General features: G+C 27.5%; 3 protein-coding genes across 3 annotated transcripts; 2 read left to right on the top strand and 1 right to left on the bottom strand.

Moving 5' to 3' along the window:
* Positions 1 to 135: 135 nt before the first annotated feature.
* LOC100208232 (transmembrane reductase CYB561D2) lies at positions 136 to 5,794 on the top strand. The gene is made up of 3 exons (XM_065818569.1): positions 136 to 293; positions 1,946 to 1,983; positions 5,162 to 5,794. Exons 1-3 carry the CDS (start codon positions 149 to 151, stop codon positions 5,663 to 5,665), a joined length of 687 nt encoding a protein of 228 aa, XP_065674641.1. The 5' UTR covers positions 136 to 148; the 3' UTR covers positions 5,666 to 5,794.
* A 32,985-nt stretch (positions 5,795 to 38,779) lies between these two features.
* LOC136090790 (uncharacterized) lies at positions 38,780 to 41,944 on the bottom strand. Its single transcript, XM_065817734.1, has 2 exons — positions 41,130 to 41,944; positions 38,780 to 41,011 (listed from the first exon to the last, which is right to left on the bottom strand). Exon 2 carries the CDS (start codon positions 40,364 to 40,366, stop codon positions 38,930 to 38,932), a length of 1,437 nt encoding a protein of 478 aa, XP_065673806.1. The 5' UTR covers positions 40,367 to 41,011; positions 41,130 to 41,944; the 3' UTR covers positions 38,780 to 38,929.
* A 6,339-nt stretch (positions 41,945 to 48,283) lies between these two features.
* Positions 48,284 to 65,522, top strand: LOC105850880 (D(2) dopamine receptor A). Its single transcript, XM_065817400.1, has 4 exons — positions 48,284 to 48,462; positions 63,514 to 63,584; positions 63,678 to 63,754; positions 64,111 to 65,522. The coding sequence occupies exon 4, from the start codon at positions 64,378 to 64,380 to the stop codon at positions 65,344 to 65,346; it is 969 nt and encodes a 322-aa protein (XP_065673472.1). The 5' UTR covers positions 48,284 to 48,462; positions 63,514 to 63,584; positions 63,678 to 63,754; positions 64,111 to 64,377; the 3' UTR covers positions 65,347 to 65,522.
* The last annotated feature ends 6,567 nt before the right edge of the window (positions 65,523 to 72,089 follow it).

The following is a 72,089-nucleotide window of genomic DNA, read 5'->3' as shown; positions in this document are numbered from 1 at the left end:
CATACAAGTTTTTTTTCCACAAAGAACCAAATGCAACTTTACCCCGGGGGTCACAAAAACCTGTCGTACGTGTTTTTTGCTTATCGAAATGAGTCTATAAACAGTTATCGATAAATGTTCTGCAAATTTGTAAACTTTATTTTTTTTTATGATGCCAACAAATTCTGACGTTAACGTAAGTAGCGGACAAAACAAAGAAATCCAGAAATCGTTATTGGTCATTTACACTATGGTTCATATCTTGGCTGTACTTCTAGCAGTTTTTATTGCTTACATTGCCCAACCAGGAAGTTGTACGAAATTTTAAACATTGAAAAAATCTATATTAACCAATTTTTTATATTTTTTTATTAAAACAAAAAATTACCACAGATGCTTTAATTATAATTAATCAGCATAAATAATTAAAAAAGTCAACGAGTTTTAGATTTTTTTTACCAAACAATAAACTTATTTTAAATATTTTATTTAAAATAAATTAATCATATAGCTTCAGAAAAGCTCGATATTTTTTTAGTTTTAATATATGTATATATATATACATATATATATATATATATATATATATATATATATATATATATATATATATATATATATATATATATATATATATATATATATATATATATTAAAACTAAAAAAATATATAGTTTTTTTGTGTTTTAATATATATATATATATATATATATATATATATATATATATATGTATATATATATATATATATATATATATATATATATATATATATATATATATATATATATATATATATATATATATATATATATATATATATATGTATGTATGTATAAGATATTTACATTTAAAGATTATGTTTATTTTTTATAACATGCATGTGCATGCTTATAAAAATATGTTAGCCCTGTTCTACATACTACTAGCGATCAACATAGCTATATTTCAAGTTATATATAATGTATGCTGTATGTTCTTAAGCCTTTGCAGATCGCATTTTAGTTACATTGTCATTAAATTGTGTCTTAAAATGTTTAATTATAATAAATAAATTGTTGTTAAACAATGTCTTCATTTTTGCACTTGAATATAAAAAAAATTGTATTAATAGTCATAAGTTATGAAAAAAATTTCAAGTTAAAAAAGCAACTGAAAAATAAAAAGTATGAAATAGCAGTGATTAATTTTTAGTTATAATCTAATTCATGTCAGATAGTTAGACCTACAAAATTCTTGACCTACTAAGGTATTCTACAAAAAGAACATATACTAAAAAGTGGAACTAATTTTCAGATAACCTACTGAGGTCTAAATTGTTTTCAACTGATTATAGTCTTTTTTATTTTCAACCGATTTATGACATTTTCGTTTTTGACTGATTTATTTTTTGACCTATTTTATAGATTTTCATTTTCAACTTTTTTGAGATAAATTTTTAACTGATTATCTGGTCTGTGATTACCTTGTTGTTTTTAAACTACGATTTTAAAAAAAAAAAAAAATTAACAATCAATAAGTTTTCCAACATTCATCGAACCTTACACCTCCCGATTCTGAAGACAGTACTTCAACCACTGCGCCAAGGCTGATTAAATTTGGCTGGTATTCAAATTAACAATAAAATATAAAAAATGCATTCTGGAAAGTTGTCGTTATAAATTGAAAATACAGTAGGTTGAATATTCAGTAGGTTGAAAATTCAGTAGTTCAAAAATACAGTAGGTCAACAACTTAGTAGGTTGGAAAATCAGTAGTACATGTTTTAATTAGATGTAAATATAAGAATAAAAAATTGTCGGTTGAAAATCAAAAACGTCATAATCTACAATTTATAAAATTTCAAAATTAGGCTGAGTTATAGGCCACAATCTAATTTATTAACTTGTTTTTATCTTGTTTTTTTTTATGTTTCCTTTTTGTTTTAGTTTTCGTTTTCAATTTTATTTATTTATTTTTTTTGCAGCTTTGTTTTCATGGCACCCAACATTGATGACAATTGGGGTAACATTTTAATAGCATAATATATAATATACATTTTTGTTATTGTGTGTATAATAAATGTTATATATAATTTATATGGTATAATGGTAAATTTACATGTCCTTTAATACCGAGAAAATTGTATGTATGGTGTTTAATCCAACTCAAAAATCAAAAATTATATCCAAGCTCTTTCCCGAATTTATGTGTAACAGGCTGTAAAATTGTTGAATCTTTTAAATACCTTAATCATATGATTAAAAATAATCTAACCAATGATCTATAAGCAAGGAGGTGAAGGGTCTTTACACATTTGCGAATAGGCACTTTCATTTATGCTCTACCAGAGTAAAGGTTAAATTGCTTAAATCATATTGCATTTGCTTATATGGTGCTACTCTATGGCAAAATTATAAAGAGGAAACAATCCATCCAGTTAGAATCACGTAACTTTATCGCAAAATCAAAAGTAACCATATTGAATTAGTGGAAAACAAACTATTCTTTCTTATAGGCAAAGTCAGAAAACGTTATTTAACTATAACTTTATGTCCTACAATTACTTTGAAAGTTAATCAAAAGAAACAACAGAAAGATTTCTTCAAAACATATGTTTTTTAGGCGATTTTACTTTATTTTTACATACTTTTAAATCTCTTTTGAAATAAAATAATGCCTTTCATTGTTGTCTACATATTATTTTGACTATTTTAGGGTATAAAAAATACTGATATTTCGATATTTATATACAAATACTAAATCAAGATGTAAATTAAAAGTAACACACCAGTAATAAAGTGCGCTGAACAAACATAAACATTAGAAATTTTAGGAGACCATTGCTTACTAAATGCACTACTGTCTACAGCATGATTTATTGTACTCAACCACTTTCTTCAAAGTACTTCATCTTTAGAAAGACTTAAATTCTAGATTTTTTTTATGTTTTTAGTGCAACCTATTGCACAATAGCTTTTTAGCATTTTTTTTTTTAGATTAACTCAGCAAACCACTACTGATTTTTTAGTTTATTTTCTCCCAATTCAAGACGGTTAATTTAACAACAATGCTTTTTATAACAGAGTGACGTCACGCCGACAGATTGGATGGCCTTCAGTATTCAGTAATCTTAAGCTGTAGACATGTTTTTCATAATCAGTTGATGGCTTAAACCTTAGTGAATGTTTCATGCATTCACTGAATCAAATTTTAAATTAATATTTTTCTTTTAAAGAACCTGGGACTTTAGTTGTACATGCCTGTCGTCTGAAATATAGTTATAATAATAATAAAAATAATAGTAATAATATATATATATATATATATATATATATATATATATATATATATATATATATATATATATATATGTATATATATCTTTTGAGTATTTTTATGCTTAAAAGATAGTTTGTGATTGGCAAAATATTTTTTCTATTTGCCTTCGGTTAAGTCTGAAAAGTTAGATATCACACTGAAATAGCCTTTGCTGGGGGCTTCACTTATCTTTATAACTTCTGTAAGCTATAAAGATAATTAAAACTAGTAAGCAATTTGTTATCTGTATACACTATAGTGTGTATATATATATATATATATATATATATATATATATGCATATATATATGCATATATATATATATGTATATATATATGTATATATATATATATATATATATATATATATATATATATATATATATATATATATATATATATATATATATATACACATACACACACTCAAACATTTTCAAGTCTAATTTATACTTTAATTAATATGTTTACAAAAACTAAATATTGTTACACATTTTTGATCAATAATTTCCAATTTTAACTTGTGTTTTCTAATTGTACTCGCACCAGTTTTGATTTGTCAAAATAATCAGTTATTCAGTAAATAGCCCACTGTTAAGAAATAGTGTTATTAATACGTTTACTAGAGTGACAATTAATAAACTTTGTGTGTGGTATACTTCTTTCTAGTAAAAAGAAAAATAACGAGCACATAATTTTGATATTTATAATTTGCCAAAAATTGTATAAAAAGTGAAAAAATGGGTAAACGAAACTGAATGTTTACCCATTGTGAAACATGGGGGTGGATCTTTGGTCATTTGGGGATGTTTTGGTGTGGGGAATATTGGAAACCTACACAAAATTGAAGGAATTATGACAAAAGAGGTGTACAAAGACATTTTAGAATATCAAATGCTGCCTTCTGGTGAGACGTTATTTTCCGATCAGTATGTTTTTATGCACGATAATGACCCGAAACATGCCTGCAAAATCTGCAAAACTTATTTAGCTGATCTTCAAAACCAGAAAATATTAAAAATAATGGAATGGCCACCACAATCACCAGGTTTTAATCCGATCGAGTTGTTGTGAGAAGAACTTGATAGGAATGTGCGAGAAGAACAGCCATCTTCTGTGAAAGACCTTTGGCACACATTGCAAGTAAAATGGGACGCAATACAACCTGAAAAACTGTCTAAATTGGTTGATCGTATGCCGAGGATCTGTACAGCTGTAATACAGAATAAAGGTGGTTATTTTGACGAATCAAAAATTTTATTAAAACGCTAGTTAAAATTAGAAATTATTGATCAAAAATGTATAATAATATTTAGGTTTTGTAAACATATTAATTAAGTTATAAATTAAACTTCAAAAAGTTTGTTTATTCTAAAAATTCCTAGCATGCCTCAAACTTTTTGTCGGTAGTATATATATATATATATATATATATATATATATATATATATATATATATATATATATATATATATATATATATATATATATATATATATATATATATATATATATATATATATATATATATATATATATATATATATATATATATATATATATATATGAACATATTTTAAAGAAAGGCACGATATTTTTTAATCTGGACATGTTGAATGATTGAACTGTTTATTATAATATAAATCTATCTGGGTTTTTTTTTTTTTTTTATAATTTCTTTTTTTTTGTTATTTATGGTATCATATTTGTATTATAACTTTTATTGGTTTGTAACAACTCTATTTGTCTGTTATTATTTCTCTGTAATGTCTTCAAATTTTGATTTTATATTTATATCCAGAATTTTAAATTGTAATTTTATCTTTTGAAAATGTAGTATGTTAACTACGAAGCATGTCAAGATTAAAAAATATTTATTTAGTTTGGTTTGTTTATGTTTGAAGCAATATTACTGTTCAGCCCATACAGTTCACTGATGCATTCAGCTGACCGTAAAACCAAAACAAAATATCATTGGATTCTTCAGCTTTGTGCGACTGTTTCTATTTTGCTGGGTTTTGCAGCTATTCTTATAAACAAAGTTCAAATGAATAAAGCCCATTTTCAAACATGGCATTCCATTGTCGGGTTAGTTGCAATTGTATTTGTCTCATTTCAAGCATTAGCTGGATTTTCGTTAATTTACAACATCAAATTTCTAAACCCTTTTAAAGCATCGTTGGGAACACGGAAGAAAATGCATGCTTTGTATGGATCTATTGTTTTTCTTTTTGGAATGACATCAATTTTTTTAAGCTTATATTCAAACTTCGTGCTTCAAAGCACTGGACAACTTACTTGGTATTTATTACTTTTTCTTGTATCAGCTCTGTCTTCAGTTATTGTTAATCAAGTGTCAAATGGTTATCTATTTTCAAAAAAATAGTTGAAGATTTTTTGTAACCAGTTGCAACAAAAAATTTAGATCAAATCCTTTGTGGAAATAAATGCATGTTCTGTTTGTAAAAGTATTAAAATGCATTAAAAATGAAATATATTACTAATTTTTCTGTGATTATGCTTATTTCTTGAATTGAATTTGTTGCGCACAGTTGCACAGTGACTCAAAAAACGGCAAAAACTCAAAAAAAGTTTGATATAATTCTTAAAAAAATTCTTAGTTAAAGTTTGATATAATTCTTAAAAAAACATGTTATTTGTTAAAATAATTTGATTTGTTAAAATAAATTTTGGGTCAAAGATCTCAAATTTGTTAATAAAAACTTTTTTTACGCACAGCTTCGACGTGTACATTCCGCGCTTACGCATTTATACCCGCTTTAAAGTTGATTATACGCGTACAAAATAATTTTTGTTAAAGTTTTAGAATCTTTAAGACAAACACATTATCTTGATACATTAATCTACTTGATATTTTTATAAAAATGGTTTTTAAATGATGCTGATACATAGAGAGAAAAACTGTACTTTACATTTATTTTATTATTTACATTACAATTAATTTAATAACTTCATCGTAACGGTTTTCCTCGATAACTCTTATGTTTTCTAAAAAAAATGCTTAATACTTTTGGATCTGATATTACCAGAAAGTAGTGCATCTGCTTCATTATTGTGTTTAACCTTGGTATTTTTGCCGTGTGCTTAAGTCTAGAATTTCTTATTTGTTTATTTAAATTCTCCAATATACCCCGATTGGCTAGGTAGTTTATGTGGTATAAAAGGACTGTGAAGTAGCAGTTTATATACAGTAGGAGGTATAACATACAAGTCGTACAACCTCGCTATAAGTTTAGCTGTTTCAGTGCAGTATGAATTAGGGATATACCGGAAGTCTGTTCCTATCGAAATTTGTAACTTTTAGGTTTTCCGATTCCGGCCGGATTTACAATATTTTACGCCGGAATGCCGGAATTTATTTTTTACCTTTTTCTTTACGTCATTCGACACAGATTGTGTAAATTAAATCAAAAAATCATTGTCATACAGGGCTATGAAGAACTATATGTAAACCTAGGTAAAAAATGTAAATTTCCCAACAAACACACTGTAATTTTATTTGCAGTAATCAATTATGTTAGGATTTCTAGAAGTTTAGAAATATTGTGGTGCAAATTGAGTTGCCATCCAGATTTATCTCTTTTTTCATCAAAAATGTTACCTGCCTCTGAGAATAATCTCATTTTAAATGTTTCTTAAATTTTAAATCATTAAATAGTATAGGATGACCAACACAGTAAATATTTCAATTACAACCTAAATGAAAAAATAGAAAAGAAAGAAATAATTTTAAATATAAATATTATGCAGGTTAAAACTTTCAATAAATAAAATTATAAAAAACAAATAAAAAAAACATATTAGATTTAAAATAGGTTATATATATTATAGGTTATAAATATATATTATATAGCCACGACGCTGAAGTGTAGGCTTTCACTTTCAATCTTGAAGGTAAAAAATTACGTAAATGTAATTCGTGTTCCGGTCAGAATTTTAATTAACAGTTTTGGCTAATCCGGTTCTCTCTTAAGTTCACAGATAGTTTCTCCTTTGCTTTTGGCTTATACTTTTTAATTCCCATTTCCATATAAAGAATAAACTCCAACACTTTATACAGCAGTGCAATGCTGAAATTCCAAGCGCCAAAGCTGATTCGTTTTCAGCTTTTGCTTTTACTAAATCAATATTGTTCGTTTCGTTGGGTTTAGCATTGCACACATTGAAGGATTAAGTAGATTTTGTCTTTGTAAGTGCGATAACTACTTTATTATCAAACATTGTAAGATCAAACCTATTGCTAATATTAAAGGTCATCATTCTTCTTTCAATATTAAAAACTATACACAACGTCTTTAAGGTATTTATTTGATTTTTTAGATGTCATTCTTCTTTTCAGGATAAAATTGGACTCTCTTTTTTATTGTCGATGAAGTGGTCGATAAAAGTGATAACATAAAAGGATTTCCATTTTTCCAAATTTCGCGTTCTTCTACTTCTAAATTTTCTTTATGCTGAAGTTCTACAATTGTGTTGCTTGTCTCGTAACTCTGCTTATAAATTATTTAGCTTGATGCTCCATCAAAACCAATATTTGCATTAAAACTTCAAATGATTCGTTATGTATAAAAATGTATATTTTCAGGTAAACATTTCAATTTTTCCACTAAAATATCGTGTAAGGTAGAATAAATATGTACATTATGTACAAGAGTTTCTGATCCTTTAATATTGCTTATCACTGAAATCAGTGTTCATTTTTAATGCAAGAGCTTCCTCTACACATTAATTGGAAAAGTTATATCTAAAGTTTCATCAACGTTTTTGATCTCTAAAACATTAGACATATTATTTTTTTAAATGGAGACTTTTTTTATTCTCAAGCAGCAAATGCAATTCTTGCAGAAGCTAAAGATAGAGCTTCATTATGTTCAGTGGCTAGTTCTTTTATCTTTTTTATTTTGCTTCGCTCACCAAGAACACTCTATTGTTTATGGGGCTTTCCAAGACAAAAATGGCTATTTTTATTGGTCATAAAAATTTTTTGAAGCCAATGATATTCTTTTTCTATAAATGTATCATAATTTTGTAATTAAATACTTTAACAAACTTCTAAATAGAATATAATGAAAAAAACAAGTTTTTAAAAATTACAATATAATATTTATGATTTAACTCTACTAGAATAAGTTCTTCAAGTATAAAACTCAAATTTAAGTTTCCCGCCCTTTTCATTTGTTTTTATATACCGTATATATATATATATATATATATATATATATATATATATATATATATATATATATATATATATATATATATATATATATATATATATATATATATTTTAATCCACTTTATTGCAATTTTTAGTTTTAACCATCAGTTTTTCTCTATCCAAAATATTTTTTCAATCTTTTTTTTATTCAAATTATTGATAAAAATATCAACCTTTAATTCGAGCTAATTAATTTATAAAATAGATTAAAAACAGACATACTTTTTAGTTTTTAAAAAAGTGGCCTGATGTTACCCTGGGTTGGTGTTTCTTTAGCCATAAATACTTGATATGTGGTTTAATTTACATTATTTAAGTAATTATCTTCATTCACTGTTAGATGTTGTATTTGAGATATCACATTTAACTTTCTTTCGTTTATGGGGCGCTTTTAGGGTATTTTTGACTTGTAAAACATCTGATTCTTCTGAGTCAAGACAGATTCCTTTTCCTGATGGAACATTTAATTTTTTTTTTGCACTTTAGTATTGAAGGTCCAAGGTCTGCATGATTGTCATTCAAATACTGATAAATGCTTTAGAAACAAGATTGATAAGAGATTCTTTATTGTAAGGAAAAATTCCTCACTTAACAAAACCTGATATAAAATTTTAACAAGAAATATCTTTTATTAGTTCCAGCACTTTTTTTAGAAGTAATTGAAAGTGTCCTTTTGGAAGTGTTGTGGATTTTTTACTTGCAGAAAATTCTTTCACGAAATCAAAATGGTTTTCGACCGGAAAACTTTTGACTTCGTCAAAGAGTTTTCACGAAGTCAAAAGTTTTCTGGTCTTTTAGTGGCCTAAAATAGGTAACATCTAGATGTTTAGGCCACTAGGCTGTGTCAAATACGATGAATAAGGTGGTACACACAAATATTATGATATTTACTTTACTCAATTTTAAAACGTTCTGAATGATGTGTGATGACAAATTATCCCAAAGAAGAACTTTTTTTCCGGTCTGTTTTTTTAGTATAGGAAGCAGATGAGCACCATCTAACCATCCATGTTTTGTGTGATTGTACCTAGTTCCATAGTGACCATTTTTAGTACACGTTGAACACAGATTTTCTGATTTGTAGACAACGTAAGGTGGTATTGTAAATCCAGCAGCATTGGTACAAAATTTGACTGAAATATTGGACTTTGATAAGTTTATTACTCAGGGTATTTACAGCCTCTACGACATATAATTATTTTACAACCTGGGTTAACACTTAAGTTTATTTCATCAAATATTTTCTGCTGGCACATTTGTAACAACTTGGGTGAGACTTTAAATATACTCGCTAAGATTTTTTTTTCGTTAATAGCAGCCCGATGATGTTTTATATTGGCTATCAAACGCAAAGTATAGCATAGTATAGTATATATTTACTGCAAGGAGATAACTCCTGGAGCAGAGCATGAATACAAGTCTATTTGCAGTGTAAGTAGGTAATTGCATTGTACATTTTATGTAGTAATTAAGTTTTTTTATCTAAAAATCTATTGTAATAGGTTCTAAAAAGATTTTCTGAAGTTTGTAGAACAACATTATTTGGAAGATTGTTGCTAGGATTCGTTACTCTATTAGCGAAAAAGTTATCACGTGTTTCACAATTATTTGTTATTTCTCGGCGTAAGCGTTTACGATGGCCGTTACTTAGGTTCTGCTGTCAGTGGTTCAACATGCCTTTTAACTCTGTCAACTTTATTTTCAATTTTAAAATGTTGAATCAATCAAAACGCATTCTTCTAGTTGTTAAAGTGTCTAAATTAAGGTGTTGCAAGCGATCTCCTAAGCAGAATGTTTTTAGACTGTGTGGTACTTTTGTAACTCTTTTTTAAATACGTTCTATGCGTTTTACTGCTAGTTTTGAATAATTATTACACGATGAAGTCTCAAACTCTAAATGCGGTCTGATATAAACTGTGTATAATTTCTTCCATAGTTTTTTGTCTCTGCTGATTAATGAATTTTTCATCCATTCTAAGATGTCATTAGTTTTTGATCCAATATCGGACGTAATCGTAATATCGGATGAGTGTGTATCCCACTTGTCATTCGGCGTAATTGTAATGCCGAGATTATGCTCCTTTTCAGATTTCAAAATGTTTATGGTAGTTAAAGTTGCAGCATTAAACATGTAGTAATTATTTTGGGGGTTGTTTTTACCCATATGTATCACTTTGCATTTTTTAAAGTTTAGCTTCATGTACCATTTTTCAGACCATTCCATTCATACCATTTAAATCAAGCTAAAGCTTCTCTGAATCTGAAGCATCTTTAATTGGAGCAATAATTTTGCAGTTATCCGCATACAGCTGACAAGTAATTAATAACTGACGGTAAATTGTTTATATAAAGGATGAACAAAAGTGGACCCAAGACGATGCCCTGTGGTGTACCAAACTAGCGGTGTACCGCTAGCTACGTCTACCCAGCTGGACTCGCACTCACCAAGTACAACTTGCTTTCGATTAGTAAGAATATGCTTTTGATTAGTAAGAAAGTCCTCAATCCAGCAAAACAGTTTTCCAAAGATCCCAAATGCTTTTAATTTGACTAGCGGTAGTGCAACGTCAATAGACCAAATTATAACTAATGAATTTATCAATACAAAAATTAAAACTGGAATATTTAAAACGGACATTTCGGATCACTTTCCGATTTTTATAATATCAAATAAATGCATTCAGCCTGATGCTTATAAAAAAAAAAGTTACAACACGAATTATAAATGATACATCCATAAAATATTTTCATTATCTTATATCGTGTGTAAATTGGAACAAGACGCTAAAAAATCAAAATGCCAATGAAGCCTACGATATCTTCTTAACTGAATTTCTTACTCATTATAATGAAGCATTCCCTAAAATTACTAAATTAGTCAAATCGAAAACGCTTTTAAACCCATGGATAACGAAGGGAATCCTTAAATCTTCCAAAATTAAACAACGATTATATTGTAAGTTTCTTAAAAAAAGAATTTTGGTAAATGAAACTACTTATAAAAGTTATAAACGTTTATTTGAATCTGTTCTAAAACGCTCAAAAAAAAACTATTACTCTGAAAAATTAAAGAAAAACAACAGTACACAAAAAACATGGAACATTATTAAAGAGGTAATTGGCAAGAAAAATCTGGACCGAAATGCACTTCCAACTAATCTTAAAATTAATAATAACTTAATTGTAAATAAATCATTAGTTGCAGAAACACTTAATAACTTTTTTGTTAATGTAGGTTTGAATTTAGCCTCTAAAATAGGACCATCTTAAACAAACTTTCGTTCATACCTTACACCAAATAAATCTGTCATGTCTAATCATGAACTTACAGAAGATGAATTATTAAACTCAGTTTCTTTACTAAAACCTAATAAAAGTTCGGGTGCTGATGATGTCAGTAGTATTGTCATTATTAAATCAATAAGTTTTATAAAAATACCACTTTTACATATTTTTAATTTATCTTTAAAACACGGAGTTTTTCCTGAAAACTTAAAATGTGCAAAGGTTACACCAATCTATAAAACAGGTGATCCTTCTGATGTCTCAAACTACAGACCAATCTCAATTCTTACCTGCTTTTCCAAGATTTTAGAACGTGTTATGTATAACAGACTGTTTTCTTTTTTAACTTATAATAAAATTCTTTACGATTAACAATTTGGGTTTAAATCTGGCCATTCAACCGATCATGCAATCATTCATCTAGTACACGAAATATTTAAAGCTTTTGATGAAAACAAATTTACTTTAGGCGTCTTTATTGATCTAAGTAAGGCTTTTGATACGGTGGATCATAATATTCTCCTGCACAAACTTAAAAATTATGGTATCATAAGTTATAACTTAGCATGGTTTAAAAGTTATCTAGATAACAGGAAACAGTACTCGTTTAATGATAGTAATACTGATTTAGCGACAATTTCCTGCGGCGTCCCACAAGGATCAATTTTAGGGCCCCTTTTATTCCTCATTTATATAAATGACTTAAATAAATTTTCAAGTATCTTAAATTCAATCCTATTTGCAGACGACACCAACTTATTTTATTCTGATAAGGATATTAATTCTTTATTTGAAACAGTAAACAAAGAGCTTGCAAAACTAAGTGAATGGTTTATAGCAAATAAATTATCCATAAACATAAAAAAAACAAAATATACTTTCTTCCATCGTCTTCATGAAAAGAGACTCATCCCATTAAATCTTCCAATTTTCGTTGTAAATAACTCTTGTATAATAAGAGAGCGTTCATTGTTATTACTTGGTGTTGTTATTGATGAAAATGTGAGTTGGAAGGAGCACATGAATATAATTCAAAATAAAATTTCGAAAAATATTGGTCTACTTTACAAAGCTAAGCAGTTATTAAATCAAACCTGTTTAAAATACATTTATTTTTCATTTATTCATAGCTACCTAAGATATGCAAACGTTGCCTGGTGTAGCACTAACGTAACTAAAATAAATAAACTATTACTTAAACAAAAGCATGCTTTAAGAATTATTGGAAATGTAGATCGTTTCTCGCACACTAAACCTCTATTCATTAAATTTAATATTCTCAACGTATTTCAACTAAATCTCTATCAAATTCTTATTTTTATGTTCAAAGTTAATAAAAAAATAGCACCTATTTTATTTAACTCTTTTTTGGAAAAAATATATCATCTATACCGAACACGATTTTCAGAAAACAATTATGTTCAACCTAAAACCTATTACTCTGTTACTAAGTTCTCAATTGCTAACAGAGGTCCTAAACTTTGGAACACGCTATTAAATAATGAGTTAAAAACTATTTCTTCTATTAAACAATTTAAAAACAAACTTAAGCAAAAGCTTTTAATAAATGACAACGAATTAAAATTTTTCTGAAGCCTTTGATTAGGAGTAATCACGTTTATCTATTTCTTTATAAATATGGTTTAAATATATATTCTATATACATTTCAATTTGTACATTATGACCTTGTTTTTTATCTGATATAATAAACTTTACATTTATATAAGACACATTAAGATACTAAAAATGTTTTTTAAAATGTTTTTTTTTTTTTTGTTTGTTTGTTTGTTGTTCGTGTATTATCTGTTATTTTATGATTTAAATTCAAAAGGTTTATAAATCTATAACCAGTTAGGAAAAAAAATAATTTAATTAAAATAATTAATTAAAAAATCTTTGTATACTTTTGGATATATTACACTGTAATATAGCGTAAAATGTTTTTTAGTTTTTATTTATCGTTATTTTATTTTAACGCAACGTTTTGTTTAACGTTTATTTAACGAGTTACTTGGTTATGTATTTTAATTATTGACATTTTTATTTAAAGGGGCTTGGTGATAAGACAGGACTTGTCTTCTTCTTGCCCCAGCCATGTATTTATATATTTGTATTGTATAAACTTGTAAACTTTTCTTATCGGCGAAATACATAATAATAATAATAATAAAAATAATTTTAATTTGTGCATAAGACGTTGATGCGGCACAGTGTCAAAAGCCTTAGCAAAGTCAAGAAAAGTTATTTCAACACATTGCTTATATGCCAAGGATGAAGAAGTTATATACATGGACTCCAAAAGGTTGGTGACACAGGATTTATTGAGCATAGGATGTCTTTTTAAAAACATTTTACTCCATTTTAGTCATGGAAAATTATTTCTAAACTATGGAATAGTTTTATTTTGGGAAGAGAGGTAATCCTTCACTATAAACCTAAAATCCAATTCATCCACAGGGAATCCAAACTCAGACACTGCTAAGATGTGATCAACAAAAGCTGATTTTTCCTAAGCAGTAAATGTTGTAGGATGTCCTGGGTGTTGGTTGTGTTTTAGCTTTAATTTATTTGGATGTTAATTCTACATATGTCAAAATAATTTACTGCTTCTCTTTGGCTCATTTGACCTTCATTAATAGCAGAAAGACACTGTTGGAGCTTTTCTGGAGAATAATCTACACATATTGGAGAATAATCTACATATATATTGGAGATTTTAACGTGGACTATCTCAAATATGGTGAAAATATTAAAATACAACAATTTTACAATCGCTTTAATGAGTTTGGAATGGTGCCTGTAATAAAGAAACCAACAAGAATCACGCAAAACTGTTATTCTGCAATCAACAATATTGTCACAAACACTCTTTTGCGTTCCACATTTAAATCAGGCATTATTCAAAGTGACATAAGTGACCATTTTCCAGTCTTTGCAATTTTCAAAAAACCAAAAAACCCGAACTGCATATTTCAAAAACAAGCTATTGAGCCTAAAAGGTAACGGGAAAAAAACATGGGATGCAATTAAAGAGATTCTCGGTAAACAAAAAATTCACAATAAAGTCTTACCAAGCGTGATTACCGTTGACGACACTCAGAACTCTGATGGTAAATTGGTAGAAACAAAATTTAATGAGTTTTTCGTAAACATAGGTCCTAACTTAGACAGTAAAATTAAACACACTCCTGTTCATTTCTCGAACTATCTATCGAAGTCTGATAAAAACTTAGAATTTAAAAAACTCACTAGTAAAGAACTTGATACTAATAAAGCAACAGGTTATGATTTTATTTCAGCAAGCATAATCAAAGATTGCTATGGATTTATTAAAGATGTTTCATTAGATGTTTTTAACAAATCGCTCAATACAGGTGTTTTTCCAGATAAACTTAAAATTGGAATTATTACACCCATTTTTAAAACAGGAGATGAAAGTCTGGTTTCAAATTATCGACCTATTTCAGTGTTACCAGTTTTTTCTAAAATCCTCGAGCGTACCATTTATAATAAGCTATTTTCCTTTTTGGACGAAAACAATCTTCTTTATTGCAACCAATATGGTTTTCGATCAAATTACTCTACGGAGCATGCACTTATGCAACTAGTTGAAGTTATCAGTGGAGCATCTTCTCATAACAATTTCACTTTAGGTATATTTCTAGATTTGTCAAAAGCGTTCGATACCGTTAACCATCAAACTTTACTAGATAAAATAAAATATTATGGAATATGCCATACATACCATAAATGGTTTACCAGTTACTTAACTGATAGAAAACAGTTTATATTTCTAAATGACGGTTTTCAAACAAACAAACTTAAAATATTATGTGGGGTTCCACAGGGCTCCATCTTAGGTCCTCTACTATTTCTAATATATGTCAACGGTCTATATAAAGCATCAAATACTATGTCTACCATCATGTTTGCAGATGACACCACTTTATTTCATTCTCACAATAACATTATTTCTCTATTTCAAGTTGCAAACAATCTGGCTTAACGCGAACGGCCTATCTTTAAACACTGTTAAAACTAAGTTTTCCTAATTCCATTCTAAACGAAAGTTTCAATATATTCCTAAATCCTTACCAATGCTATATATAAATAACATGGAAATTGAGCGCTCTTTCACAAATAAATTACTTGGTGTCTTAATAGATGAAAACTTATCCTGGAGAGATCATATCAAATATATTAGCAATATAATCTCAAGAAATATTGGTATTTTATAATCAAACCCGTCAAATCTTAGACAAATCTACCCTAACTCAGCTATATTTTGCATTCGTACATAGTTATTTATCGTATGACAATATTGTTTGGGGTAGTACAAACAAATCTAAACTCAAATGTCTCCTCAAACAACAAAATCATGCAGCACGCATTATTTATTTTCAAAATCGCTTCACAAACGCTAAACCTTTTCTAAGAAGTATGAGGGCACTTGATATTTATGAAATAAATGTATTCAAAATCACACAATTTATGTTCCAACAACAGTTTAAAAAAAATACGAAAGTTTTCGAAAATATTTTTCCTAAAATATCAAACCGATACAACACTCGATCAACCGGAAATTATAAAAAACTTTTCCCTATATCAAAACTTACGAGCTTTGCCATTTCCTATCATGGCCCAATGCTAAGGAACCACTTTACAAGCATGAGTTGTAAACTAAGAGAAGCCATTACCTCTCAAAAATTCAAAAAGAACATAATTGAACTAATTGTCAATCAAGATTCCTTACTTGATTTTTTCTAAAAATAAACTTTTACTGTCTTTTTTATTATCAAAGGTTGCTGATGATAAGATTTTATCTTCTTCAGGTTCTCCAGTCTTGAAACTACTATATATGATAAAGTGTATTTTGTATTTAATATTTTTAAATATTTTATATGTCGGAAATCATCTTTAATTGTAAATAGTTGCTTGACAAAAATAAATAATTAAAATAAATAAATATTCTGAAGCCCGGTTTCCTAGTACACATTCATGGCATTTTTATATGCTGGAATATAAATCAATATATTTTACTTACAAAAAAATACTGTTTACAATATAGTAAATTTATTGCAATACTATTTCTATAAAGGGAAAATGCAAAGGAACCTTTTTGAAGAGACTATGAAAGGGACTTTTTTTTGACTGTGCAAATAGTACAAGACTAGTTAATATGGTAATAATAATAAATGATGTAATAATAAAAAAACAGACAAACAATAACTAAGGAGACAAAAAATAAAGTAATTAGTATATAACATTATACCTATTAATGACTTTAGTTTATTATATTTGTTATGATAACAGGACAGTCGAATTCTAGATCTTGAGGACTTTTTTTAGAAATTGACGATTATGTCCCTCCACTTTGATACCCGTGTCGTCAACCATAAATAATGATAATAACAATGATAATTATAATAATAATAACAATAATATATAATAATAACATCAGATAAAAAAATACAAGTTATAGTAATAGTAATAATAAGTATGTTTATAAAAATAAAATAATAGTAAATATTATAATGGTAATTATAAGCATAAAATTATTTATAATAACAAGTTAATAATTTATTAGGATGGTGTCACTCATACAGTTTTCTGATCAAAGAAGTGACACCAATTTTTAAACATAATATAAGTAATAATAAGCAAAGTCGTACATTAAAACAGATGGACCGTAATCACATAGATCAAAACATACATTAAAAATAAACATGTAGAAATCATAATTTGCAGGTTATAATAATAATAAAAAAGAAAGAAAGAAATAAAAAGTACTGATGATAATTGTAGTAATAACGAAAAGAAAATTAAAATAATATTTTAATAGTAAGGATAATAATGTCTAAAAGTTAGAATAAAATGTTTTTCTGAATTTTTTTAAATTGATTTTGTTTAAGATAGAGAAAAGGTATTTTAAGATGTAGTTTTTTAGAATCGTTCAAAATACAAGGCCTTTGTTCCATTCAGAGACGCACTAATAAACAATAATGTTTGTTTGAATGTTTACCATACTTCTGGGTTTTAAAAGTTGGTATATTTTGTTTTTATTGCATATTTTTCTAGTAGAGTAGGAACGTACTAGTCTACTTTCTGTGAACAAGTTTGAAATGGAAGATGGTAAAATTTTATTTAAGGAGTCAAAAACAAAAAAGATGATTAACATACTTTACTAGCGCTAGAAGTGTTGGAATGTTAAGTTTTTTGAAGGACTCTAATGTATCTAATTAAATTGGTCGGAAGTTTATCAATCTAATGGGTTGACGCTGAGACGACAGCAACTTGTTAATGCGATAGTTTCCAGCTTGACCCCCCAAACTTTATTCTCATCTCAGCTTAATAATAAGATGAGATCAGAATAATGTAAATATTCTTAAGTGTAGCTTTATCAATATAATGACAAATTATTGAAAGCATACCGTTAGCTCGAGATTCTTGCTTAGTTCATCAGTGTGAAAGTTCCATGAAAGATGGCAGTTAATTAACACACCAAAATATTTAATAACTCTCGAAGAATATAGCCGTTTATTATTAATTTTGAGTTTGATTTCAACATTTTTAAAGAAATAGTTTTTTCTCGAAGATGAAAAAAAATAATAGTTCAGTTTTTTCAGTGTTTAGACATATTAGGTTAGAATTTAACCAGTGAACTACAACTTTTAGTTCCGAATTTATATTTTTTACATAAAAAATAATTCGATTTGTATCATCAGCAAAAAGATGAACAGACGAGAAGTGCACAGATCTAACAGAGTTGGTTAGATCGTTAATGTAAATTAAAAACAAAAGATGACCAAGAATAGAACCATGAGGAACGCAACACAAAAATGATTTATTACTAGAGTTAAATATTTACAATTAATACTTACAAATTGTTTTCGATCTAAAAGGTAAGATCAAAACTATTCATTTACAATACCGCGAATTCCATAATGCTTTTACTTAGAAATCAAAAAACTATGGTCAACGGTATCGAAAGCATTTTGTAAATCAATAAAAACACCACAAACAAAATGAACAGTATTAAGAGCTTTTCGGATTTTTCCTGTTATAATTGTTATTGCATTGCAAGTAGAAGGTTTTGATCAAAAACCAAATTGAAAATCATTAGTGAATGAATATCTTGGGCATTCTTAAAATATTGGAATAACGCATAATAATTTTAAAGTATCAGGAAATGTCCCATTTATGAATAAGGTATTTAGTAGTTTAGAAAAATTATTTGAAAATTCCTAGTTAAAATCGAAAAGAATGTTTGTTGGAATTCTGTTTGAACATAATGATATTTTTGAATTCAATTTAGATATAACAGATGAAATTTCAGGAATATTTGTTGGAGATAATAATAAACTATGTAACAAAATAATGTAAATATGTTTAAGATACTTTCGATAGTTAACGTAAGATGAATGAATATTGGATTTGAGTTTATGAGCAACATTTATAAATAAAGGTGTTGAATGATTCAGAGGTTAGAGCCAGTCAGTTATACAAATTTCATTTCCTTGCAAACAGTTAGGGGGGGTTTATTAAAATTTTTGACATTGCTCAGTATGTTAATGCCTTTTCAAAGTTCGCGAAAATCTTTTAAATTTTTTGAGAAAAAGTTTTTAAATTGAATTTTTTTACTAAGATTAATTAATATAATTATCAAATATTTATACCTCTTAAAAATACTTTCAAACTTGTTTATATTAAAAAGATTTTTAGGTCTTAACATTATTTATTGGAAAAGATTGCGCACCTGAATAGATTTTATAATTCCTTTTGTAATTCAATGTTTGAATCGACGTTTGAAGCTTTGATACTTGTTTTTTTTTTTAAGTGGGACATAGCGATCTAAAATCAATGTTGTTTCAATAATAAACGTTTGGAAACATGAGTTAGTATCTTTAGACTTTATAACATCATCTCAGTCAATTTTTGATAAATTAGATTTTAAGTTTTCTTTATTGAAATTTTTAAAACTCCTGCTATATAAATTGTGTCTGCGTGGTACAAACAGTTTATTGAAATTTGGACAAATACAAAATTGAGGTTATTAATTAGAAAAAGAAGTTGTCAAAGTTCCTGAAATAGTTTCATTAGATATTAAATTAGAGAAAATATTATCAATAGTTGTAGCAGAGTGATCTGTAATTCTAGTCGGTAAAGTGATAAAAGGGGAAATATTATTAAAAAAAAAAAAGTTTAAAAAATCAGACATCGTAATGTAGTTATTTGATTGTAACAGATCAATAATATAATCACCAAGTAAGAAAACAAATTTATTTTCAGCAGATTTTTTTTGAAGTAAGGTAGACATGATATTATTAAAAACATTGATATCCTTGTAAGAGTGTCCAGGGTTGTTACGACATAATATGTCTGGCAGATCTGTCGACATATTTTTAGACATATTTTCTGCCGACATAAAATATGTCCCACATATTTTCTATCGACATATTTTGACATAACTTTATGCCTGAATTATTTTCTGCTGACATAAAATATGTCAGACATATTATCTATGTACATATTTTGACATAATTTTATGTCTGAATTATTTTCTGCTAAACTAAAATATGTTAGACATATTTTCTATCGACATATTTTGACATAATTTTATGCCTGAATTATTTTCTGCTGACATAAAATATGTCAGACATATTTTCTATGGACATATTTTGACATAATTTTATGTCGGAATTATTTTCTGCTGACATAAAATATGTCAGACATATTTTCTATGGACATATTTTGACATATTTTTATGTCTGAATTATTTTCTGCTGACATAAAATATGTCAGACATATTTTCTATGGACATATTTTGACATAATTTTATGTCTGAATTACTTTCTGCTGACATAAAACATGTCAGACATTTTTTCTATGGACATATTTTGACATAATTTTATATCTGAATTAATTTCTGCTGACATAAAATATGTCAGACATATTTTCTATTGACATATTTTGACATAATTTTATGTCTAACATATTATTTTATTTCAATCTAACAAATTTATAGCGCATTTCAGCTTAATTTAAAGAGTAAAATGGGAAAATAGTCTAACAGATTAGTTGCTTTTTTGCAATCAGTTATGCTTTATAAAACTTTTATTTTAAACCCTATAAGCAAACATCAGTTGTTTCATAAAGGTCTTTTTCTGCCCTTTTTAGCGATGCATCATTTGAAAGTATTGATTAGTATCGATTAGTATTGGCGATTTCCCGTTATAAGAATCTAAAAACCATGTCAAGCTGAGTTTCTATTACTGAAAGTGGTTTTTATTAGTATGACTAAATTTAAAAATATTCTTTTAATTAAAATAATAATAGAAAAAAACATTATCAGTTATTTTTAATTAATAGTTGATCTTGAAAAAGGTTTCATTATGAAAAATTGAATTCAAAAGATTCTAATAATTTATACATTTATACATTTATCATTAAAAAAACTGACAATTGCATTATAATTGCATAGTTAACTGCCATAAACTTGCATAAAATGTTTTGAGTGAAATATATATTTTAATAATTATTTATTTTGTTTTCCTTATAATTTAAAGTCAAAAATGGAGAATAATTTATTTAATGAACAAGTGAAAACTCAATTTGAAATAAATAAAGAAGGAGGAAAATGTAAAATGTGCAAAAAATTTTACAAAGGCAAATTAAGTAACCTCAAAGATCGCCTTCTTCGAAAACACAAAGAAAAAGCCGACGAAATTGAATTAGTTGAAGCTACCCCAGCTACAAGGCATCGAAATGACGATGAAATTCAATTAATTAAACGAATTAAGCTAGAAGTTGATGTAAATCAATTAATTGGAGAAATGGTTCGATTAATGATGCGCCGTAACTTGTCTTTAGCATCAGCTGATGAAATCGGACAAATGTCTTTAGTGGGTAATTCCACATCAAATCACCCAGTCCATTGACCATGTGTCTTCCTTTTGTGTTATATTTTGACACATTATTCCTAATTATATAAAAATATTGCATGCAAAATTTCAGCTAAAAAAGTTTAGCGGTTGACAAGATACTGCAATTTTAATACTGACCTGGTTTCCTAAAATGACCCGGTTTTCATAACACTCTGAAAAAACATTTTCCTTAAAATAATAAGAAATAAAAATGGCAAAAACATGAAAATGAACATATATAATGTTTTTTTGATGCTGAATTCAATAAATGTACTTAAAATGCTCAAATATAAAAAGAACATGCATAAAAATTAATAAAACAACTAGTTTCTATAAACCAACTTTGGGGCCCAATATCTCAAAACACCCCCATCAAAAAAAATTTTTTTTTGCCGTTAATATTTTCAGCTGTTTATAATCTTACTAGGCACAAAAAATCTAACTGGAAAAACAACTAAAACATACGGAACTTTAATTTCAAAGATATATTACTTTTTCAAGAAATTCCCAAAAAATATTTGTAAATAAAATAAAGTTAATCGTAATTTAAAAAGTTACTTAAATATACAAGATTTTTAAAGGTATCAAAGATGAAAGCTATTTTGACTGTATTTGTAATAGTTTACAATATTGCTCCCATTTTACTTGCACTTCCTCTATTTCAGCATTTTCAAACACATAGTTTCTACCAGAACTAGAGCAAGCTTGTGGAACAGATAGTTTTTTCAATATGTTGGTGTTTGGAATAAAACAGTAGTCGTTTCTTTCAGGCCAGTTAAAACAGATTGATGGACCATTTGGATGAAGAAACTTAACTTTAGCATCAACTTCTTATAAGTTGGTTTTAGTTACAATGCCGATCCACCACTTATCATCACAGACTACAGCGACATAACAACCTAAAGTGATAGTATTAAGTTGAGATATGTCTTGTTTCTTTTTAAGATTGTGGATTATTGTATAATTAGTGTCTGTACTACACCTCTTTGCCCCAACCTTGTTATCTCCAAGATGTATAAATTGATGAAAGCTACGAGTACCAGGTAGAGTTGTTACACCAGTGTACCTTTCTTTTTGCTCTTCACGTTGCAATTGTAAGTCCAATCCCTTTATGTAAATGAAGTTAACAACTTTGATTTTATCAATACAAAATTCATACATAGCTTCTGATGTGAGAATTTGGTTTCTGTACAGTCGTTTTAAAATTTCTTGTGCTGTTAATCTTTTTACAGTACCACCAATCCCATCGCATGGTGACTTTCCGTGGGACGTGGCAAAAAAGTTCCATTCAATTTTAAGGCAAAATTCACTCTCTAGTTGGCATAGATTAAAAAAAAATAAAATAAAAAATAAATAAAATAAATATAGATAAAAGCTTTTAAAATTTTTGTACTGTTCTGCGCAACCATCATTGAATAAATGTAATTTGGACAGATTGGAAAATTTTATTTTTAATATTGGTATGATTAGTTGGAATATTTTGTACACATAAGTTACATCATGTATAATGTCATCTGATATAAAACAGTAAGAAATATATTTCAGTTCACCTTTATCATCTTTATAGTATATGACTAATGGATGTAAAGAACATTATTGGGTGTTCCAATGATAGCTCTGTATTTCATCTTGGACAACAAAAACATAATTTTCAGCAAAGTCGCCAATAATGATAATGTTTGATTGATCCATATATTGTTTCAGTTGGTTAAGGTACTGTGATTGAGAGTGAGCAATAAAAGAATGAGCTTGTAGCTTTTCAAAACAAGATGCTAATAGTTCAACAAACGTTGGAATATCAGCTGTTAAACTTAATAGTGTTGCACGGTCAGTAGTTTGCCATTGCTTGTAGTGTATCTCAAAATCATCTCCAAAAATCTAATACAAATATTTGGTGAGGGGTTCTTTACCAGGACAATCATCACACTGTGCAAGCATGCATTCTTTGTTTTCTACTGAGCAAACGGTTTTTGAAAGTAAGTCCTTATACTTTAGTCCAATATTTAAAGCATCTACTAGCAATATGGCATTTTGGTGATAAGAACAAACACAAACAGAATGTGTACCACTTGCACCTGGCAAAATGCACCACTTTGGTCTAAGTGAAGCAAATTTTGAGTAACTTATTTGTATTTCTGGATTGTTTTCTTTGTATAATAAATATAGTTCCTTTAAATTACACAAAAGCAGTTTTTTTTGTTTATGGACGTTCTTTTGAATGCTAACATAATCTTTTTTTCCAGGCATAGTTCTACATAAATCACTTGAATCATAAAAAAGTTTAACAGAATCTTCTATTTCTTTTTGTAAGACTTTCCCTTTATACAAAGGTGAGATAGCCAACAATCCTTTTTTATTAAAAAGTTGTCTAGCCTTTTTTGCTTGGTATTCTGTAACTGCAAAGTTATTTTGTACTTCTAATATTGACCAACTTGGGGATGCCAGTGTTAGAAGTTGAACAATAGTCCTTTTGTCAGAACATAGAATTTTTTCTTTTATCAAGCTCATAATTTCATCAAAGTTTTCAGCCTTCTTTTTAATGTCATTTGGTTCATAACACAGTTTTGAGGGAACATTGAATTGACTTTCAGTTTTTCTAGTAAGGTTACTTACCATTTCGTTGATGCGCGCAACTTTTTGCTTTCCTTCTGAGAGAATATGTTTTGATGACTTTGAATGAGATTTTAGAGGTGATATATTAAAATTTTCAAGTTCTTCATTGATCTCCTGTCTTTTTGATTTGAATGATGATATTAGAAAATCTTCATCTTGTTCACCCTGACTTTGCTTCTCTTCTTTAAGATCTGCTTTTTTGGCAATCTTTTGCTTACAGGGTTTGCAAAGTTTCTTCCCAGGAGCAAAATTTAAGCTACTCCTCATCATGTCTTGTGACTCATTTATCGTAACTACTCTAAGATTTTCTAAAAGTAATTGAATTGTATATATAATTGCATATAGCTTTATGGCTTTATGTATTTTGTATATAGTATAATTGTATGTATAGTTGTATATAGCTTATCTGCACAATTGTTTAAAACATTGTTTATGTTTTGGAAAACACAAATTAAAAAAATATATATATTAAAATACTTAAATTCTACTTTTACTTACTTGTAATTTTCTTTGTATGTTTTTTGAATGGATCACAGCATGCTTTCTGCCATATAGAACACATTTTCGAATAATTTGTAGCATATTTTTCACATAATGTTGTTAAGTTTGATAGTTCAATGTTACAGCGTAATGATATAGCTATTTTTTCTTCGTTGCTTAATGTTCCAATAACATCTTGTTGGCCTTCGCATGCATCTGATGTCATTAACCCAATAGAACACATCTAATAATAAACTACTTTGTATAAATGTATTTCCTAAAAAAAAGAGAATTCTTTTTTCCTACTTAATTTTTAGTAAAAAAAAAATTTAATATAGAAATAATTCAAACCTTTTCAGAATCCCACTGTTGTATAATTTTTTACACTGATAGATATTGTTAATTTTTTTTATAGATATATTTATATATATATACAATTTATATATATATATATCAAATTGTTAATTTGTTAAAATTTAAATAAAATTTACGAATGCTGTTTTTTAACTGAACTTTTTATAAACTAGTTATTATAAACTTTTACAAAAGTTGTCAAAATTTTAAAAACAAATGCACATCCATATCACACTAATCCAGTTTTTATATAAAACAAAACAGGATGATTTTTTCAGTTGTTAAGTTCAAATAACTAAGTTATCATATAATTAAGACTTCCTTAAATATAACAAAATTTTTTTTTTTTTTAAGAAGTCTTTTAACTAAATATAATATTTTACAGAATTCTATTTGAAAGTTTTTTAAAATAGCTTATTGAAAATTTGATACATCTTTAAAATTAAAGTTCCGTATGTTTCAGTCGTTTTTCCAGTTAGATTTTTTTTGCCTAGTAAGATTATAAACAGCAAAAAAAAATTTTTTTTGATGGGGGTGTTTTGAAATATTGGGCCCCAAAGTTGTTTTATAGAAACTGGTTGTTTTATTAATTTTTAAGCATGTTCCTTTTATATTTTAGCATTTTAAGTACATTTATTGAATTCAGCATCAAAAAAACATTATATATGTTTATTTTCATGTTTTTGCCATTTTTATTTCTTATTATTTTAAGAAAAATGTTTTTTCAGAGTGTTATAAAAACCGGGTCATTTTAGGAAACCAGGTCAGTATTAAAATTGCAGTATCTTATCAACCTCTCAACATTTTTAGCTAAAATTTTATATGTTAACTTTTCTTTTTAAGATTCAACAGCCAAAGAGGTTTTTAAAAAATTTGAAGACCCATGGTTCAAAATTTTCTAAATTTTGGGTGATTTGATGCGGAATTACCTTAGTAAAAAATGCACTCAAAAAATTCAATATTTTTATAAATCGTCACAGCATGAAACGCTACATTCAACATGCATGTGAAAATATTTTTTCGCTAATAAGAGAAGAAACTGAAAATGTTCTTATGTCGTTGATGTTTGATAGTGCGTCGCGATATGGAAGAAACGTGTTTGGAGTTAGTTGCAGATATATCAAGGACGGGGAAATAGTTGACAGAACCTTAGGCATAATTACTCAAGAAGGTCGACAGTTTGGCGAAATTTTGGCTGCTCAATTGGAAAATGTGATTGGAAAAATTGTAAAATGTGCTAATGATATCTACACAACTTGCACAGATCAGGGAAAGAATATGATGAAGGCTTCAAATATTCTCCAAAATGCACAAGATCAAATGAAAGTAATCCTTGAAATTTATGGTGACGAATTTATAGATTTCGAAGACGAAGAAATTGATATTGGCGCTTTAGAGAATGAAGAAGGGAATTATAGTGAAGCCCACAGTGTTTGCGTTGAAAAATCGGTAGGATTGTTCTGTTCAGCCATGTTTTGTGGCGCACATGTGTGTCAGCTAGCTGCCAAGGACGTAACGTCAATGTTTGAAGATGCATTGAATAATATAAGAAAGGTTGCTATTGAATCCAAAAAAGTAGCATATATTCAAACATATAAAAATCTAAAAAAGCCTCGTATAGACATTGCACCTCGTTGGGATTCCACTTTTTTGATGGTAAAAGATTTTCATACCAACGCAGAATCATATCAAAGGATAAGACACGACAAGTTAAAGTTAAATGATGCATCATGGAGCTTAATTGATGAATATTTCAACGCATTTTTACCAATACATTCAGCAATGATGGATTTTCAATCACCAAAATTATCAATGAGTTTATTCTACGTTCGATGGATTCAAATGAAAATAGAAATCGAAGACGTTCCAGCAGGTGATTTGGGATTAAAATTGTTACTGACCAACGCAATTAATACACGAGAATAAGTTTTTTTTAAATGTGAAGCATTTATTGCTGCTTTAGTTCTGGATCCTAGATTTTGCTTTACATCGGATCATCAACTGTTTAATACAGAACTGTTGAATAGAGGAATCACACAGTTGATCAAAATCCATCAAAAACTTTGCACTCGACAAGAACAGTCAAATTCTTCATCAACAGAAGAATCCATACAATGAAATGCGTCATATTCATCAAATACTTCTGAAGAGATACTTCCGATAAACTCAGAAGTTGTTGAAGCTGAAAAATTACGCCGTTTCATTGACTATACTGGAGGAGGAACAAGGCAAGGTATTGTTAATGCATCTTCAGAATCAGATGAAGATATTCGTCAACTAGTTTTAAAATGGGCTCTTAATGAAGCGCGAGTGACATTAGACGTTGAATTCAACATTCTTGCTTACTGGAAGAAAAATCAAAAAACATAATGGGATCGGCTCTATGAAATTTCGCAAGTAGTTTACGGTGCAGCGTTCTCCAGCGTAAAAGTTGAACGTGATTTCTCTGGATTCGCTTTGGTTTATAGCCATCTACGTACTCGCATTTCAAATGATTTCTTAAACTCCATCATGGTGGTAAAAAACAATCTGGATTTAATTGATAAAATAAAATTCGTTTAAAAAACTTGTTTATTTATTTGAATAAGCAATTTTCGTTTTTTTTTAGTCAAACAACTGTTTTTCTACAAGGTCTCTCTAATTTGCAGTAGAATCTTTTGAGATTTCATTTTTCATTATGAAAACTTTTGAGGAATTGTCAATTGAACCTGTCATTTTGAAAAGGACACAAGTCTAAAACTTTTAACAATTAGTTAATAAATTTAAATTAAAAATTTCTGTATGATTTAAATTTTTTTATAAAAAATAAAAGTTACATAAGTTATATATGTTCTTGATTTATCTTACTTTTATGTTAAATTTCTTTCGTAGAGTAGAAATTATTTTATTAAAAACCATGTTTTGTTATTTTTTAATAGTTAAAATAAATGGACTTGTGCCCTTTTCAAAATGACAGGTTCAATTATTTTATTGTTAAATAAATCATAAATATTATAACTATAAGAATATTATTCGAAATTAGTTATAAGTTACTACCGGTTAGTCTTCTTAATATGAATTTAATGAGCTGAATATAATTTTTGCGAAATTTTTCAAATTCTTCAGCTTAAAGGAATTTAATTTGGCACAAAATTTTTGAAATTATGTGATTTTTTCATAGAATCTTTTGAATTCAATTTTTCAAAATAAAATATTTTTCAGGATCAACTATTAATTAAAAATAACTGAAACAGTGTTTTTTTATTATTATTTTAATCAAAAAAATAATCTTGAGATGGTTTTTACATTCTTATAATGGAAATTGCCAATATTAATCAATACTAATCAATAGGGATGGCACTTTTACTAACTTTTTTTTTGCTTACTCCAGTAAGTTAATTTTTATCAAAAAGTAAATTACTTAAGTAATTTGAAACGTTTTATGTAAATTTACATTTCCGTATAAGTAACTTATTTTTTTGAAACGACTTTTACTTTTTAAAGTAAGATTTTTTACTTTAAAAAAAAAGTAATGTAAAAGAAGATTACATCAAAAAAGTAATTTACTTTTACATGTAAAAGTAAATCACGTGAAAAGCTATTTTACTTTTACGTTTAAAAGTTAATTACTTTTGAAAATTACATTACATAATATAAAACATAATATAATTTATATATAATATATAATTTATATATAAAATATAATTTATATATAATATATAATTTTTATGGTTAGCAGTTTATTTAAAATAAAAAAAAAAAAATAATTTTAATGAATTTTTTTGTCAAATACTTTACTTATGAATTGTTTATTTATATAAAGAGAGAGAGAGAGAATATGTTGAGACTCACTGATCTCAAAATATAACTGGATAGCGTATGCGGCAAATTTTTTGAAGCCAGTTTTGGCCTCCCAAGATGGCGACGGTTTCGGTTGATTACAAATGAAGAAATTTTTGTTACGATATATGTCATTTACATTTATAAATATTATGAAATGTACATGCCTCAAATATAATTTTTGGTTTTACATAACAATAATTAAAAAAAAAAAAAAGGCAATATTACATATTTACGTAAATTTCTCTATTGTTTAACAAAATATATTCTAAACAAGTTTGTATAATATCTTGCTTTTTTAAAGATAAATAAATGTTATTAAATAAGATAAAAAATTTTAGTTTTTTTTTAATTAAGAATTAGTTTATTTAACATTAGTAAAGAACAAATAAGGAACTAGTAGTTATACAAGTTAACAATTTCCAAACATCTTTCGAATAATTATTTTAAGTTTGAAAAACTGAAATTTTATTCTTATTTTGTTTATTTTTCATTTAAGTACTTTCTTTTAATTTTAGTTTTACTATAAATTATTTGTTTAATATTGTTTATAATACAATTTATGCACCTTTTAGTTCTTAACTACCCAATGCTGTGTGCTAGAAGGTTAATAACATAACTGCATGGTAGGCAGCTAAATATCTTTTTAAAATAAACTATTATGAAATTAGTTTTTCAAATAGATATCACTAATTTACAAATGCCGCATGAACTATTAGCTGAGCTCTGTGAGTACACACAACTCAGGGGTTCCTTCTAGAATTTTTTATATAGTTATTTGTGTCATATTATTTTATTATATATATATATATATATATATATATATATATATATATATATATATATATATATATATAGATATATATATATATATATATATATATATATATATATATATATATATATATATATATATATATATATATATATATATATATATATATATATATATATATATATATAGGGGAACCTGTTGTACCTTTGACCACGTTGTACCTTTGGTCACTCTACTCTGTTGGCTTACTATTATTATTTAAAAAAAACGGGAAGTGTCATTTGAAATAGTAGTCCATGACAACTCTTCTTATCGTAAAACATTATACTTAGGATAGATGGTATTGATCCACAAGCAATTATAAGTTTTGACTCTTAAAAAGTAAATATTTGTGTTAATCTTATTCTGATTTTAAAACTGTGATAAATTGTTGTTTGATTCATCTACGACATTATAAACATTACCCAACATCTTCTTTTTGTTATGGAAAATTTTGGATGATTATGTCTGACCGTAAATGGGGATTAAGATAATAACTGTTAAAGAAACCCATCTCGTGTACCTTTGACCAGTCAAGGACGTTGTACCTTTGACCAATAAAAACTGCTTCCTCGGTAATTTGCGGACTTTAAGAGGGCAAGATTATAAAATTTATAATCTACCTTATTAGGCGTCGTCTGTGCTTTATTGCTTTTTAATGCAAAATTGTTTCTAGTATTATGATGATGAAATAATTCCATTGAATTTTAATGCAATTCACTATTTATTCTTGAACCACTACTACACTTAGAATAATCAATTTTGTTAATGTAGTTAGTTGGACAGCTGAAGCAATATTATTGTCAAGTTCATTTTATTACCTAGTTTCTGCTCAGCTATAGGGAATTAAATGTATCGAAATAGTTAATTAATTTTGTTAATATATTTTAGTTTTAAAATGCCAAGGAGCAAGATTGGTGTTTTTCGCAAAAAGATTTCCGAAATGGATATGCTAAATGCAGTGAATTTTGTGCTTCAACAAAAAATGAGTTTAAGTGAAGCTGCAAGACATTGCAACATTAAAAAGTCAACTTTAATATATCAGTTGAAGCAGTTTAAAAAATCTGGTAGTTGCGAATATTTATATTCACATACCAAACCAAAAAAAGTATTCTCAACTGAAGAAGAATTAATTTTGGTAAACTACTTGGCAGATGCTGCAAATATGCATTATGGACTTACATTAAAGCAGATAAGATCTGAAACTTCATGGATGAAAAATAAATGTGCAGGTGAACAATGGCTGCGAGATTTTCGCAAAAGATATAATAACAAGCTATCTCTACGTAAACCACAACCTACAAGTCTTGGTAGATCTTCTGCATTCAATAGAGAAACTGTAAGAATTGTATATAAAAATTAAAAAAATGTTTTAGAACGTTATCATTTTGACCCATCAAATATTTGGAACTGTGATGAAACAGGAATTACCACAGTCCACGTACCACCAAAAATTCTAGCTCCATAAGGTAAAAAACAAATAGGGAGCATAACTAGTGTTGAACGAGGCAACAATGTAACAATGATTGCAGCCATTAATGCTACTGGAAATAGCATCCCACCATTACTTGTATTTCCACGTGCTAAATTCAAAGACTACATGTTAAATAATTGTCCTCCTGGAAGTGTAGGAGCAGCTAATAAGTCTGGATGGTCAAATGAAGTCATTTTTGTGCAATTTCTTGAACATTTTATTAGTAATGTGCGACCGTCAATTAAAAAACCTGTTCTTTTATTAATGGATATTCATGAGAGTCATGTAAACATTTCTGTTATTGAGTTAGCAAAAAAATCAGGCATAGTTTTAATGACATTTCATCCTCACACAACCCATAAAATGCAACCTCTTGATCGTGGTGTTTTTGGACCATTTATAACTTTTTATAACAATGCCATGAATAACTGGATGATATCACCAGGCAATGCTGGCAAACCAGTCACAATTTATGATATATCTTACCTTGTTGGTCAAGCTTATCCTCATGCTTTTGTACCAAATAATATTATAAACAGTTTTAAATGTACTGGATTTTATCCATTTAATGAAAATATTTTTACTGATATTGACTTTTTAGCTGCAAATGTTACTGGTAGGCCAATAGTGAATACTGAAGCTTGCCTTTCTAATGAGATTATTGATGTTAAAACTGCTCCATCCAGTGTACCATCAACGTCATCTATTGTTTTAGGGGAAATCTCTACTGTGAGTTTACCATCAAGATCAATTGTTTCACCTGAGATAATACGACCTCATCCTAAAGCCAAATTAAGAAAAATAAATACTTCAAAAAGACGTAATAGAAAATCATGTATTTTAACTGATACCCCTGAAATTAAAGTTATTCTAGATTCAAAATCTAATAACCAACAATTTAAAAAGACCTCTTCAAGCAAAAGAAAAAAAATGGCAAAGCAGATTATTTTTAGTCAGTCTGACATATGTTTAAATGATGAAAGCTCTAATGAAATTGATTTTGGAGTAAATATACTTCATAATGAAAGTGAAATTGTTTCTGGAGATTTTTTAATTGTCAAGTTGGCTGGAAAGAAATGCTCTAGATTTTATGTAGCAGAAGTTTTAGAAGTTGTTGGTATAGTTTACAAAATTAAGTATCTTAAGAAATCAGGAGACTTTTGTAACAAGTTTATAAGAGAAGATGACAATCTTTATGATTTGGAACTTAAGGATATTATTATGAAACTTCCACCACCAATTATTGGTCATGGTTCATCTAAGCGTCAGTATCTTATGTTTGATGTTGATCTGACTATTTGCAATAGTTAATATATTTTACTCTTTTATCATTGTATTTTTTGTTGTCATCATTAAGATATTTTCTATAAAAAGCATTATGATCATATGTAAATGAATATAGACCGCCAGCTAACATAAGTTATAAAAATGTATTTTTGCTCTTTTCTTATCTAAAATAATAAAAATAACTGTATATATTAGAAAATATGTTTTGTACAATTAAATCGCGTTTAAAGTTTTGGACCTTAATCCTAATTATTTCATGTAAGTAGCATCTAACTAAAGAAAATATGTGACTTTATCTAAATAGTTATAATAACTGATTTTATTGAAAAAAATTAGTAATACTGAGTATCGTAACTTAAATACACAAGTCTTTGCAAGATTGTAAGGATTGATTTTTCTAGTTTTTTTTTAGACAATTAGGATTGATTACAAAATAATTAGATTTTTTTTATTGATATAAGATAGACCAAAAGTTTCTATATAATATATAACAAGCTAAAATATTAAAAAGGGTTCAAACATTGCATGATTTTTTAATAATAACATTTTAAATGTTTAATTCAAAGGTACAACGTACGTGTTGTACCTTTGACCAATAGACTTCTTTTTTTTAAACGCGGGAAAAAGATACTTCTTGGTCAAATGAAAAAAAAGTTCTAATTATAATTTTTGGGCAAAATATAAGAGAATATTATAAAGTTTGAATGGTTTGGATTTACTCAATAGGCTACGCAAAAAACGCCTTAAAGCAAAAAGTGGTCAAAGGTACAACAGGTTCCCCTATATATATATATATATATATATATATATATATATATATATATATATATATATATATATATATATATATATATATATATATATATATATATATATATATATATATATATATATATAAATATATATATGTATATATATATATATGTATATATATATATATATATTTTTTTTTTAATTTAATTAAAACTTTTCTAGTTAATTTGGCAGCCAAACTGCCAAATGAGCTAAAACTAGGAAAATATATTGTTATCACTTATAGTTGAGTCAAACATGAGGAGCTACATCAATTATTATTTTCAAGAAATCGACTGATCTCAAAGCAACGCTTGCTAATGCATTTTGAATTCCAATTTCATTTGGAAAGAAGCAATTTATTAAAACAACCAATTAATTTGGAAACACCTTTCTGTTTTTTTGCATATAACACTTATGGTTGGTTTAATCAAACCTCCTGTCTTTGAATTTTAAAAAGCTATTTTGTTTTAAATGAAAAGGGAGTACTAGTGCATTCTGACATTTAATGAGGATATTTTTTTTTGAAGTCATTTTATCTACGTATCCAGCAATATATAGGATCAAAGTTTTTTTGTATTCAAATAGATTGTTGCAATTTGGAATATCTGCATTATCGTGATCACTAACTGTTGGTTCTCTCTCCAACAAATCATATTTTCTTATTAATTCAATTCCAGTAAAAGATATTTTAGTACTAAAATCACCAAAAGAATCGTCTAAAACATATATATGAGTTTTATCTCTGATGCTGCAGTTTTCATTTGAAAATTGAACGGTACTTTGCATAAAAAGTTATTTATATGTGAATTGTTGGCAATTGATATTGCTGTTAAACATTTCTGCAGATCTCACAGCACCAAAAAAGAGCTCTAGATGGTTTTGACTGAGCTTATATGATAATAAATAATTTAATGGTGAGCCTTCTGTTTCAACCCAGTCAAGAAATACCTTAAGCAGATTTAATTGCTGCCAAATATCCAATGAAATCAGTTTTTCGATTATACAAGATCATTTGTGTAGCAGTATTCTCTTTAAGACTAATGATGTTCTTTAGCAAATCATTTTCTTGAATTTAATGTCATATAATCAATCTATTATGCAAATAAACTCAACAACATATTTATAAAATTATTTAACAGCTATTTACAGTTCATTAATATAAAAAAAAGTCAGCAAGCTGTAATATATAACCATAATACTTAACAGCAGGTAAGCAGGATATTTAATTAAAGTTAAGGAGATATTTCAAAGAGGAGGAAATGTTTTGAACATTTCTATATAAAGATATAAATAAATTTTTTTCAAACAAATGTATTTTTATATACATTTGTTTCTTCAATTGTATTGAGTGATTATCCTTCAAACTATAAGAAACTATTATTTACTTTTTATTTGTTTTAAAAGTTGTTATAAATAACTATAATTCAGACCTGGTTTTTTTTTACCAGTATAAGTGACACTTAATAATATTTTATTCAAATAATTTATGCAATAATAGAATTCAAGTATAATATAATTCTAGAAGAAACCCCTAAGTTTTTGTATACTCACAGCACTCAATTAACAATTCGTGTAGAATTTGTACAAAATGGCATCTTACTACAAAAAGTAGAGAATATAGTAGTAGAGAATATAGAGGGTAGAAATGATTGCCGTTTATCATACTGTTATGTTATTAACCTTCTAGCATACAGCATTGTGAACTAAAAACTATAAGACTTATAGTTTTTAGTTCCCAATACTTATACATAAGACTTAACTAAATTTGTAAATGCCATTTAATAATACAAAAAAATAATTTCTTTTCTTCTCTAATATTTATAAAATTTATTTGTTTTCTTTTATTTTTAACAAATTTATAAGCTTATTTATTTAATTTTTTTAGTAATTTGATATAGCCATTTAAATTGTACATCGGTTTCACCGCTAGGAACCAAAATCGCCGCCATCTTGGGAGGCCAATTTTAGCTTCAACTTTTTTCGGAAAAAACAATAGAACCAGCTATCCAGTTATATTTTGAGATCAGCGGTTGAAACTATTATTCCACATACTATTGTATGTGGAATATGTTGACACAATTATTAAAAAAAACTCTGTCGACATATTCCACGAATGCGTAAAATTCCACTAAAGAGTGAAATATTACAATAGTTAAACATTTTTAACTTAAAATCTTATAAACTTTAGATATAACTTGAAGTTTATTAATTTTGCATTTATTTCTGAAGAGTCTTTATGGATAAAACATTGTGTAAAATTAAAAAAATGATTAGTGAATTCTGATAATTTATTATAATTGTTTTATTGTTTTAAGAACATTGAGCACTGTTTTGTAGAATAAATTTGAATTTGATCGTGGTACATATATGTATATATATGTGTATATATATATATATATATATGTATATATATATATATATATATATTTTTATTTATATATATATATATATATATATATATATATATATTTTATTTTTTTTTATTTTATAAATCTTTATTTAAAATTGATTAGCATTACAAGTAATGAATTGTACAATTTTTTCTGTCCTTTAATATCAATAGTTTGCTAAGACTACAGGGGAGGAATATTATTTATGCATCGAAAAGGCAGTAGAGCTTCCAATATTGCTTGGGAGGTAGAGGTCACTGACGCCATCACGAAGGATTTGGAGGTATTTTTGAATAAAAGTTTTCTGGTAAGTAGTTCTTTTTGCGGTGTTAGGAGCATACGGGAATCTATTAGGGTTTCTGCTGTTGGTTTGAGTTAAATTAGTAGTTATATATATATATATATATATATATATATTTATATATATATATATATATAATATATATATATATATATATATATATATATATATATATATATATATATATATATATATATATATCCTTGCAGATTTTTTTGATGTTTGAAAAAGATAAATTTCAGACATGGTTAATGTTAAAAGGAACAAGATTAAAATTTATATTTTTAAATGGTTAATTTATTTATTAATTTTCCCACTCTATGTACATACTTTCTTTAATTTTTAATATAAGTTTGTTGTAGGCCGAATCCCAAATTGAAAACTAGCGTGATTAAAACCATTGAAACAGCTTTCATTTAAATGAATATGACAAAACAACCTTTAATCCTGTTATAAACAGACTTAGATTTTAAGTGTTACGCAAGAAATGTAGAAGTACTTAGTAAATGAAGAAAATAATTTAGTTGAACGAAAACTATTACTTTCTTTACTAAAGAAAAAGCGAAGGAAGTCATTCAATTCAAAGTCATTCAAAAAGCGCGGCAATTTCGTCAAAAATAAAATTAAAACTGTATTTTTTAATTGACGACGTCAGTTGTTCTTTGGATTTTTTATTTCGCTTGTTACTTTGTTTTTTTATTCGTGTTTTTATTTTAGACTTTTTATTTACAATACAAAAATTTTAAACTAACGAATGCTGTTTATCTTTAGTTAAGAATATAACAAAGATTTTAGCACAGTAATTATTCAAAAAATGACTTTGGTGGATGTAAATGTCATTTCAAAATTTCATTAAATAAAAAAGAATAAAAAGTTTTTATTAAGGTAATTAAAAATTCTGTTAGTAAATTAAATTTGCTGGTAAAGCATTTTAGTATAAGCATTTTATTATTAATTAAGTTAAATCATTTGTGTTTGTAAATGTTAAAAATTATTTGCGTAAAACAAAAAAAGAATACTACATTTACAAAAGTTTTTACAATTTTTTTTTAAATTTACAAATCAAAAATTTTAATAAACATAAAGTTTAATTTACTAAAACAAAATTAACAAATACAAAAATCAATTTTTTTTTAAATTTACACATTTTACTCAAAGTTACAACTTAGAGAAATTTGTCGCTATGATTTACTTGCGAATCTCCCCCGGCCGTAGTTGTTTATTGAATTTAATTGTAAAATACAGTGAAAGTTTTTCTTACAAACATTTTATTTGACCAAAAAATTTACTCATAAAATATAGACGTTTTATTTGACTAAAGTAACGAAACCTTTTTTAACAACGCAAATTATTTTAACTTTTTATCCATTCTATTCGAACAAATTTCCATTCTATTGAAAAACGTTTCGCTTCAAAGACCTTGATATTCTTGAAATCTTTGACGTTCTATTAGTAATTTCGATTTAAGTCAATAAAATAAAAGCGACAACAAAAATGCCTTCAAATAATGGAAAATACTATTTAAAAAAAAAAATATAACAAAATTCAATCAAAAAATATTGTAACGTTATTTGAGAAACATAAAGAAACAACAAGTGTGCAAAACTATAGTCAACAATGGAAATCAGTAGTAAGCAAAAGTTCTCATCAGCCTGCATCTATTGTTAGCGAACGTCCTCATCAGTCTACATCATCAGTAAGTGAAAGTCCACATCAGTCTAAATCAGTAGTAAATGAAAGTCCTCTTCAGCCTACATCAGCAGTAAGTGAAAGTCCTCATCAGTCTACATCATCAGTAAGTGAAAGTCCACACCCGTCTAAATCAGTAGTAAATGAAAGTCCTCTTCAGCCTACATCAGCAATAAGTAAAAGTCCTCATCAATCTACATTAGCTGAAAGCGAAAAAGATGTATACGCAGTTCCTTTAACTTCAGTTCTTGGAAAAAGAAAAAAAAAAACAAAGTCACACCAGCACAAATACCAATCAAAAATGTAGATGACCTACGAAATAAAACAACAGAAAAGTATGAGATGTTTTTTCCCGATTTTTTTTATTCGTCATCAAAACAAGGTTGGTTTTGTAAAGTTTGCATATCGTTTGCCCCTGGAAAAAAAAGTAATCGTGCATTTATTGAAAACCCTGGCAAATTTGCAGATCACCCCTCGGAGCGTGCGAAAGATCACTTAAATACACATAGGCATACTATAGCTTTAAAAAATAAACAAGCTTTTGATGAAATATCTAAGCAAGACTCGAGTATCTGGAAAATGCTGCGTGAAAATACTCTTGCAAAAGAAACATTAAAAACACGTAACTCTTTATTAAAAACACGTAACGCGTCGTTATTAAAACCTTCTTTAGAGTCACGCATTTGTTAATCAGGAAAAACTGGGCACATACTCATAATTTTTCATACATTATTGAACTTATTGCTGCGTGTGGTTGTAAGGAAGTTAAGGCGCATGTTTTTGATGTTATTCAAAATTTTTTTAGAGTTAACAATATCTCATTTAAAAATGCTCGCTTTGCTTGTATGGACACAACAAGCGTCAATTCTGGTGTAAAAGGAGGTTTAAAAACTTACATTGAAGATGCTGTGCCACTGTGTTTTTGGATTGGGTGTACAATAGGGTGTCCCAAAATTATACAAAAAAACACTTTTTTTTAAAACTCCTCTTGTACACCCAAAATTCCTTGTCTATACTAAGGCAGAAGACAAATACATGCTAAAAAATTACTCTCAGATCATTTTAAGTGCTTACTGTAAAATTCCAAAATCTCTATTTTTTAGCTTTTCAAAATATCAAAATAAAATAAATAACAGTGTGATTATTTTGTCCACTAATATATATTAATATTATCATATAGAAAGCTTTAAATATTTATAAGTTCTTTTTGAGTTACATTCTTTGTTACTTTTTTTCTCTCCTCTCTTGCAATCAATAGTATATTTTGGCGCTGTTCTTCCTTTTGAGAATATTTAAAAAAGTCGTTTATTAAGCCAATGTTTCTTTCAGCGCAGTCATTAGTTACACTAAGTCCTTTAACAAAAACTTCAAAAACACCATATGATTCAGTTTTTGAAAAGTTGGGATGAGAAGAAACCCAATCTTTAACTTGATTTGTGATTCCAAGGCGTAAAAATATAAGCCAGCTATCAGCAGTAACAAGTTCTGAAAGCTTGCTGTTTGGTAAGATTAAAACTGGATTAGGTTTTTCCATATTTATATTTTTTTGCTCTGGAACTGGAAAAGAAATTAACGAATTCAAAATCTGATACTTAACAGACATTTCCAAGTGAGAATCAACGAGTGAAAACACAACTATTGCTGGAGAAAGATACCACGAATGTTTATGAAAACTTTTAATCAAAGCATTACCAATATCAGCATTAAATTCATCCTTGATAACATATGCGGCTTTAAAAGCATTAAAATCATTAAGTACAGCGTGTTGAGCGCATCTAGATTTAACGTACCATGGAGCATAACAAACAGCAACAATAAAGGCACATGTTTCTATTTCTTTTTTATTTTCATCAGGTAAAAAGCTTATAACAGTGGATGTCATCTCTAGTGAAAGAATATACAAAGCATCCGCCATAAATCTTGCTTTGTGACAAGCTCCAGGTTGATGAATTTTAAATTCTTTAAGCTTATCAGATTCGACGCAAAGATAAAAAGCCAAATATTTTACAAGGTGATTATAGTCATTTCTTGGAAAAATTTTATTCTCTAATGAATACTTTGCATAATCTTTAGCTGCTAGCGCCAAGATGGGAAGCTTGCTACCTATTTCGAGCTTGTTCCAATCAAATATTTTCAGTTCTGGAACTCTTGAATTCACAGATTCATGAGAAGTTTCCCAGTTTCTTTGAAAAGCCAAATACATAGATTTACTTGGACCCTTAGATTTAACTTTAGTGATAGCCTGTATTGCATGATTTATATGAAGTTCATATATGTGGTGACGACACATAAACCAAAATAAACATTTATTAAGAATTCTACTTATTATTATTATAGCTCCGTTTAGTCTACCTGTATTGCTTGATGTAGTATCAGTACAGACTCCAATTATATTATCCGCTATTTCAAAGTACTCTAAAATGTTTTGAATAACAATGGCTTGATTTTTTCCTTTAGTGCTCTCTACAGGTATAATTCCAAGTAGGCGATCGTCTTTTGTAGCAAATTCAGGACTGGTAACAGATATAGCAACCCTTTCCTTCTTAACAGTAATTTTTAACTTTTCCTCTATTTCTTTTACCAACTTACTGTCAAAGTGCAAGATCAAATTCTTTCCTGCCATTTCTTCGTAATAGCTTGATCTGATGGTGGTACCTAAATTAAAAAGAATTTATTTCTCTTTATAACTACTATTGATTGTTTTAATATCAGGGTGTTAGCCAAAATTAAACATTATACCACGTTTTTGCTGTATTGGGAATATTTATTGTTGTTGTTCAGGAAAATATTGGAAATTTTCAAGAAATTGTCCTAAAAAACTCAAAATAAGAATCAAAAATAAAAGTCATTGATTTTTAGGAATTTTGAAACCATTGTGAATTCCCCAATATACACCTTTGGGCTAGCTAACACCCTGAATATAAATATTTTGAATGTAAACAAATCTACCTAAATCTTCAATATACTTAAATCTACTTCTAGCTACTGAGTTTCTAGATATATTTAAGTCATTGACATTTCCGCTTAAAGCTTTAATAACAGCTCCTAGAAACATTGTTTGTGAGCGAATGCTGATTCCGCATCTAACACTAACAGGTGTTGTAGCTAATATAAGATTGTCTCTGTCAAACTCTATTGCAATTTCTGAACAGCCCAACTTAGAGTGTTTTTGACGCTTTAGCTTTGTGTGTGTTGGAAGCTGGGTTTCACCCCTTTCTTGAAAATCTAAATCTATCACTAGAAACTGAAGATTGGTGAGCAGCAGAACCTAAGTAACGAAAAGCAGTAATTACTTTATAAAGCAAATATAAATTTTAATTAAACCATTATTAAGAATAGTTATTTAAAAGTTTTCAATTAAAGTTAAAATTTGAGATATCATTTACCTGATGCCTCAAATTCATCTGAGTTATGAGAGATCACTTCATCCATTTCAAAATCAACTTTTCTATCCAATCCAAAATATTCATTAACTCTACATTTTTCTTCATAAGATCTCATTCTTTCATACCTTTTAATTCTCCTTTCAACTCTTTGCTGCATATCAATGTCATATTTATCACTTATTACACCTCTCCTCATTGTTCTTTGATCTTGAAGAAAAGCCAAATCTTCTATAACTGCATCATTCGATCTTGGCATATCTTTATCTGATTTGATTTTATCTTCTATGTTGTTTTGAGAAATATCAAATAAATTCTCAAGAAATTCTTCGAACTGATTTTTGTGATTTTTTTTGGTAATTGTGTTCCAGGAAAGATAACTTGTATTTCGCATAGAAATGTACAGTTTATTTAGTTTAATAAATTTTTTAACAATTTGTACTTCAGAAATTATATACTTTCCAAAACCAGCATATTTCCATATGTTTACAACTTTTCTAAGGCAACATATCTCCATACTTTCATAACAAAAATCTTTGTCATGGCAAACCATATCCCTACTCCCACTCTTTGTTTTGCAAGAGAAATTTTCATGAGTAGACTTGAACCTTTTACTTTTTTCTGTAATAACATACTGATAATATCGTAGAACTGTTCCATTTGTTGGTAGTTGGTGTATGGGAAAAACAGAAATTGGACTTCTGAGAATGTAAAGTGGTCGACGCGGGTTTAAATTAACATTATAGTTGGATTTTTTTATTTTAGCAGTCTTCTTTCTTTTCGCCATAACATAAATATATTTTAATTTTTTTATAATTAATTTTTATCAATATTTAATTTGTAATAATAAACTACGCAAAATATTCTTTTGTAAAGAGTAACAGTTTGATTCGTTGTTTTTTTATCAGAAAAAAACGATTGGCTTAAGTTTGTTTACCTTATTTAATCAAGATTGCGGCTTTCAAAGTTGGTGTATTCACAAGTCGATATTTTAAATAAGATAAAGTTGGTTTAATCAAAATCAATAATTGCAAAGAAAACAACTAATTGTCAAAAAAGTACAAAAATAATACTCAAATAATTATTGTATTAAAAACATATCAGTATATATATATATATACATATTGTTTTTAAAAGTTCTTAATATTTAGAACAGTGATCAAGAAAAGTGTGATAATACTAAGTTATTGAGTTGCCACCATATCCTACTACAAAGCTACCAATATTTTTTTTAATGATTACAGATGTTTAAACTATAAAAAACTACAGTTATTAGAATTGTTAAAAGAGTAAGTTTTTATTTAGAAGAAGCGGAAATATTTGAGTTTAAAAAAAATCAGTATATTTAATAAAATCCCTTTTTTCAAATTTCTACAGTAAGCACTTGAAGTGATCTTAAAAACCTTTTTTCAATACTAGTGGTCTTCTATAAGTGTATAGACAAAGAATTTGGTGTGTACAACTTTTTTTTTTTTTTTCGTATTTTTGGGACACCCTAGTGTACAAGTCACAAACTTGCGTTATGTTTTAAACATATTTTGAAAGACTTTCCTACTATTATGGAGGTAGATATTTTTTTACTTAACCTATGGAAGTTTTTTAAATACCGCACACTAGCCATGCATTTGTTGCAAGAATGCTTCGAAATCTATGGAGAACTAGAATCCATAGTTCCAGTGTGTCCAAGTGTAACTCGTTGGATTGCACACGATCGAGCTTGTTTAGTTGTGTTCAAAGGTTATAAACCAATTTTACAAGCTTTGTCAACATGTTACACCGAACGAAAAGAAGCAGAAGCACTCGGGCTATTTATACAAGCGAGTTCACAATCTAACATTGCAACAATATTAATGCTCTTAGATGTGTTTGAAGCGATTCGCCAACTTGTGCTAGCACTACAAAGTTCGCAAGTAGGAATTAGTCTCAGCGACATTCCAACTTATGTCAATCAAGCAAATCATAGTTTAAATGATTCAGTTTCGGGTACTCGACGAAAGTATTTCACGGAAAAAAATTTTATTGAAATGAAATCAGCAACTGATGAAATAATTTTTTCGTTACCAGCCACAAGCCGATTAAAAAAAAATAAAAACTTTGACCTAAGTGAGTTTGAGTTAAACATTTTTAGATCTTTTGTAAATAGTTTTAAAAGTGAACTAAAAAACACTTTCGCGCAAATGAAATTTTGGCCATCGCTTTCGATTTTTGACCCAAGACGATTGCCAACTTTCTAGTTACGGTGAAGAAAGCTTAGATCAACTTATAGCTCACTATGGCAAACCAAAAAGCAGTAACAAATTTGGAGCATTACACGTTCAAGTTCCAGATATCTCAGAAACTGAGACAAAAACCGAATTTGAAAGTTTCAAAATTATGTTATTTAATAAACGCCGAGAATGGGAAAACAGTTTCGATATACGTATATCAAAAGAAAAAGATCAAGAGATAGTAAAAAATTAAATTAAGTCAAGAAACAATTTTACGCCTCAAGAGTTATGGAAAGTGATTAATAATGACCCTGTTTTGATAAGTGTTTATGCTAATTGTATGTTTTTGACTAAGTTACTCCTTATATTTCCTTTGAGTGTAGCTTGCGTTGAAAGATTTTCTTCAAATTTAAAAATAGTTAAAAACCGTCTTCGAAATCAGCTAAACCAAAGCACATTAGAAAGCTTGATGATGATTGCAATAGAAGGTCCGAAGGAGTGTTTTGACGACGATTTGTTAGAGTACTTTGTCGACGAGTTAAAACGTAAAAGTCCAAATATGAGAATTATGTTGTAAATTGATAGTTTACCACGTAAATCTCATATTTTGATTTTTTTATTTGAGACTACAGACTATAGGTGAATATTTATTGTTTGTAATTTTTTTCACGAAATATTCACGGTGATTTATTTGTATTCCAACTGTGTTTTTACAATTTTTGTTTGTTGCAATTTAAACTAATCTAAAAGTTCTGTTGTACAAATTTAAATTCTATACTTATAATAAAAAAAAGTAAAGGAATAAGAAAGAATTCTGTATTTATAGCCATACAAGGTTATTGTAATTAATCTAAGAAACTTTTGAAATGATGGAGCTTTTTTTTTTTTTTTTTTACTTGCCAGCCGAGCCGACATCAGCCTAAATTCCCAATCTGATGGAAACGCGGTATAAATTTTATTCCTGGGTAACACTCTGTATGTTTATAATATATTAAATGTGTGAGTTTTTATCCCTTTTTTGGCGCTCGATTATTCTTGTCTTTAAATGGCGAGTAGTTTCGCCAATATAACAGGATTTACAGCCTGCGCATTCAAATTTATAGACAACGAGTGAATTAAAGTCTGTCGGAAAGAGATCTTATGTGGAAAAAATTTTGAAACTTTAAATGAAATAAAAACCAATCATACGGTGACCGATTCACAATATCTTTTAATGATTGTGATTAGTCTTTGTTTGGTTAAATCAGTTATTTTTCCAATATGTGGAAGTTTAAAATATTGATAATTTTGTAGGTTTTCCGAACGCGATGAAATGTTGACATTGTGTTGTTAATATAAGAGCTATGGACTTTCTTAATCAATTAAGACGGATACATGTTGCGTTTGAGAACTTTAAAAAGATCGTTAATATCATGACTAAGACCGAGACTAGTGTTGTTTATTTCATAAGCTCTATCGGTTAAACATTTAACCAGACTAACTTTCTATGATAATGAAGTAAAACTAAAAAACTTTGGGTAGATTACCCAGAAAGTTATATATATATATATATATATATATATATATATATATATATATATATATATAGAGAGAGAGAGAGAGAGAGAGAGAGAGAGAGAGAGAGAGAGAGAGAGAGAGAGAGAGAGAGAGAGGGTAAATTAGGGTAATATGAGCACCTTAAGCGAAAATTGAAATAATTTCAAAAATAATTATGCGGGATCCAAAATTTTTGCGAATAAATAATATTTAGGGATCCCTACTCATGATCAACTTAGATATTTGGGCACCCGAAATTTCCTCTTAAAAAACCAGAGGTTTTAAAAAAGTAGCGAAGTTGCCTGTATTACTAGACCACTTGATAATATAACCACTTTAAATTAGCTTTAAAAATAAAATTAAGTAAGAGATACCAACCTGACAATTATAACTAATTTGTGGAATATAATAATTCTTTATTAAAATAAACTTATTAATGAAAGATCAAACTTTTTTTTTTTTTAGGTTATTTAGGTGCTCCCAGAAGTCTTTATGCTCTTATCATGGAGCACCGTGGAAGAGCATTTAACTAGAAGTTCACGCCTCCTTCCTTACCTATGTCGCTTATTGAAATAGAGCCGGCGTTGAACCTAGGCATTGAGCCGAGTTCTGAATCAGAACTCTAACCACTGCGCCACGGCTGCAGTGGCTTAGTGGTTAGTTTAAATTTTAAGTCACCTTTTATTGCAGCAATAATACTTTGTGTTTACGCAAAAAAAAAATCAATTCGTTATATATACTCAATTTTATATATACAATTATAAATATACAAAAATATATTTTCAAACCTTTAAACAATAAAAATACAAATTTTTTGAAATTAGATAACAGAAAAATATTTAATGTTGTTAAAACATTAAAATTTTTCTTCTTATTCTGCTTTTATTCAAAAACCACTGCAATTTTAGAGTTTAAACTAGGTATTTTTTACTAAAAAACACTGGGTAATTGAGCACAAGCTCATATTACATGAAAAAGCCATCTTTAAATGTCTGCGTGACCAATTGGTTAACCCGCAGAGTTTCTGAAGCAAAAAGTCGTTGTTAAGATCCTACCACTGGAATCTTTTTTAAGCAACTGTGGTGCAGTGATTAGCGTCCTTGCCTCAAAAGCTAGAGATCCATTGTTCAACGCCACTTCTGAGAAAGTTTTATAACACCGGTAAGGAAGGAGGCGTGAACTTCTTTTCAAATGCTCTTCCGCAGTGCTCTGTGGTAAGACCAAAAGTGCTTCTTGGGGCACCTAAATTAAAGAAAGAAAAAAAAAATGAAGTCAAAAATAAACGTTGCATTGCATTGTTTTTCAAACAAAAATGAAACGGAAATATAGTTAACATATTTTTCTTTTTGAAAAAGTAAATCTCTACATTTCGACATCAAAATTTCGCGCCACAGATTTTCTTGGGTGTATTGATAAGATCATAACAAACCAAAAAGTTGAATATCGTCTTAATTAAATGAGAGCCGCTAGTTACTGCATATAAATAAAACTAATTCAAAAAATATAAAGTAACTTGAACTTCACTGCTCACATCTTAGAAATCTTTTGGTATGCTCATATTACCTAGATACTCATATAACCCAAACCTACCCTTTATTAAAAAATATGTCAATTTAGTGTTATTTAATATATTCCATCAAAATTTAGATGAGTTTTGTAACAAGGTATAACCAAAATATAGAAATTTTATTTTACCTTGCCTTCACGAGTATATTTCAAAACGTTGCCAGGAATGATACTGTTTCTAAACCTTTGCACGGAACCCTTTTAAAAAAAAATTTAATTAACCTTTATAATTTAAAATTTTTGTGGTTTATGTTACAAATTGAATTAACATAGAGAGAATCCTGTTAAAGTTTCAACTAATTTAAGAAGTTTTGTGAAAGGCTATGCTTGAAAAGCTGAAAACATTTTTAGTATTTCTAAACTTTTGAACGCTAGTATATGTCGGGAGTTGAATAGATGCAATTTTTGTTTTTTGTTTCAACAATGAAACGCTATTTAAGTATTTCATATATATTTTCTGTTTCTATGATAACGAATTTTGATTTTTAACTGAGAAATTTTACAGCTGCAATTTAAATCTCTCCGGACAAAAGAGCAATTCCATGCTACAACGAAATACATATCAAATCAGGGAAACAAAAATTTACGATATTTTCATTTCAAGAATAAAAAACACTTTACCATAATATTGCAATAAAACTCAAAATATGTGCATAAAAGTGTCGCAGTGTGACATCGTTGTCACGCAACGATGCCCTAATTTTAACAATAACTCAAAAAGTACAAAGTAAAAAATAGTTCAAAATCTGATATTGATTGGTATTTGACTACATAATATATTTTTGAGAAAATGCTAGCGAAAATATATCTGAAAATGCATTTAACAACACATTGTAACCAAGATCTTAAAAAAATTGCAAAATCTAGTCGTCAGAACCTAAAATAAGATCGCAAAGACCTAGTATCCAAAACCTAAAAAAAGATCGCAAAAACCTTGTATCCAAAACCTAGAAGAAGATAGCAAAGACCTCGTTTCCAGAACCTAAAAGAAGATTGCAAAAAACTAATCGTCAGAACCTAAATTTAAACGTATTTAAAAAATATCTATTTTAAAAAATTAATAATTTAGTTTAACAGAATTACAAAGAAGTATATAAAAAAAAACTTATAAGCCAAGTATATAAAAAAAAACTATACAAACATATAAAGTATACAAACATATACAAACATATAAAGTACAGAGAAAAGTGAAAAAAAAAACAATTTAAAGTTTAAACTTTTAATAAGCGTAGACATGTATATAAAATAAATAAAATAGTTTAACTTTAAAATGATTTATTAGTTGTTACTATTTATAATAATTCAATGTTATCTAATAAAGGAGATTTAGTTTTTCACAAGGTGAAAAGTAATAGATCAAAATCGAAACTCGACAATTTTATTCAAAAAATGTGGTGCCCGGTAGACAATACAAAATCGATTAAAAATTCTTAGACAGAAAAAGCTATTTTAAAAAATTAATGTTTATGAAAGTGTATTTATTCCTAGATTTCAGAATAAAAAGATCTTTATCGGCGTACTATGTTGTCGCTCTAATACTAAATAGGTTTATGAATAAAGACGCATTCAATAAATCGAACTGATTTTTTCAGAGAATTAAATTTTTGTCTTTATTTCTATATTTAAAACAAAAACTTTGGTTTTTATAAAATAACAGTTTTATTGTGCTCTTTTCGGTTTATCCGGACTAACTCGGGATTAGTACGGAAAACCACATAAACCCGAATAGTATTTATTTGAAAAATCTAATGCGCGTTTGTTTTATAGAATTTTACAAACTAGATCTTAAATAGGATTTAATAATAAACAATAAGGTTGAATATATTAAAAATTATCTGATCTTTCATTGATTTCTTTTAAAGTTCATCAACGTTATGATGGAAATAGATGTTTTTAAAAAGTTGCAGCATTAAAAAAAGAAAAGAAAAAAGAAGTCTTCATTTTTAAAAAATTTAGCCCAGAGTTCATCAGTATGGTTCTTCATTTTAGTTCATGATTCATGTTTTCTTTTTTACTTCCTAGAATAGGTAATTACTTGTTAAAACTTATTAAATTATTTCTTAAATGTAAAAATAAAAAATAACAAAAAAAACAACAAAATTTTGAAATGATTGTTAATATAAAAAAAAGTTATTAGATTACTTAAGTTACCAAAAAGAAAAAAAAAAAGTAAAAAAAACTAATTAAAACTAATAACAATAACATTTAATAAACATTCTTTTATTTTGCCTTTTTTTTTTTAAATTGTTATCAGAAGAAATTTTTGTTCTTTTAAACTTTATTTTGATTTTACTCCTCTTTTTTTTTGTCTTATCTTTTTTTTTTCTTCTTCCAATGAAGTACTAGAGGTAATAGAGGTACAAATCCGATGTCAAAAAATATACAATTATCTGTATTTCTAGTATTATCTGCAAAGAAAGAGTATTGAAGACTTTCTACGTGCAGCACATTTAACAAGTAAAAACTGCAAATTCAAAGTTTCAAAACATTTTAAATTAAATTTTTTTTTTTTTTTCCAAATGGTTTTCAAATTAAACTTATTAGTATTTCTTGGCAGAACTGAGCAGGTGAGGAACTTGACAGAACTGAGATTAAATTTTTTTTAAGCATACAACAAAATTAAGTGCTTCGCCGTCATTCATTGTGGTATAAATAGTTGACAAACTAGGCTTGACTACAAAAGTACTTTTACCCAGTTTAAATATTCTATAGTAAAAAATTTTCTTTTTTTAAATGTTCAAATTTTTCCGGAATAATATCAGCAGTCTTTTTTTGAAAAAGAACACAGAAGATGGCTGATCGCATCTAGACCATTTGGAATAACATTTTTTTATATTATCACATGTTCACCTTCATCAAAAATGAAAATAATTTTGTCAATTTTTTATATGTTTTCGAAATATTTCTTGATTAATAAAAGCTCTAAAAACTTTTAGAAGAGATGATAGTTAAAGTTTAACTTTATTTGAAATTGGTCAACTAACTTTTTAGTTCGCCTTAAATAAGATTTATTTTAATAAAACACTACATAACTTATAACATAAAAACAGCACACACTAGGGCATTTTACTTTGGAATAGAACAAGAAGTCATACTATTTGGTTACCGTAAACTCATCGTAGGATGGATTTATTTTAAGATAATGTAAAGTTATTGTGAGATTGAATTACTATTGGGAGCATAAAATACTATGATACGATCAAAATAATTATTAATCGGAATTGAAATAGTTTGGAACTAAAAGTTGCTTTCAAATAAGCAGAATTACCATTATCATAAGGACAATACAAAGAATTGGATTGCATTTAATATTTTTTATAGTTTTATTTGGATTTATATATAATTGAAATTTGATATGTTCCTAATATCTAATTTCATATTGTCAATTAGGAACACCCTAATTTGATTTCGCCTTTTCCTAAACTATTTGGTCAGTTTACGTATATTTAACATTGTGCGGATTATGATCTATATATTGTGTTTAATTTTATACCTTAAACAGAACGTCGAGTAAGCATAATATTTGAAGCGTGATAACTGCAGTTAAATTAAATGGTTTTTTATCCCTTTTAAATTATGTATGTACATATTTGTAGTGACTTTCTATGCTTATTGGCGGATCAATGTAACTTTTCCAATATATAAACATAACTCTTCGACGAATTATAAATTAAGTGTATAAAACTCGTGTCAAATAAGGTTACAAGCGATAACAGGAAAGTCAGCTTAAAAAACAGATTAATCAGCTTTTTTTATTATCTTTTATGGTAATTACAACCGCATTCCGTCTCTAAACTTTATTATCCTAAATATTTTTATCTATGAGATAACTATTATTTACTTCCTATAAGCTACCCAGCTAGTACATATACTCTTTACACACATAATTTTGATATTTGTGGGATAAGATGTTCGTAGAAATCCAGCTTTAGTGGAGGTTTTACATCCAATACTAGGCTGATTGGGCTCTAAACAAATCATTGAAACAGATGATCTAAACTCCCAAGGGTTTTAAATTTCCCGAATGTGTTCTTCGCACCAATACAATAAGCACATACATATTTCCCACGGGGTAAATAAACTTAACATGATATTGATAAGCTTAAGATCTGAAGCAAAATGAATAAAGAATGAAGTACTTCCATTTATGCTGTTTGAGAAGGTTGACAATTTGGGTTAAATTGTAGCTGTATTTTTCAATATGTTGGACAATTGCCTGTACAGCAACTTTATTTACGCCCATGTCCTTTTGGTTGGACAATTGCCTGTACAACAACTTTATTTACGCCCAAGTCCTTTTACGCCCAAGTCCTCTTTGGTTCCTAAGTTAATTCTCAAGTTTTTTTGATTGAAAAAGGCTTACAACAAACTTAATTGACCCTCGGAACTCGTTGATATAAACCATCAAAATCGATTAATGGAGAAAAATTTCTCTTCGTTTGCATATGTCATCAACAAGCATCAAAAAGATGTTCAAATGTTGAAGATATACCATCTTCAACATTTGAAGATATACCAACTTCAACATTTGAAGATATACCATCTTCAACATTTGAAGATATACCATCTTCAACATTTGAAGATATACCATCTTCAACATTTGAACTACATCTTTTTGAACCACTGTATGTTGCACCTCTGTATAGTATCTTGTTGAAATGGTTACTGCTGAATGCAATAAAAGTGATACAGGAAATGTGGCATTCTGTTTGCATCAATCTCTTCATTACTTTTAAATACTGATTGACCAACATCATTTCTTATTTCATTCAACATGCATTTAATTACATATTCATTAGCAGATCATGATATAGAATACTGTGTCTAAACTAATCTATTTTAGAGAGAAATAAATTGGAGACTTTCTCGAATGTGCACATGTAATGATGTTCCACATATTAATAATTTAACCTCATCCTGTTTTTTATTCCTAATAATTGTTTTTAGAATCTTTGATGTTACCTTTTCAGATAATTTACGATCTTTTGACATCACAATTTTCTCCATGTTTTTAGCAGTTGATTTTCTATTTAAGTGGTATCTAATACCTCTTTCTATTTATTGTAAAAAATATTATCACAATGAGGCATTAGTATAAAAACGTGAACTTGAAACACTTTCATTTTTCTATGGTAAGATTAGGTCAATGTACTCCCTTAAGTTCATCTCTTTGTTATTTCTAGTATCACTTTCCAGACTACAGATTGAACATTAAAATAATTCAAGCAATACTTCTGCCAAGCATTAAAATAGTAACTCTTACACTTTGCCAGGAATTTTTTTCATTTTAAACATTTTTCTCTTTCTGTAAAAAAAAAAAAGTTGTTTTCACCTTGCATTTAAAAATTAACACTATTTTTACAAAAATAACAGATTTAAAATGAAGGATAAAAAGATAAATACTCTTTTTTGTATATTGCAATCTTGGCCTTCGGACACAGTTTAATGGGAAAAGTGTTCACTTTAACATCAAAACCTTCATCTATATGCTTCTTTACTAGATTTATATAAGAAATTTGAGCTGGATTTTGTAGGGTATACCTTGTTTATTCTTGTTGCAATATCCAAAACAGGTTTTGCCTTTGCATGCCAGGTGATTTCTTTTCCGATTCATTTTTTTTTTATGTTTTATTTGCATTAAATACTTTAAATACACGTTTTAAGCTTTAAATGTAATAAAAAAAAATTCTCAAAAATATACGCGTTTCTGTTATAATTTGAAATCTGTAGTATACTTCAGATTGCCTTTTCTGTTGTATACCACAAAATCTGTAGTATACTACAAAATCTGTAGTATACTACAAAATCTGTAGTATACTACAAAATCTGTAGTATACTATAAAAGATTTTGGAAACAAGCTTTTGGCAAACAGATTTTGGCAACAGATTTTGGCAACTAAAGGCAACAAAGTTACAGAATAGAACGAGTTACTATTAAAAATAAATAAAAAAGCATGAAGGTTTTTTTTTAATATTTTTTTTACAACAATCAATATTATATATTTCAAAAACAAATGTCTCTAGTTTATATAAATGTCTACCACACGTATTTTCAATATCTAAAGAGCGTTAACAATGCTATTTTACGCATTTAAAAAATAACGCCAATCCGTCACAAGACAGGACTAGGGACTTGCTTGTGGTTGTCGTTAAAAATATATATTAATATATTATGATAACACTATGCAGTTATAAGGAAACTCGCAGAAGACTAAGAGAAGTCTTTTCATCGAGAACGTTTAAAATACAAAATAAACTAAAAATTTAAAAAGTAAATTTATAAAACACATAACTTTTTGAGGTCTACTGTTCAGTTTTACTAGTTGATAACTATATTTATTCTTTTATGTGTTTTTTTTCTTTCATTTTTATTTATTTACTTTTATAATTTAAATTGTTCTTATTACATTTTATCATATTAATTGTTCTTTTGCATTTAATACATATCGATAAAATTGGTTTTGTTAATTATGAGATCTTTTAGTTTATTCTTCAGGGCAATAAGATTATTCAATTTTAGTAAATTCTATATTTTGAGGTATTTTGTTGTATAAATAGGGGCCACAGTATACAATTGGAAATCTCTTGAAAAAATTGTTTTTTTATGGGCAATATGAAGTTTCCTTTTCCTCGAGTGATATATCTGTTGGCGTTGGTTTCAAAAAAGTTATTAGTAAAATGAATCTGAGCTTATATTTGAGCATAAATAAAATATTTTGGTAGATGTTAATTTGATAGACACTCAAAGCATTCAAGTTTTTAAGTAAAGGATTGGCACGAGTGAATTTATTTTTATTATAAACCAATCTTGATGTATATAGAGCCTTTATTACTATTACTGGTGTATATAGAGGGTTTAGATTAGATTTATTTGTACTTACCCGGAAAAAATTACCCAGTAAGAACAGAATGTTTTTAAAACCTTTAAAAAACTTATTAAAACGAATATTAACGTTTATAAAGCGTTTTAAAAACGATCTGTGCTTACTGGGTTGCATACGTTAGATAATTTTGTATATAAGAACTCATATCGTCAATAATTATTTCAAGAAAATTAACGGTTTCAGATCTTTCAATGTTTATGTAATCAATTTTTAGTAACAAGATGTATTTTGTTTTTTCTGTATTTAAAGATAAATTATTTACTTTAAACCAAATGTTTAGATTCTCAAGGTCACCGTTCACAGATTCAAAGAGATTTTCAATTGATGCCGATGAATAAAACAAATTTGTGTCATCAGCAAACATTATTGCATCAAGTTTTTTTAGGGATTGTGGAAGATTTTTAATAAAAATAAAGACAAAAGAGGGCCAAGAATGGAACCTTGGGGAACTCCGCATTTTATTTTTAGTAAATTTGAATATTTATTATCGCTCAAAATAACACATTGTTGTCTGTTGCACAGATAACCGATCTAGGCTAGTATTTTTTATTCCGTATTTTTCCAATTTTTTGGTAAGATATCATGATTTGTGTAAAATGCTTTGGATAGGTCTATAAAGGTTCCTAATACAAATTGCTTTTAATTAAAAGAATCACTTATGCTATTAAATAAATCTAAAATTGTATGTTCTAATGAATGCTGTGCTTGAAAGTCAAATTGTTTTTATTTAAGAATTTGTTTTGAATTAAGTATTCATATAATATATTGTAGAATATTCGTTCAAGTATTTTAGAAAAGGTTGGAAGTATTGAGATTGGTCTGCAATTGTTTATTAGAAATGTTTTACCGGTTTCAAAAATAGGTACATATTTAGCTACTTTTAACTTATCTGGTTCAGTTCCAGTTTTAATTAATGATTTTAATATTTTGAAAATAAGTTTGCGTATCTCCAAAAAGACATTAAGAACAATATTACTGCAACTGTCATCTATACTTGTAGACTTGTTTATTTTAAGAGAGTTTATTGCATTTTTGAGTTCATCGATTTTTAGTTCTTTAAATATTAGTTCTTTGTTGACACTAGTTAGATAAGTTTCAAATGAGTTGTTTGCGCAATGGACTTTTGAAACCAGATTTGGGCCTATATTGACAAAAAAAACTGTTAAATTTTTCAAAATTACAAATTTTGTTAATTTGTAATTAGGAATTTCTAAACTTGAATTTAATCTGCATGATTTGTTGACTGAACAAATAATCGCATTCGATAAGAAAATGTTTAGGCTTACCCATGTTGCTATTTATACTTCTTATATTAATCTGTATTACAGTAAAATTACTTTTTAGGGTTTTTAGTTTGCTTTTAAAAGTTTTTATTTCAAAGAAGGATGAACTAAAATTGTTTGCGTTAAAAAAATGCAAAGTAGCTAAATTTCAGAGTGGACTGAAATTTTTAAATTGATCAAATACTATAATGCTATATATCTTTAGAAAGCCTTTCAGTACATTTTAAAAGTGTTTAAAAGGTGAAAAATTAGAAAAATCAAACAAAAGATTCAACGAAAAAAATCTATTGCGATCAAAAAAATTGTCTTTACACGTTAAAATATTTTTGCAGCCACTTGATGTTTTATTCTTTAAAAGTCTCAACATATTCTACAATCAAGAAGTAGATACTTGGCTCCGTAACCATCTAGTTCGTCCTGTAACTGAATTAGAGGTTGGTGAATAATTCTGATAAGATTATGAGAATGCTGCAACTTTCGAAATTGTCAATCAGGGTTCAAAAAATGTGGAATAAATCTATATAATATACATTTAATAAAAATGTGTTTACAGAGGATGTGATGTGGTTTGGTTGCAGTTGCAAGGTTTTGCTGCAAAAAACTTTGTTTACAGAGAAGTATCTTGTTGCAGTTAAGCCTAATTTTATTTAAATAATTTTAATTTAGGATCTTTTTCATCAAATTTATCATTCATTCTTCAAAAACCATTTAAAAGAACCACCTCTAAAGAAACCTTACAACCTCATAGTGTTATATTTGGATCACTAATTGGACTTTTTTTAATTAAAAATATATTAAAAATAAATTTAAAATATAGAACAAACAGGTACAAAAAAATCAAGGTAAACCACGCTAAACAAATTACTGGATCGCTATATAAATATTAGTTAGAAAAGTCTTTAACTTTGAAATATAAGAATATACCCGTAAAAAAAGGAAGAAGAAAAAAAAAAATTCTACACATTAGGATACATGTTTGACTAACCCGGGTGCTGAAGAAGTGATCGATAACCAACCTCATGGTTAGTTATCGATCACTTGGTTGGTTATCAATGTGTCAGCTATAGTGATCCTATTGATCTTTATTTAAAGGATAGTCATAAATGCTTAAGATGGTGGCATGAAACAGGTGCTATCTGTGGTATTTTTTTAAAAAAATTATTTACTTCTGATATTTGTTTGAAAAAATCATGAATGCTTTTAAATCATGAAATTTTTTTATAGTGATGAACTATTTTTGAACTTTCTAAAGAAAAAAACTAAAATAATAATGATTTATTATTATTATTATTATTATTAAAGACAACCTCTTTTGAAGTTGTCTTTCAATTTAGTATTTCAGTTTTGTTCTTTAACTTTTAAAGATTTGTAAATTATTTTTTTATGAACAACTTTTGAATTTACAATCATATGAATACTTATTTAAGCAGAAGAACTCTTGGATAATAAATCTTGAAATTAATCAAGATTTAGTTTGCAATTTTTTCAGGTTTCTTTAACTAAAATTTTAGGCAAGACGCTTGCAACGCCCTACATACGTCAATTGGGTGTAAATAGTTCATCGTAACAAAGTTACTTTACTGGATGCAGAGTTTAGGTTATTTATGAAATTTTAAATTTATCGTTTTTCAATAATCATATCTTAGTTTCTTTAAGTTCGCTGAATCATTTAAATTATCATACTGGGTCGTTAATTTCGTTGTTTTTGAGTATTTTAAAATTTAAGATTTGCATAAACGTTTGAAAGTTGGAAACATATTTTTACAATACAATTACTAATAGCCCAAAAAGAGCTTTTAAGAATACTTTAAATAAAAAAAGCAATTGTTGTATTCAAAATTTTGGTGGACACCTGAGCTAAGTTGCAGTAAAGTTACTCTTTTAATTAATTTAAAAAAAATGGAGAATACTGGATGCATAAAAGGTTTAACATTTAATGTTACCTAATATCTCGAAAAAACTTTCGCAAAGCCAAGTTAGCTCTAAATTTGCAAGCAGTATATTAAAATCGAAAAGCAAAAAAATAGTGAACCAAAAAACTTTTAAAATGCTTGCAGATGTTTAAACAAAGATATTTATATTACTTACCATACAAAAACAAGTTTTATATTGCTTACCATAAATAATAAAAAAGACAAAAAAAATCCATCGCTTTAGAATTCGCAAAACATTTTGAAATACGCAAAGTTTTATACTTAAAATAGCTAATAGAATTGTTCTAATTACTTCATTAATTATGGATGGATACCAAAATCAATGTCGACATCAGTTATTGCACCCCTTGTTAAATTGTACAAAAAGTATTTAGCTAACCCAAACAACTATTGCGGTATTAGCATTATACCTATTTTTACAAAAGTTCTTAAATACCAAATCTTAATTATATGCCCGTTAATAGAAATTTCACTCACCCCCTATTCACTAGTGTACTTATGCTCCTAAGACGCAGAAAAGGCATTTGATAGCTGTAACTGGAATATTTTATTTGAAAAATTATAATTTGAGAAAAAGTTACCTCTCAGTATAGTTAACACTACCTCTTCGTTGTACAACAGTAGAAGTGCTATAGTTTCGTATCAAGGTTGCAAGTCATGTTCTTTTCGTCTAAAGAAAGGAGTAAGATAAGGTTCAATTCTTACACCTTACCTCAATAACATCTACACTGAAAGCCTTCTCAAAAACAATTAAAAATCAAGTTATTGTCGGCACGTCTATATATAGTAAATTTACTGGTGTGATAGCATATGCGAATTATATACTTTTAAGCTCTACCCTTTCTGGTCTTAAAAAGCCTATAAAAACGTGCTGTGTTCACAGTGCGCAGTTCGAGCATTCCATTATAATAGGTGGCCAAAAATATAATTGTTGTATTTAAGTGGATATTAGGCCTTAATTGAGTAAAATATAGATTTAAGATCATATTTTTTATTTTTTTTGTTTAACCAACTTAAAGACGCAAAAAGGAAGGGGGGTGGGATGCACATAGCTCTGGGGGCACCAGTTGGATTATTTATATGTAACACTTTCGGGTATTGGTCAAAGAATGGACAATTTAACAATGATCAAAACTTATTATGTTCATGCTTATGTCAAAATATAATATTTTGCAAAAAGTTGCGGTGATTATGGTCCGGGATCAAAAGTACACCAAAAAGTTAGTCCTCCTAACCCCCAAATTTAAAAGCAATGAGTCCAAAAAAGGACTGCTGCTATCTTATACTAAACCTAAATTCATTTACAAATTTTAAATTTCATCGAATAATCTTTTATGCCCTGAAAGTTATGATCATGTAAAGTTTACAACCTTTCATTTTAGGGAGAGTGAAAACTTTATTATAGTTACGACAGTTATTTTTTTCAACTTATACAATTTATTAAAATGAGAATTAAAGTCTGTCATTTTTTCAACTTTAACAGATTATTAAATGAAGATTAAGTTCTGTCGTTTTAAGTTCTGTCGTTTTAATTCTCAACCAATAATAAATAAGAATAAAACAAGTAATAAAAAAAAACTAATAAACAAATTTTGGGGATATTCTTGTTTCCAAACTCCAATGATTTGAACCGAATCACTGTAATTTTTTGAATATTTTATTTAATATTATTTTATACATTTAATAAATTTATATAGTAGGCAAACAAATATAAAGTTATACATTATACAGATTATACAGTTTATAACTTTATTCTTCTACATCTATTACTAATCCTAGATTTTCGTCAACACTGTCAATATTTAAATATAATTCATCTTAGTAATTAATTTCATCTGATTCCATATTAGATGAATTTTCTCTATCACTGCTATAAACTGCTAACTTTTAACTTTTTCTGGTAGGCACAATATTTTCTTATTTTTCAATCTTTTAGTTATTGAGATTGAAGTAATTAGGGAATCAGAAGTATACCTCGAATGAAAATGTCAAATAAGTTCGTTCTCTACTTTTTTTCCTCGCATGATGTTCACAATCAAATTTATAATTTCTGTGTAGAAATTCAGCTTCTTCCTCTCCCATTAAACCAGGTAGAACTGGTAAATTCATAACAATTTTCCCAGCATGCGCTAATAATTTGTGAACGGAAGCTGGGATCTTGAACCAACTATATGTCTCTAACAACAACTTATATGTATGATTGCAGTATTTATCAATTTTTTCCGGATTAATTGGGTCTTCAATTGCAAATTGCAATTTGTAATCGATTGCAATTAGAATTTCATGTAATCTGATAATAATTTCTTCATTAATTTCTAAAATTTTTCTGAGTAACTGAGAGTCAGAAAAACTTCGTCGGCATGTATTTCCGGTATTACTAGTTCTTGATCCGCTAGCTCTTAGTTCATCAACTCTGAAACCCAATTCTTCAAACATCCTGTCATAAATAACTTTTTTTCTTTTAAAGCCTTTTTTACTTTCCAAATTTTTATTTCAATTCTATATAAAATATGTAAAATAAATTTAAAAAACCTAATCCAAGGATGTAGTGGTGAAATGCTATAGCACAATGCCTGCCCATCTGTAACAAATCCTTTTTTAAATATTTGTAAATCGCTTATCATGTTAAGTATGGCGTGATAAATCAAACAGCTTGTGTTGAAAAAGTGTCCGTAATTTAAAGACTTTCCCATCAATCATTAAATTGACAAAACTATAGGTAATAAAAACATACTTATGTCCTGGAACTTATGTCCTGGTAAACTTTAACAGGATATAAAATAAAAATTTCATTTTCAATTTCCTTAATTTTTAATACCACACCTTTATTTTCCTTTATATACTCCAACTTAATTGGTCTACAGAATCTAATACTCTGAGACATTATGTTATTCCACAAAATATTTTTTGAATCTGATTGTACATATAGTCGAAGAGGTGCTGTTGCTGTGACCAATAAATCTGAATCTTACCTGGTGATTCAACCAAATCAATTTGTTCAAAAACTGAATTAACCCAAACCTGATTTCTACTATCAAATGTTTCTTTTTTCCGATATGATGCATGCCATAGTGCAAAATATTTTGCAAGAGTTAGTTTTAATCTCTTTCTTAATAAATTTATTCTTCTTTGACTTGAATCCTAGCAAAAATGTATTCAAACCCACTATTTACATTATTAAAAGTATTTTTCAAAACCTGAAAGCATTGCACAATTTGTCTTAAATTAATTTCCTCCATTATCTTAGTTCACAACAATAAACTTACAAAGTAAAAAGAAACTTTTTAACAGGATTTAGATTGTGGTTATTGAATCGATTAGTGGGACATCAAATAAGCACTTTAGAATTATTTTTTCTTAGATTAATTATGCATTTTAAAACCATAAATACATGAAATTAAAATAATTTTTTTTTTTTTAAGAACGACACAAATTTACTTTAGTCTTTTATGTCTTAGGTTTTGTTTACTTTTAGTTTTGAATTTTATTTTCATTCGAAGAAGTTAATTAATTGTTTAAAAAAACATCAATTTTTCAAAACTATTTAGCACTCAAGATCGCGGATGATCGCAGCCACGCTTCTTGGGGTAGTTAGTAGACACTATAAACTAAAAAATATCAAAATATGGAAAAAGTACAAATTAGAACAATTTTTTAGTTCTTCATCAAAGTTAAAATTTAGTACTTCTGTGATGAAGTTTTTACTTTCAAAGCTAAAATCGTAGTACCAACTTTCTCAGGAAATTTTTTATTTTCATTTTTAACAGTCTATATTATAATCTTTCCAATGATGTATATATTTCAATTTTTCAATGATCTATATAATAAAAAAAAATTACTAAAACCCATCTTGAGAATTTTTATCAAAAGTTCTATGAAAACCTAACTTCACGAACCCGCTACCATTGAGCTTTTCACATTTAGAATTTCATAAATTAGAAAATTCTTATTGAGGATGTTAGTAACAAAACCCACTCAGACCAATATCAGACATAATGTTTGATATCGGTCAGTTCATCACTCAGTTGTTCAAATGTGGATAAGGAAATCTCAAACTTTAGAGTTGAGACTTCCTTATCCACATCAAATAAAATAAACAAAACTTGTTTTTTCGTCTTCTTAAGAATAAATCAACTGCAGAAATAATTTTTTGACAACTGAATAACCCTTTATTTCAACATTTTTTTACAATACTCTTTTACCGATATTCAAAAACAATGCCGTGGTCTGACGTTAAATTTTAATAATTTAATACAAAACAAAAATAAGATGAAAATAGCACATTCCAAGAAAAAAATTCCCCCAGAAATTGAAAAAAATTTAAAATTTGCGGTAGAGCAGGAATGCAAAAGACCAAAGCAACATTTTAAAATAAATTCTTGAATTAAGAATTAATAAGAGAAAATCACTGAAAAGAACTTTTTACTTTATGTAAATATTTTTACATTGGGCGTTAATAAATTTAAATAATAATAATCAATCAAACACACGTCACAAAATAAAAGTGAAATTAACTAAAATAAAATCTAAATAACTTTTTAAACAATAAACATGTAGTATATAAAACAAAGTTAAATTTTGCTATAGGTCCCAGGTGTCATGACGTTAAAGCTTTTATTTTTTATGTACTAAAGAAAATCGTGTAAAAATGAACAAAGTATGTTAATAAGCACTAAAAGTTTATTATTTAAATTATATTAATTTTGTAAATCTAATATTTTATTAATATTCCCAACGCAATATTTTTATACAACTATTTAAAATATATACTTTTTTAAATTATATAACAACAGCTTTTGTTTTTAATTTGTATTTATACTATATATTATAATACTATATCATCTCAAATAAATTTATGGTTGAATTAAACATAAAATATAAACTTTTTGCTTAATATATATTAAGATTTGGCTATGTATTTTACTCATCTATTGTGATTAGCGTCATCATGTATAATGAAAAATTCGTTTAAAAATAATCTTTAAAACTGACCCCCTCAGTAAATTAGCCCTAATATATATATACATTTATATGTATATGTATATGTATATATGTATATGTATATATATATATATATATATAAATATATATATATATATATATATATATATATATATATATATATTATAATAGTTTTTACTTTATTGTATTTACATTCCATTTTTTTTCAAATTAGAAACTGTTAGTGAAAATAAAAACACAAAAGATCAAACTTTATATGGTGCGGTCATACATATCAGCAATTATTGCTAATATGTATGATACGATAAGTATTAGAGACATAATCAAATTATATTTTCAAATAAAATTTGAATTTTAACAAGATTTATAAATAGGCTGGGTCAAAATTTATGAGGACTAGGCCATCAAAGTAAATCTATCATGTAAATCTACTATTTGTTTTGATTTATAAACAATGTTTTATCATTAAATAGGTACACGTTTTTTTTCTCCAGTTCACACGCGATTCAATATACACTTGAAACCTTTTATTAAAAAAGTTGAACAACAAGATTTCAGAAAAACAATTTTTTCAAGCTCGTGCTGTTGAGATTAAAAGTTACATAGGGCGCCCAAAAGAAATTTGTCCTAGCTCTTTTCTAAAAAAGAAACATTTCGGTAGTTTATACCGTGCATTCTATTGGTTTAATTTTTATTTATAAATTTAAGAACACGACGCTTTCCGTTCCTAACGTCTGTGTCATTGAAAACGTTAATCTTTGGTTTAAAAAAGAAACAGTTGTCGACCATTCGTCAGTTTATCGGCTCAAATATAATCCAATTAAAGCTTTTTCAAAAGTATAAACAGGGAAGAATTAAAATTGTGGGAGAATTACACGTCGCACGATTTAAATTTAAATAAAAAATACATTCATAAATATAAAATGCTTAATTCAACAAGACAAGTTTCACAGATTGATAACTCGTATGCTATTCTTCTTTTTCTTCTTCAATGTTTTTCTTCCTACTTTTGCTTCATTTCTCACATGAAACTTTTTAACAATTAAACAGTAATTAATTAAAACGTAGAATACAGTGAATGCAATGCCTTTATAGGAAATTTGGTCTAACATAGGTTATAAGAAATACATGAGTATGTATTCTAAAAAATTGTTACGCCGTAAAAACACTTTTGGGAAAATTAATTTTTTGGGTAAATTAAAACGAGTTTATAATATCTTATTTATTTGTATAAAATAAATAAGATATTATAAAAAAATTTACAAAACTATAATTTTTAACAGTTTGTAAAAATTTACTCAACATTCAATAAACGTATTTTCAACGGCCGTTAAAGAGCCTACAGATCACCATAAAATGATCAAGATTATAATGGTCATACATGGTACATAAATCATTACAATATTGCCTACTGATTAAGTTGAAAATAAAACAAATAGCTGTTTTAGTTGCAACTTTATGTTTTTATAAAAAATCAGTGTTTGGCGGTCCAAAATTTTTTTTCTTTTGATATGATGAGGGGAGGGGAGTATGCGGCATTAACCATTAATTCAACATTATATTTAATAACTATATACGTACTTGTGATATGACATATTTACATCAGTGGGATTAAAATATTTTTGATTATTTTGCTTTTGGCAAGCGGGAGCTTGGTGTTTAAGGAGGGACTTTGCTTATTTATAGTAAAGAAACGTAATATGTAACATTCACTTTTATTGAAAATATAAATTTGATAAATTTGTTGAAAAACGTCATACAAAAAGCATAACGACGGTACGACGTTACTAATATAATAAAATCTTTTAAATATTTTTGAAGTCTATGTGTAAAAGAAAAAAAAAAGAAAAAAAAAATGTTATGATTGTTTAAGAACGACAATTATTTAAGAAATTTAATGATGACTATCTATTTTACACTAAAATGTAATTTTGAAAATACTACGTTGTAGCAACGTTGTTATACTAATATGTGTTATATCATCATAATTACATTATCATATCTTATTTTTTTAGCACAAAAAGAATAAATGGATAATAATATGACATAAATAGCAGGTTCAAAAAAATTTCACTAAAAGCGGAAGGTAGTATATAAATACGAGGTTTTACCTTTATTAATTTGTTTTTATTTATCGACATAAGCTTTTCTTAATAACTATATTTGTGAATATTTTTAGAGAGTACGAGAAGCAAAGTACAGTAAATAATTTATTAAAGTCTGTTCTCAATAAATAAGGAAAGTCCAGAAGACAAGGTACGGAGTCCGCCATTATTATTTATTTTACATTATTTATTAATACTTATTTTATATTCTCTTATATTATTTACACTATCTATTAACATCATAAATTTTTTTCTACAAAAACGTTAAAATAATAGAGAAAAATAAATAAAAACGGCAAAAAATATTTAAAAGCATTTGTAATTATTTATTAGATGCATTCCAAAATGAACTTCTTAAAAGTTCAAGATGTCAACTTTAACGGCATACGTTTCTTTAACCTTTGAAACGTTAAAAGTTTGATTTAACAAACAAAGTTCAGTTTATCAAATTGCAAAAAAAATTTTCTTCTTTTTATTTATTAATGTTTTTATTGTCTGTTTATTTAGAATCATCCAAGTGATCAATAAAAATAAATAGTTAAAAAAAAACAACCACAGCAATCGGTTTTGAAATCTAAAAACAGAAGATACCTCCACAAAATAAAAACACGCAAAAAATTATTCAACAAAAATTTTCGTTGATACCAGTACTAGAGGATTGAATTACTCTCGTTATAAATATTGGAAGATTTAAAAGGCAATATAAGTAATAAAATAACACTTTAAAAGTTCAAAAGACAAGTAAAATCAGAAAGTAAAAAACAGAACAAGAAAATGTTAAACATTTCGGCAAATTCTAAAAGTCAAGAGCAAACGTCACCTGCATTCTTCTTGGTGTTTTTATCGATTGAAGCATTAATAATCATGTTTGGAAATTTTTTACTGTGCTGTTTATTTATTCGGGAGAGGAAACTTAGAACCCAACAAAACTATTTTGTAATATCGCTTAGTATATGTGACTTGTTTATTGGTACCGTTGTTCCTCCTTGCGAATATTGTGCATATACTCGATTATTTGGAAAAGAATCAGAAACATGTTCTTATATTTGTGGGAGCATGAGTGGGTTTATTATGATTAGCTCCGTTATGAATTTAAGCTTGATTGCTGCAGATAAATATTTCTCCATAAAAAAACCCTTTTTCTACAAACAGTACTTAACAAAAAGCAAAACGCTTGTAATTATCTTCTGCGGTTGGATCATTACACTCGGTGTAACGCTTGTACCTTTCGCTTGGATATTGAACTTTATTCCTACACCAGAATCAGATATTAATAAAACTTACACTGTAGTTGTTTTTTCTGTTGTCATAATTATTGGTGGTATAATTTTTTATTTTTATTTCAAAATAGTGCAGATGGTAAGACAAAAACTTAAAGAGTCTCAGGAAAAAGCAAAAAATCCGGCCGGAATCAAAGTTTGTATAATTGTTGCAATCACATTTTTTGTGTGTTGGATTCCAACCTTTATTCTTGAACTTCTTTTGCAAAACAATGCGAAAGTAATTCCTGAAGCGTCGTATGCATCGTATAGCATTTTACTGTTAAATCCATGTTTAGATCCTTTAATGTATGCTTATTACCGAAAAGACTTTAGAAAAGTACTTCGTGATTGGCTTAAACCAAAACGCAAAACTAAAAAATATGGCGAATACCCCACAATTAAAAAGTTATCCATATATTCAAAAAATCAACTTACATCCTCTTATGAAACAGAATCAAATGTTAATGAAACATCAATTTGAGCAAAATAAAACATCAATTAGATAATGCGACAATATTTAAAGCAATTTCTTACACTTACTAATTGTTTTATGTTTTAAAATTTTAATTATTTTATTGTTAAAATGATTTGTATTAAAATTAGTTGTACAGCTCTAGTTTTATAAAATTTTTGAAAAATATTTCAAAATTTAAAAAATTATCTTTCTTAAACCAACTTAAGTTCATAAAAGTATTTTTCTAAACATTTATACTACAGTTTGCAGTTTGTAAGTCATGCTTGCAAATAGTCGTGTGTAATTATTCCCCGTTCATACTGACGATAAAATACGTTTTATTTTGAAAACGTTTTAAATTGTAGTTCTAAAAAGCTGCATAAAACTACTATAAAACAATGTTACGATTCCTTAGTTCACGCCAAAAATTTTACTCAAATTTCAGATAAGACAATTGACATCATTTACTATTCTAGAAAATCCTTACTTTTTACAAGAAATAATGTGTGGGTTAAAAATTAGGAGATTACGATTTTGACATTACAATGGAAAGCTTTGACGGAGCTGAGTTATATGAGCTGGTAGGCTTTTTTATTTTATTTACCATTAGCAATGAATACGGATTAAGTACCAACTGTTTATATAGAAATGACGGACTTTGCTGTTTCCATAATATTAGAGGACTGCAATCAGAAATAATAAAGAAAAATCTCATCAATCTTTTTAAATAAAAATTTAAGACTGTTATAACAATAAAAACTAATTTAAAAACTGTTAACTTCCTTGACGTTTCGCTCAACTACCTAACAACTCTTTTCAGCCGTAAAGTAAACCAGATGAATCTGTTATATATCAATGTTAATTCGAACTATCCTCCGAATATTTTTAAATCTATTCCCACAATGATATCCAACCGTATAAGAAGTATTTCCTAAAGTAAAGAAGTATATAATCGAGTCGCTATATAATAATGCCCTTATAATAGTATAATATTTTTTAATAGTACCCTTAAGTCTAGTTGATTTAAAGAATGTATTACTGTCATTCCCAACAACTCTACAAAAGTTACATAATCACGAGTACGAATCATTATTTGGTTTAACCCTCCATTTTTAATTAACGTCAAGACAAACGTAGCCAAACTAGCTTTTACTAGAATAGAGGTTGCAGGTATGCAGGAGTAAGTCAATTTTTGAAAGCTCAATTGAAAAATATAAACTTCGCTATACTGAATTTTATTCTTAGCTACAATTAGTTGCTTGCAATATGCATGCATGGAAAAACTCAGAACCAAAATGAGAGTCTTAATATGATGGTATGGGAACGAGTATCGAAAACTAAACTTTGTTTAATGTTAAATTTGAAATTTGCAACTTTTAATGTAAACTTTAATAATGATAAAAAAGCATCCGTTATGACTTAATATGATTCCTGAAAAATTTATGATAGATGGCTGCAATAGGGAAAATAATCTTATTCTTATCAATCGCCATACAAAAATCAATCTGATGTAAAGTTGCGTATAAAAACAATCAGGGGCAATAAAAAGAAAAAAAGTGGTAAGGAAAAGCAAAAACAAGAAACTCTTTATGGTACTGGTAGTTGTTAAACGTTTTGCCATTATCTTTACAAACATTGTTTATTTTTAATTATTTTTGGGGCATTGTAAAATGAGATATTATAGGTGATTTATTATTACATTACAGGTGGCTGCCATTATAGGTGGTTGCTATGACAACATGACCTGTATTTTTACAATTCAATTTTTTGTTTAATAAGATCTTTCATTTGGTCGAATTTAATTTTGACAATAAAATTTCATATCCAAGATAATTTTGAAGGGGGTATGCCACCTTAATATATCCAAGATAATTTTGAAGGAAACATGTCACCATAACATATATTCAAAATGTACTTTATCTTATAAGTTCACTAAATTTTTAGTAAAACAATCATTTTTTTCTTGCTTTTTTGATATTTTACTAGAGTTTAAAGATTCTAAATCTATTTATTTATAAAAATTTCGTTTCCGTTACAAGAAAGTCTTTAGAAGAAATTGTTGCTAAAATGGTCGCTCTTAATGGTATACCAGTTAGTTACAAAGTCTAACCTTATTCGTGAAAGTTTAGTAAAACCAAGTTATAATCTTTTTGAAGCCGAAAGAGATGTTATGAATTTAATTCATAATTTTTATAAAAAAAAAAGAAGTTAGAAATATTAGAATTATTACAAGAAAAAACAAATGAAGGCCAAAGAAAAACAAAAAACATTACACTTGATAAAAGGACGAGTACAAAAATTCGAAAATATCTAAATATCAATTTGCATGGAGTGTGTAGGGGAACCTGTTGTACCTTTGACCACTTTTTGCTTTAAGGCGTTTTTTGCGTAGTCTATTAAGTAAGTTTAAACCATTCAAACTATATAATATTCTCTCATATTTTGCTCAAAAATTATACTTAGGACTTTTTTTTCATTCGACCAAGAAGTATCTTTTTCCCGCGTTTTAAAAAAAGAAGTTAATTGGTCAAAGGTACAACACGTACGTTGTACCTTTGACCAATGCGCGTTGTTCCTTTGACTAAAATGTTATTATTAAAAATCATGCAATGTTTGAACCTCTTTAATATTTTAACTTGTTACATATTATATAGCAACTTCTGGCCTACCTTATATCAATAAAAAAACAAATCTATTTTGTAATCAATCCTAATTGTCTAAAAAAAAAATTAGAAAAATCAATCCTTATAATCTTGCAAAGACTTGTGTATCAAAGTTACGACAATCAGTATTACTAATAATATTACTAATTTTTAAAAATAAAATCAGTTATAATAACTATTTAGATAAAGTCACATATTTTTTAAGTTTTTGTTGGTCAAAGGTACAACATCCTAGTCTGATCAAAGGTACACGAGATGGGTTCCTTTAACAATTATCGCCTTAATCCCCATTTATGGTCTGACATAATTATCCAAACTTTTCCGTTACAAAAAAATGATGTTGGGTAATATTTATAATATCGTAGATGAATCAAACAACAATTTATCACATTTTTAAAATCACAATAAGATTAGCGCAAATATTTACTTTTTAAGAGCCAAAACTTATAATTACTTGTGGATTGATACCATCTATCCCAAGTATGATGTTTTACGGTAAGAAGAGTCGTCATGGACTATTATTTCAAATGGCACTTCACGTTTTTTTTTTTTTAAATAATAGTAAGCCGAAAGAGTAGAGTGACCAAAGGTACAACGTGGTCAAAGGTACAACAGATTCCCTTATAATCTGGGTTTAGTGAGAATTTTTAACTCGTTGTTCAGCTGTACCATTAGTTGAAAAATTGGAATAACATTTAAACACTTATAATATAATTTTAAAAAACATGTAGTTGGTTAAACCGGCGACGCTGCAATTGTAATGATACAATTTGGACGAAAATCTCTTAGTCTTTATAATTTGTGTTTGAATCACACTATACACTTGGCTGTTTGTTACATACTATATAAAAGAAAAAAATTACCGTCATACAAGATGAAGGTGTCCATGGACAAGATAGTATTGATGATGATCAAGGTGAAGTTATTATTCTGATTATAACAATGATGGCGTCGAAGAATACGGACAAGTTGAATTAATAAGTTTTAACAATATAGAAGAAAATATAAAAAGTGTTTGTATAACTGTTAAATTTTTTAAAGTTCTTTTGTGCAAAATAATATTTTGCAAGAAAAGATCAAAATAGTTTTAGAAAATGAACTTCAGATAGTGTTAGACGTAGGAACTTGTTGAAACTCATCGCTTGAAATGACATCTAGATTTTTAAAATTATTTGATATCATTAAAGAAGCTGTTCAAGATATTGGAAGAGTACATTTAACAGAAAATATTAAAATTGAATTATTACATGAATTGGACAATACGCTAAAGCCTATTAAATTAACTGTTGAAGCCTTAGCAGAGACGATGTTGCAACAGCAATGGATTTTATGTTAAGAAAATAAAAGCATCCAATGGTAATTATTATTATTTACCAATTAGCAATGGATTTTTTTGTTAATAAAATAAAATAATTCAATGGTAATTTAAGTAGAGAGCTATTAATAACGATGAACACTTGAACACTGTAAAAAGCAGGAATTAAAAGAGCTATTAGATTGTAAATAGTACCTTCAAAAAAATAATACCAACATTTACAACAGATTTACTAAAAAGATAACTTTATGGGGATAAAGAATAGCAAAACACCCATTGTGAACAAGAATATTTAACTGAAAATAGCGAAAATATTACAGAAAACGTACTAGCATTAACGCCGGAAGAAGAACTACATAAAATAATAGAAATTGAGAAATTTCTTATTTTTTAAAAGCTAAAAAATTTAACTTAAATAATTAAACATAAATTTGCTGATCTTAAAAAAGAATTTTTAATGTTTTCAAAAACTAAAAAAGCACTGCATATTTAAAAGATTTTTATCAAACTTTAATGACGATAAAACCAACATCTTCAAATTCCGAACGAACATTTTCTGTTGCATTTAACAGGAATTCTTTCTAGATTATCGGACAATTCATTATTTTTTTCATTATTTTATCGGACAATTCATTAGTTTTTTTTTTTAAAGTTTTATTTCTTAAGTAAATAATAATTGCTATGGTATGTATTAACACTTAAATATATTTTAATTTTGTTGAGTTTATTTTTGCTAGTAAATTTACACGCATTTTATTATAAGTTATAAATTATGTTTATAAATACTAGCGGAATATTTCCAAAAAGTAATGTCAAGTTTATTTGGTAGTTTAACATGATAAAAAAAAGTATAGAATAATATATTTACGTTAGGCGTTGAAGCCGGTTAAAAAATCGTTTAATTCACCATTACATTTCAGGCGCGGATGCAGCATTTTTTGATGTTTGAGATACCATGGAGCAAACTCCAAAAATTTGTATGTTTATACTTATATCAAATAAGGATGATTTGCAAAAAATTGCGATGATTGAAGCCTGGGAAAAAAAAAGCCCTATAATTTTAGCGACACCTGCCCCAAACGTGAGAGCAACAAGTTGATAAAATATTTTTTTTACTATTCTCAAACAAGCTTATATTCATCAATAAATCTTAAAAATGACACAATAATCTCTTAACGTTCAACAATTATGACCTTATAAAATTTGCAACCCCCTCAAATTAAGGGGGTTTTACTTAAAAATAAAACTTTAAAAAAACCTATGACCATAAACGTCAAACTTTTATGGTCATAGGTTTTGAACGCTAAAAGATAATTGTTTGAATTTTAAAATTTATCGATGAATATGGATTTAGTTAAGAATAGTATAAAAATTATTTTATCAACTTGCTGCTCTCACGTTTGGGGCAGCTGTAGCTAAAATTTTGGGTTTTTTTGTTTCCAGTCTCCAATCATTGCAATTTTTTGCAAAGCATCTTTATTTAATATAAGTAAAAACGTATAAATTTTTGGAGTTTGCTCCACGTCTGTAAGTTAAGTATCTCAAACATCAAAAAATGTAGCCAATGCGCCTGCATTTCCTAAATCCCTTGTTTTTAATCGACGTGAACACGAAAAATCCTTTCGTCCTATTGTTAAAATTGCAAGAAAAAAGACGGATTAGGCCCGGATTATAATTATGACTTAAACTAAAGATTTGTATAAATTGTCTCTTCAAATTTTTAATTCAATGTGCCCAATATGATTTCTCCATATATATATATATATATATATATATATATATATATATATATATATATATATATATATATATATATATATATATATATATATATGTATATATATATATATATATATATATATATATATATATATATATATATATATATATATATATATATATATATATATATATATATATATATATATATATATATATATATATATATATATATATATATATAACTCTTCCTGATGATCCAGCAATGGTGAAACTTAAAGTAGAAGATAAAAGTAGAAGATAAAAGTTAGTTTATATATATATATATATATATATATATATACATATATATATATATATATATATATATATATATATATATATATATATATATATATATATATATATATATATATATATATATATATATATATATATATATATATATATATATATATATATATATATATATATATATATACAGTCGTCCCCCGGTTAACGAACCCCCCTGTTAGCGAACTTTCGGTTAACGAACCGAAAGTTTGCCCAAAATCCTCCCCCGGTTAACGAACCGGAACTCGATTAACGAACCGGGATTGCCAAATGGCGTGCACACGCGCGTGAAGGTCGGGCGCGCCGTCCAGCATTTCCCCCTCAGTTTTGTGAGTGTCATGGAAGCCTGGGAGGTGAATGGTTGTGCTGGGTGTGCTTTTGTTGTTTCATTTTTTTCTTTTCTTGTTTCACTAATATTTTTCATGCATTTTTGTGCTTTTTTCTAGGTTTTTTTCCCACTTGCGATTTTTTCGATTTTGCGATTTTTCAAAATGTCGAACCCTGCGAAAAAAAGCAGAAAAGTTTTCACTCTTGAAGAGAAAAAGACAATCATTCAAAGAGTGCAAAAAGGTGAAAAGTAAAGTGACCTGGCTAAGGAGTTTGGTGTGAATAAATCAACCATTGGCACCATCATCAGCTCGAAGGAAAAAAATCTTGGCTGCTGCTCAAACTGCTACAAAAGGATCCACAAAAATTGTCAGCAAAAAGCAAAGGCACCCAGTCATGGATGAAATGGAGCA

This window comes from Hydra vulgaris, chromosome 14, assembly GCF_038396675.1.
Source record: "Hydra vulgaris chromosome 14, alternate assembly HydraT2T_AEP".
Taxonomy (NCBI): Eukaryota; Metazoa; Cnidaria; class Hydrozoa; order Anthoathecata; family Hydridae; genus Hydra; species Hydra vulgaris.
This window is presented reverse-complemented; position numbering and strand designations above follow the sequence as displayed.

What these genes read in the sequence shown, in the direction of transcription:
- LOC136090790 (XM_065817734.1), bottom strand. Translation starts at nt 40,366, where the DNA reads ATGGCAGGAAAGAATTTGATCTTGCACTTTGACAGTAAGTTGGTAAAA.
- LOC105850880 (XM_065817400.1), top strand. Translation starts at nt 64,378, where the DNA reads ATGTTAAACATTTCGGCAAATTCTAAAAGTCAAGAGCAAACGTCACCT.
- LOC100208232 (XM_065818569.1), top strand. Translation starts at nt 149, where the DNA reads ATGATGCCAACAAATTCTGACGTTAACGTAAGTAGCGGACAAAACAAA. An exon ending in CATTGCCCAACCAGGAAGTT is followed by an intron (nt 294 to 1,945) that starts GTACGAAATTTT and finishes TTTTTTTTGCAG; the next exon opens with CTTTGTTTTCATGGCACCCA. An exon ending in CAACATTGATGACAATTGGG is followed by an intron (nt 1,984 to 5,161) that starts GTAACATTTTAA and finishes ATATTTATTTAG; the next exon opens with TTTGGTTTGTTTATGTTTGA.